Genomic DNA, 72089 nt, shown 5'->3' on the forward strand with positions numbered 1-72089 from the left:
TAGCCCATGGTTATTGTGGCCTAGTTTTAAAAAATAGGTTATTGCAGCCACTTGCTAACCACGAAAAAAGAACTGCAATGACTACAAGCAAACAAATAAACAAGACAACAAGGAAATAAATAAGCAAGCAACTAATGCTAGGCTATCATGGCTATTACACATATTACATCCACTGGGCATCAAAGTTCGCCACCAGTGCAAATATAGGGAACAAAGCAGCATATCATATACACTGGTTGTCAAAGTTGGCGACCAGCGCAAATAAACGCCGTAGCAAAACAAATCCAGAACTGAAACCACTTCAGAAGATCTCAAGAAACAATATCCTGGGTACCCATAATGCTGGCAAGATGCTTAGCAAGCTTATTAACTTTCTCTTGTTTGGCTCTTAAATCCTCCAGCGCTTGCTATTGCACTAGAAAATATGCATCTGAATTCTGCAGGGACTTCCTCAGTCCTTCAGCTTCCTGTCGCAGCACATCTGATCGATGTCTTTCAACTTGAAGTTGAGAGTCAAGAAGACGAACAGATTCAGGCAGCGAGTTCGAAGAGCTTGTTCCAGCAGTAGTAGCCAGTAACTCGAACACTACATCAAGACAGGACTTTTGGGTTCCCTCACTGTCGTCAAGATAGTTTTTATCAGCTTTCTTGGAGACCAACAGGGATGTCTCACTATCTTGAACCTTATCTGCATTACTTCCTTTACCATTGGATAACGCGGTACTGTTCTCCAATATTTTTTCCGCATTCTAAAAGAGAAACAAGCAGACACATCACATGTTTACCATGCTGTATATGAAACTCATTTTGGTAAATGAGTTCAGTAGTAAAGTGGATAGGATAACAGCATGAAACAAACATATATCTATGTACCATGGTCACTTTATGGTCTATATCATTCTAGTTTTTGTTGCCAAATCAAGATAGAGACACAGTTCAAATAATATTTGTTCAAGACAAAGCAGAATAGACAGAATATAAGTGTGGGTAACTATAGAGCAATAACAACACTTGTAATGTGCATGACATGAGAATATAACTGTTTATTCGATTGAAACTGAAATCAACATAGAGCAGGTTACAACAGCAAACCAGTTAAAGAAACAGGTTTAAAACATACCTGTTGCTCCATTGGAGTTTCAATTCCATCCTTCAAATTTGAAAATAGTTGGTATGAGTAAATACAGTAATGCAAGAGCAAAGGAGTATGAACCATAGCTACAGAACCTGACCTGAGAACAAATCTTCTTCTCCTTTAAGCGTTGAGTTGGGATTCGGAGTGGTGGTCCTCGTGCTTTGGGCACTGCAGTTCCCTTACTAACTGCTCGTGTTTGGGTGCTCTGTGGTGGACACGGTGCTGTGTCAACTGGAACTGGGTTACTATCTGCTGGGGTTGGGGTTAGAAGGGGTGTAGCTGGTTCTCTGTCCAACTGGGTAGGGGTACAATCTGCGAGAGTCTGGGTTATGTGTGGTGAATCTGGTCCTTGGGCAAGTACAACCGTGGTTCTATCTGCATCAACTGGTAGCACTATCTTTTCTAAAGACTGTGTTGTTACTCCCTTAGATAATGCCATCACGTTCTCCAATTCAAATGGCTGATAAACAAGAAAAGTAATTGAAAGTATAGACATAGTATGATAGACAGGTGCAATGGATAGTGGGGAATAAAAGAGGGCATGAAATAATTCATATTTATGTTGTCTAACCAAACAGGATAGCATGACACAATTTCACATATATGATGGCTAACTAAACAGGATAGCATGACACAATTTCACATTATGATGGCTAACTAAAAAAGATGGAAAGACATAGTTCAAAATATGAGACTATGTAAACAGGATGACATGACATAACTATATAATGTGTTTATTAAATAGGTTGGCATGCCATAATTCACATATATTCACGGATAGAATGCCATAATTCAAAATATGATGACGGTAAACACTAAACAGGATGAGATGATATAACTATATGATGTCTTTATTAAATTGGTTGCCATGCCATAATTCAGATAGATGATGTGTATGTACTATGTAAACATGATGGCATGATATAATTCAAATATATGATTTATATAGTAAGCAAGTAAGCAGATGGCAATCCATATATGATGTAAAAACTAAGCAATGCAAGACAACATGCATGACATGGGTAATATAACCCTGCCAAGTTTGAGCATAGACCTCAAGGGGAAAATAGGACTGGTCATCAGTCTCTGAATCCTCCTCTAAGGAGCTCTCTGTAACCAGCAAGATGTCTGCTTCAGCAGGTAGCATTGTCTGCTCTGAATACCTTGTTTTCACTCCAGATACTTCCATCACCGCTTCAAATGGCTGATGCACAGGAAGAGTAGTTGAATATACAAACGTTGTCGACAAATGGAACACGTAATACAAAAAATGATAGCATGATATAATTCACATACATGATGATTGGCTAAACAGCATGGCATTGCATAATTCACATATATAATGCCTTTGCAACAAGATAGCATTGTATAATTCACATATATAATGGCTTGCAACAAGATGGCAATGCATAATTCACATATATGGTAATTAGACACAGAACAGGTGGCATTCACACAAAGCATGTCTAAACTAATCAAATGACATAGCAATGCGAGACACCATACGCACGATATGAGCAACATAACCCTACCAAGTTAGAGCATACACCTCGGGGGGGGATAGGACTGGTCATCTGTCTCTGAATCCTCCTTTGAGGAGCTATCCGTAACCAGCGAGATATGCGCTTTGTCAGATAGCATAGTCCGCTCTGAAGACCTTGTTTTCACTCCAGAATTTGCCATCACCGTGTCAAATGGCTGATGCACACGAAGAGCAGTTGAATGTACTAACATTGTTGACAAATGTAATATGTAACGTAAAAAAAGGATGGCCTGATATAATTTACATATAAGATGACTGGCTAAGCAGGATGGCATTGCAAAATTCACATATATGATGCCTGGCTAAACAAGATGGCGTTGCATAATTCACATAAACGATGAATAAACTAAACATATGGCATTGACACAAAGGATGTCTAAACTAAGCAGATGACATATTTGATGTATAAAGTAAGCAATGCAAGACACCATATGCATGATATAACCAACATCAGCATGCCAAGTTAGAGCGAAGACCTCAGGGGGTAAATAGGAGTTGTCTTCTCCTTCTGAATCCCCCTCAGAACAGATATCTTCCTCTCGATTACAATCCGAAATGTGTGGAGGGGGGCTGCCTTTGCGCCTACCATGGAGCGACGTCGGCATGAAATTTTATTGCCACGCAAGGCTCGTCTCTTTTGCTCTACATGTTCAGTTCCATTGTTTACAATAACTGTCATGCATTGGAATAAAACATAGTGAGATTATGTAAGGAGGGCATGCAGAAATCCAGAGTGATGGTAGCAACCTATGGATAGACCCAAAACCAATAATAGCAGGCAGATAATGGCTTCGGTTAAAAAATACAGATAATGGCTTCTTTACTGTTTGTTTCCCACCCAACATGAAACTCATAGTAGACACCAGAGATTAACCAGATAGTAGATAGATACTATTGATAGCGGCCCCGATATGTACCCCACAACCATTTAAAAACTCAAGTTTGACCATTAGTTTGGAGCTGACTCAGAGTCTAATCGGTGAAAAGGACGATAAAGTAGCATGTAATATTAAGCGATGCATAACGTAAGCAGACACGAAAGAGTGCGACCTCTCTTGCGGACCCGTGTAGTCCTCGAGGTCATCTGCTCGGTTGGTGATGGTAATGCAGTTTTCATGGCTGCCAGTGGCGGGGAAGAACATCTGAGTTGGCGAAAGACAGTCTGGAGGTCGGATCCCTGCTGTGCTGGACCCTTCTGTCGTTGGAGCAGCTGAGCTGGGGTGGACGACGGCGCAGCAGGAGCGGGACAAACCACGCAAGGTTTTCTTTGACAACTATCTGTAAGAGAAGTAATTCTGTAAGGGCTCATTTGAATTCGAGGATTCCAACAATGCAGGGATAGGAAATAGACAGGAATAGGATAGGAATGCACGTGCAAAACAGAGAATCTAAAAACACAGGATTTCTGCCAATCTGGGTGTTTGATTCACAACAATTGGAAGATCACAGGATGCAAAGAAGCATGGTGAGATTAAGTCAAACCACAAGAAAATGTACGGTTATAATGTTATTATGCTACTATCTCTTAGTCTTGTGCTTCATGAATAGCAATTTGAAAATGAGGACAAGTGAAAATTAAAATTCCTACGTTTTTTCTTTCAAGGAGACACTAAAGGAACAAATCCGTGTGCTCAGTGGACAATATATATATAACATGTAGAGTAAAAAAGAGATGCAACAAGTGTACAACCTCTTTGGCGAAGCCATGTCGATCTCAGCGTGATTGGGTTGGCCGGTGAGGATGCTCCGGCTGACTTTGCTATCGGAGGAGGGGAAGAAGATCTTAGGCGTCTGGAGATGGAGCCCGAGGTACTACTCCGCTGTGATGGAGGGTTTCGTCGTTGGAGCAGCTCTGGTGAGTTGTACGACGCCGAGGCTGAAGCAGGACAAGAGAGACAACGAACAACGTTAACCTGAGTGGAATTCTAATAGCATCTCCAATACATGACATAAAATACATAACCACAAAGTGCTAGATGTAAAATACATCAGCGGCTCATCTCTGAACTTAACTGTCGAAACTGAACTTAACTGTCGAAACTGAATTTTGTTGTCGAAACTGAATTTTGCTGTCGAAACTGAACGCACTAGCAAGGTGAGGCTACACGTCGGTCGACTGACTTTTTCATCTCTGGTCAGTCGATTTTGCAGCCGTTGGATACGAAAGCAAGGGCCTGTGGTTCATCTTCAACCTCCACCCCCTGAGCCACCAGCCACCACCGGCGAAATAGCAGCCCCCCGCCGCCCGCGACCGGCGGTGCGCCGCCCCGCCCGCCCCGAAAACACTCCCCACCACCGGTCCGCCGCCGCCACGGCCATCCCTCTAGGAAACCCCCCCCCCCCCCGTGCCGAGCTTTTTCTCCGACGATCCCCACGCCACCGCCCCGCCAACACCCCGCCACCACCACCGCGGTGTGGGAATGGAGGTCGCGTGAAAGATGAGGGGAACGTCGGGGAAGCTCCTTGGAGGTGGAGGACGGGGTGGCTGAACCGGCGGATCGATGAGATCGACGACGGATCCTCATCCGGTACGGTGGATGAGGGACGTCGAGGTGTTGCTCTGGACGACGTCGTTGGGGAAGAGGCTCCGGCTGGGTGGCGGACGGAGCAGGGTGTGGGCTTTCGTCGCGGGTTTTCGTGGCCTCGGTGTACGAATGGGTGGGCGGATGGGATGGCAGTGGGGAACCATGGCTTAGAGACGCGCTTGTCCGAAATGTGCGGTAAGTTACGAAATACCCCCACCGATTTGAGGCGGTTCTTTCGGTTCAGGGGTACCACGGGCATTTCGCGTGTCGGGATTTCACAGGAGGTGGGAGTTTTCGCGCGCGGTTTAATTTCGGAATAGCAAGGCGCGGGTTGAGATGGAGGGAGTTGTCGGAGCACAACGAGAGAAATATATATCTTAAATATTTCGGGCTAACAAGGCGCGGGTTGAAATTTCCGGACAAGCCTAACGTGTACTGTACCAAATCAATGCGCACTACAAATGTCATGCAAAACTTTGAATTCATGTTATGTTCAATTAAAATATTTCACTACGTGTATAATGCATGCAACCTACTACTCAAATGAACGTTTTAGTGCATTCCAAACGTATATACTACCACTTCAATATGAACTAAATTTGAATTCGTTTCTCTATTTGAATAAGATCTACAGTAATGATTCTTGTGGAGTCAAGGCATTTGAATTCGTTTCTCTGTTTTAATAAGATCTACAATCATCATTATTGTCAAGTTAAACCATCGTTTGTGTATTATCTTCAAAGCACACCACATGATTAGTCTCGAGTTACATATGAACTATGTGTACTATATGAACTCGAACTAGATTTTTTTGAATCCACTTTATTTTGATTTCAAATCACATTACATTTCTAGCTCTAGCTAGATCTTCATAATCTAAACCATGTCTCATATGTATAATGTGTTTATCACATTATGTATGGTGCCCCGCCCCCTACGCCTACAAGTATTTAGATGTGAGTTGCAAACACCACACATTACCACAAATTCAAATAAAATGTGAGAATGTTCGATATATAGTATTGTTTAGATTGTTCGATATTTTGTTGTAAGCTGCAAACGCCACACATTATCACAAATTCAAATAAAATGTGAGATTGTTTGATGTATAGTATGGTTTAGATTGTTCGGCATTTAGCTGTGAGTTGCAAACGCCATGCATTATCACATTATGGTATAACATGTGCACAACACGTGTATCACCGCTATATTCATGCATGCAATGTTTAAAACACTATGATCTCCTATTCAAATATATGAATCCGCTTTCATATCAAATTATGATCTTTGTTAGTCTCTTACACCCACACAATCCTCTAACCATTGTAACTACCACTAACTTTCTCTCGTGCATGCACACGCCCTCCTCGCCCTCCCCCTCCCTCGGCATTCTATCCACCGGGCACATTCATTTTTTTCTTTAGGTCGTTCTCCCAGAGTTTCCACAACTCCTTTCCGACACACACCGATCGATAAACCTCTCCAGCGATGCCTACCTACAACATACACACACACCTTCAATCTCCTCCTTTATGTGTCCTTGCCTCGTGTCTCTCATACGGTCAGACACACGTGTAAACTCTCGCCCCTCTTTTCATCGATCTCACAACCGCACACTCCTCCCCCTATCTAGCTAGTAGTTGGGCCTCTCGCACCACCTCCTAGCTCCATTCTCTCTGTCTATCCGTCTCGCTGGGCGTTATTTGCCTCTAACAAATGGACGTACACCAACCGATCTCTCGCTATACATATAGCTAGCTAGGTCCTTATAACTCGTTTTTACACACACGCCAATCGATCTACCTCATTAGTTGTGTCTCTTCCTTCCTCCGACAAACAACAATTGATCTACCGATCTAGTTAGGTTTGCTTACCAAACACATGGTTCCCCTTCATCATCCATGGATGCGTCCCGACAGATCTATCACGCAGAGGCACACACAGAAACACATCCCCACTCTTATTGATAACATTGCAGTTCCACCCTCAGTTTGTCTAGTAGGCCTCTCCCACCATCTTCGAGAAGCAACTCCATCACCCATCCAGCACTCTACCCCTCTCCCTCCCTCTCCCTCCCTCTCTCTCTCCTCTCTCTCTCTGTCCCATCATATTTCTCGTCCTTCAGTTATGTATGGATGTCGACCGATCTCCCTCAAGACATAGCTGGGTCTCTCCTTCTCAACACATATACGAGTCGTCTACCTCTATAGTTAGGCCTCTGCCTACCCCTACCCCCACCCCCTCCCCCCCACACACACCGATACATCGAGCGCTCTAGTCATGTCTCCATGCCACACACAAACTTGACATGTGCCCTCTAACGTTCCGGTAGGCCAGTCGTCCTATATCTTTGACTTGCACACACACACAATTTCGATGGCTCTCTTCATCGATCTCGCACCCACCCACTTGATCCTCTCTTCGACTCTATCGGTACCTATGACCGCTCCCTCTCTTCTCGTGGATTGCCCGACCCTCTATGTATGATATGGATAGGCCTCCATTTCACACACATTGCATGCAAAATTTTGTTTGAGATGTCATCGACACATATTCCCACAAATAATTCACGAAATCAACCCCCCACCCCAAAACAAAAAACACTCACGAATGTGGTTTGTATCTCTCACACACACCCACGTAGGTGGGGGACATGCACGAAGAGAAGAGGTGCATGCATGGCGCACGTACTCCCATCTCTTTCCCAACCACACCCGCGCGGGTACACGGTGGAGCTCATTTCTGTACGAAAAAGGCAGCCCACGTGGTAATTTGGCACGTGTACTGGTTGTCCACTTGGTGGAGGGAGGATCGTTTACCATGGGTGAACAAACAAATTGCGACTTGACGTGTTATGTTAAAAAAAGAGACAAACCATTTGGGGCCTACCTTAGAGGCAAGGTTCTATACACTGGAGTACTTTTGATGTGTCCCGTCAACTCGCAGAACGAGGAGAAGCTTGCTTAGTACGCCGTCTCTCCCGCCCACGGGCGCGGTGGCTCGCAGGATGAGGTGAAGCTTGCTCCGCCTTACGCCCGCTCCCTCGCCCATGCGCGCGGTGGCTCGCAGGACGAGGAGAAAAATGTACTACTCCCTCCGTTTACTCCTCGTCCCTACTACCTTGGTTATAGAGATTATATCATATTGTTTGGAATATATATGTCCTTTAGTAGATTTCAATATGAACTACTAGTACATATTCCAAACACTAATGTATATAGACGTATTTTAGAGTGTAGATTGACTCATTTTGCTCCGTATGTAGCACTCTCCCTCGCCCCTCGACCCACGCCCACGTGGCGAACGTGCAGCAATTCATTCGGTCTCATATAGCTAGAACGATATATACTGCACTACCATTATTGCTCGACTTCCGAAGAGGCGAAGAGCCAATCGCAAGGTTAATATTTTGGAGATGCCAAGCGCAAGGTTATAGGAGAACGAGTAGTAGGTGCCGCGTCATTTATAAATAAAGTTTTTTTCTTCAGTGGCACGTACGCAATATGATAGGTTCATATGGAGAGAAAAGGAAACCGCTCCACTATATATATAGTCAGGACGGGCCAGCCTACACGGTTGCTTGCTGGGGTTGCTCTCTTCACACTCTCTCGCACAAAACGACTATGGACACATCTCTAACATCCCGGCGGATCACGTCCTCTTGGGGAAGGGGTGGATGCTTAGTGTAGATGCGGTGGCCGTCGCCGACGGCGAAAACCCACTGTCGGTGATCATGGGTCCCGGCCGTTCTCTCTCACAAAGACGGTGAGGTTGCCTTCGTCCCTTGCTCACTGCCGCGACGTGGGCAGTTGCCGCCTCCCGCCGCCCTCCTCAAGGTTGAGCTACGTCCCTAAGGTACAACTCCATTTACAACCGGCTTGCACCACTGCTCTAGCTGCCCACATCACTCCCTGTGGATATTTCTCTACTTCTTTGCCCCGCACATACCTCTACTGGCTTCTACGTACTGTATTTGTGATGAGTTTATGTCTCATCAACTAGTCCCAGTAATCTTATTCTAATCACGCTTCTCCAATTTCTTTGCCACAGGGATGCTCATCTCGATTTTGGTGAAACTGCACAAAATGATCCGATGGTCAATAGGTTGCAAACTTCATTTATTAGGAAGCTCGAACATTGCCAGCAAATTGAAGCCTGGTCAGGGTTCACGGTTCAAGGGCTAGGGACTGCATGGATCATTTTTTTCTTTAGCTGCCTCTGTTCCAAAATAAGTGTCAATTTAGTAGTAGTACAACTTTGTACTAAAGTTCGCACAAAGTTGAGACACTTATTTGGAACGGAGGGAGTACATATTTGCTATGATCTGTCAATCATTGAGATGCAATAGCATGCATGTTAGTCTCCTTTGTATTTGATGAAATGTTGCAACGGGCAACCTTGGACGCAAGATACATGTAACAGAAGCTGGAAGCTTCATAGCATTGTACAAATTTATCTCGCTGATAAATTACAGTACGTACTATACTAGTACTTCCTCCATTCCTAAATATAAGTCTTTGTAGAGATTTCACCATGAACCACATGCGGATGTATATAGATGCATTTTAAGTATAGATTCATTCATTTTGTTCTGTATGTGGTGGAATCTCTACAAAGACTTGTCTACTAGTAATAGCTAGCCCCCACTACTAGGAATTCTCTATCCTCTCCTTGAGCCACATCATCAAAATTGATGTAGCCGTTAGATGAAGTAAATCAGTCCATAATAGCCGTCTGATCTAGACGTTGAGAGGCTCCGCACTAAGCCACATGCAAGCATGCAGAAATACCGTGGCACATGCATGTGAGTGGGTTTTAAATCACATCAACATGTCTGCATGCAAGCATGCACCGGTAGCATGCATGTAAGTGAGCTTTTAAGTCCCATTAACATGTCAAAAGGAAAAATATAATCCCATTATGCAGTAGGAGTTGGCTGATCTTTTTTCCTTACGTGGGATGATCTAAATGATGATGGGAGTTTATTTAGTTTGGCTACCACATTTGTCATGCGGTTATAGAGTTTTTTTTAGTTCTATGAAATCGATAATTTTGCGCAGAGAGATATACCGCTGTTCCGCGGCAACACGCGGGGACTCATGTAGTAATATTTAGGAACGGAGGGAGTACTATGTAAGGAGTTAGGTGTCGCACGGTGATAGTGTGAGGTGGGCCATGTAATCACTAAGCCTGCGTGTTTTCACTGCCCTTGCACGCCTCCGCTGTAAGAATGGAGAAAATTGTAATCTAGTAGTAGTACCTCCTTTCGCCGAAAGAATGGGACATCCAGCAGTCCTACCAGCTCAATAATAAAGACCAATGAGCCGTCAAATCACATAGACCCAGCAGTAAGCTGGACGGACGAAGCAACCATCACTCTTGCGCTAGTGAGAGGTCGCGTCCGCTCTGCCTGGGCATGAATGCGGCACCGATTCTTTGGAGCGGCGCTGACCGTTTCGGGCGAGAAGCGCGCGCGGGCGATGGAGGGGCTTTGGGTGGGCCAGGCTGGTCAGGAGCGGGCGTGGCAGCTGTCCGCATGTCCCTATCGGACACGCCCGGAAACGAGAGGATGCACCGACTCTCGCGGCTAAAATCGTACACTACACAACATCTCTCTGTAGGAGTAGGTCGATCTGTCGCTCTCTCTAACACACACATGCTGTTAAACACACACACACACACACACACACACGCACACACGCACCTTGGTCCCGTTGCACCTTCTAACATGACTTATTACACCTAGACGGAGGGAGTAGTAAGTATACGAGATACGGTGGCACACTGACTTAAGTCGAATACAAGTGCCCAAAATTTGTGTGCATGTTATAATAAGGATTCACTTAAAATAGTACGTGAGCGAACAGAGGGATCAATTGGACAGTGTTCCCGAGCAGTAGCGAGATGTGTGAGGTAAGATACACCACTGGCGCTTTTAATTTTTGTTATTAATTTGTTTGTTTCACCCTCTGACTGGTGGGACCCAACGTACTACGTGGAGAGAGGTAAGGTGACTAAGGCTGCATTATTTCTGCACCACTGTGGATAGTCTTACCACCAAAGCCACATGACACGATTATGATTGAAATCCCAATGACTCCCACACACACACAAAAATACACGGCATGCTTGTCACATGAATGCAGGAATGTATAAAAGGTTATTTCCCTCTCGTTGAACATAACAGGAGGGTTGTGTAGGCTGTTAGCCTGTTCGCTCATCAAACTTGATGTCTTGGGTTCGATAACTACACTTGAGCATAATTTGTGCCAGGAGGATTCTTTGGTTGGTCAAAATATTTTCTAGGGTTTGCATGCTTCACACTCTCTCTCCAGTATATATATACACGCTGGAGCCTCAGCGCTTGTAGTTGCTCTCTTCACACTCTCTCGCCCTCTCCCGCTGGAGACTCAGCGCTTGTAGTTGCTCTCTTCACACTCTCTCGCCCTCTCCAGATCTAAACAAGACTTCGTTGGCCTCTCTCTCCCCTCACTGCTGCTCAAAGAGCCGGCAAGATCCGTCCGCCGGGAAGGGAAGGAGGCTTAACGCTGTCGCCGTCGGCGAGGGACTACCGGCGCAGCTGTTCACTTTCCACCCAGCGGCGGCGCGGGAGGGCCTCCGACCCCTTCTTCTTTGCCGCCGTCCCGTCGCCCACCGAACCACGCCCCAAGAACCTTAAGGTATAATTTACTTACTCCACATGCATTGCTCTAGCTGCATGTATACCATGAATCTAGGACGTGGCTCAAAGAGGAAAGGAGTGGGGGAAAGTAGTGGGAAAAGTTGTATATAGCATGAATCTAAGACGTGGTTCAAAGAGGAAATGAAGGGGGAAGTTGTATAGCATGAATCTAGGACGTGGTTCAAAGAGGAAAGGAATGGGGGAAAGTAGTGGGGAAAGTTGTATCGCATAAATCTAGGACGTGGTTCGAAGAGGAAAGGAAGGGGCGAAAGTACTAGTTCAAAAAGGAAAGGAAGGGACAAGGCTGTAGAGTTTGAGCAGGACTAGATTTGCTGCGCTCACATAGGGAAAGGTGTCTAAAGATAAAAAAACTGGGACCAACAAAAATATGCTCCTTGGTTGTTTGTTCTTTGTTGCAACAGACTGTGCATGACCACAGTACATCAGTAGATGCACATGGTGATGGTGCGTCCACTGTCCCGTGCAACTCATTAGCTGTTGTTAATCTAAGGCCCTGTTTGGTTAAAAACTCCCTAGTCCCTACCTGCTTTGTTCCAGGGACTAAACATGGACTAGAGGTTTTTAAATGACATGCTAAAAGACCATGTTACCCCTAGTAATGAACTAATAGAGACAAGGTGCGATGCGTGGCAGGGGCAACTATTGGAAAAAGTCCCAAAAAGACTCCCTCGGGGTCTTCTTTCTTTAGTCCCAAATGCCCACTTTTAGTCCCTAAAAGTCCCTCCTGTTTGGTTTAGATGGGACTGACACGGAGCTTTTTTAGTCCCTACACCAAAATGTCCGTGTAAACAAACACCCTCTAATAATGCCGCTGGAAAATTGATGCAATGCCACAGTTAAAAGCAAATTACATGTTTAACGAATTTTATTGTTAATATTAATCAATGCCACCATTTGAGAAATGCTATTGTCTTGCTTACTTTCCCATTTAGATAAGGTAGATGCTTCTTTTTGTTGGCTTCTATGTCATCCACCGTAATTGACCACTAATTGTTTCCTTTGCACCTCTGTGTAAACAGGGTTATCTACTTCATCTCGTTGCCATTGTGACCTTTTGTTGCACTGCACAAAACACTTTTGTTTTACGAGTGTTTTGTGCAGTTTAACCAAAATGTCACACCGACAACGTTGCTTGATTGCTTGATCTTAGTGGAACTGCACAAGAGCAGATCTTACTTCCTATCCGTTAAGGCGAATTTGGTTCAGATCTTCTTCTTGTGAGTTGTTTGAATTCCGCATCATGAGAGGTCAGTACTAGCCTTCTTTCACATGATTCTGCAGTGTGCTTTCATATGTTGTGCTACTTGTCCGATAATGTTGCTTGATTTTAGTGAACTGCACAAATGGAGACAAGACTTCCAATCTGTATGTGCACCGTAATATCCCATTGAGGTAAGATAAGGATATTTCACAACTGCTGGCCTGTATTTTGCCACTTTCATCAGAAAATTAAGTTTAGTACTATACTTGTGCTCCCTAATTGACATGCCAAATCTTACATTGAAGGCGAAGCTTGTCTGTTATTGAACCAAGTGATGAAGGGGAAGAACAAGCGGAAGAAAAACAAAAATCAACACCCAGTGCTGTAATGAAGCACTGGAACTGTGATGACACAAGTAATGATATAGTTTTGCATCTTAATTTATTGCTATGGCTGGAACGAGCAATTGTTTTGCCACTGATTTGATGCCACTCTTAATGTAATATGTAATTATCTCTACTTGTGCAAACAGGGATCTTCTTTGAAGATACCATATATTTTAGTGGAACTGCACAAGAAGATGTTGGAAACATTAAACTAATCGAGGAGTATATAGTAAGCATGGCCACCACCGTAGATAGCAACAGATGGTTCCGGAGAAGTGCTTCATCTGTATGCTCTACACAATAAGCCTCCTGACAAAGGTTGGTACTCGCCCACTGATTTCATCCACATGATTGAGCTTTGTCATCTCTATTGGTGTTGTGCTACTGTTTAGATACTGTCATGAAAAAGTGGTATTGTCCTTGAGAAGTGCTTCATCTGTGCTCTTTTAAATATTTCCTTTCCTTTTTTTGAGCAAACAGGGATGCTAGCATTTAGTAGTCCTCTTGTATTTGCACAACAGGATCATCTTCCTCTGAAGAAGAATATGGAGTACGTGAAGTGACTAGTTCCGATTATGCCAGGATGAAGAAGCCATGTCTATCTTCTCATTAGAAGGAGCAGTTGAAGGATGGTTACATTACTCCCCACAAGACCAAACTAACTTCAGCTCAGAAGGACTGACCAAACTAACCACATTTCATACATTCTTCAACTAAAAAGGGGTGCGCTGGAGGTATAATTAATTAACTGAAGCTACCCACCTGTGTCCCGCTGAGCCGAACAGAAGATTCAGTGACTTAACTGCAGGTGCAGTTGCATAACTGACATGTGGCCTGTTGGGCCCACGTGTCAGTCAGCCAACTGCACCAGCAGTTAAGTAGAAGCAGCGTTCTTCTCCAGCGCAGCTCTCCGACTCCACGTCGCCGCCAAGAAGATAACCGGCTGTCAATGGTCAACCCGCCTAGCTTGGCTTCAACCGGAGGGTAGCAGCGGTGGCCTTACTTGGACCCAAGCGGCGGCGACCTACCGTGCTCTACTCTTCCTCGTTTTCTATGTGGCGCGGCCTCGTTGGCAGCGGGGCGGGGCCTCGGCGGAGCCGGCGATGTCCTCTGTCTCGTTGCCGGCGGGCGGCGCCTCAGCGGAGCGGTGGAAATCCTCCCCCACGTTGCCGGCAGGGTGGGGCCTCGGCTAAGCCGGCGATGTCCTCTGCCTCGTTGTTGGGGGGGCGGGGCCTCGGCGGAGCCGGCGGTGTCCTCTGCCTCGTTGTTGGAACCGCGGGGCCTCGGCGGTGCAGGGCCTCGTCGACGCCAGCGGAGCGGGGACTCGTCGGAGCCGGCATTGTCCTCTGCCTCATCCTCGGTCTCGCCAAACAGCGCCTCGCCCGCTTCATCGCCCTCTTTGCTAGCCTCGTTGTAGGCGGCCGCAGCCTCCGCCAGCCGCATGCGGTACCGCCAGCGCTCGAGGCGGCCCTTGCGGGCGGAGCGGTACGAGTCGAGCAGCGCCTCCTGCTCCGCCCGCTCCGCGGCGATCTGCTCCTCCGCCTGCAGGTGCTCCTGGAGGAGATGGTGGTTGTAGGCGGCGTCGGCCTGCGCCTCCCGGAACTGCTCCTCATGCATCTGCCTCACCCTGTCCATATATTGGGCATGGGCCTCGCCGATGGTCATGGTGCAATGCACCGGCGAGGATGGCCCGGAGGAGGGGTTTGGCGCCGGATCGTCGACTACCATGTTCTCCTTTGGGACGTCGTCGTCCTCTGGCTGCCTGCCGGCCAGCCGGTCGGCAGCAATGGCTGCCATCTCCTTGTGGTCTGTCGTCCGCCCGTCCCGAAGAGCGCTGGAGCGCGAGGAAGCCATGGTGGGCAGTAGTGGTGTGGACAAGAGAAAGGGAACGGATGCGGATGACTGCGGCTATGGCCGGCGCAGCAGTTTATATAGCAATGGTGGGCGGGCAGAGGGACGGACGTGTGGCGCCGGAGTAGCCGCCTCGGCAACCGCGTATCATTAATGTGCGCGGCAGATTGACGGACGGACGGCACTTGTGTCGTTTGAAGGCGGAGCAATCGCCTGCACCGGGAAGCGGGGCGGGCGGCGCTGACTGTTTCGGGCGGAAAGCGCGCGCGGGCGAGCAGATGACTTTACTTGGAGAGGATGACAATGGGGACCCACCAGGTCCATAGCCTCACGTACGCAAGTGCCTCCTTATTTTATATTTATATTTATATTTATATAACTATAATTTATTTTGCTTCCTCCTGGTTTCCTATCATCACGATCCCACACCATTGTCAACCTATGTAGTAGTCAATAAACGAGAGAATTGCACAAGAAGCGGTCGATAGCTGGGACCAAGAAGCTCGAGCAGTATTTGTGTTTTTGAGGTGTGAGGACCTCAGAGTTTTTCGATGTTTAGCCCAGATATTATTTTTTCTCCTCTGAACAACAACGAAAACATCGCTGCAGGTATTAACTGGGCGGGCTGTGGCCCGTCTAGCCCAAGCCAGATATCCAGCCCAGATATTAATTTATTTCAAGCTGAAAATGGATAGCCCAGCTATACTTTTTTTTAGGAATACCCAGGAAAGGTCAAGTTGTTATTCTCCGCCCCGCTGGGCTGTAAATCTTTCCTAGGAAGGATGCATTAGGCTTAACAAGAAAATGGGCTTCAAGAAATAATAAATGGGATGTAATTATAAAAACTGGGCAGTAACTATAAAAAATGCACCAAACACGTGATTACTTTATAAAATATTATTTTTGGATATTGAAAATTTTAATTTCATTAATTGTTGCGAGCGCAATGTTTCGTTGGATTTTTACGTAATATAAATTTATATTGTAATTGTATTTAATCTGACTAGAAATTTCGGGATAACACTATTTCGGATCCCATCAAAATGTGGGAAATTTTATTGAATTCTGTTTTGAACGGTTGGTTGAAATGGGCTGTACTTTTAACAAACTGTAAATGGGCTGTAGTAAATTCCATTAGAACTCAAAAATGGGCTACACATTCTTACAAATCTCAAATGGGCTATAAGTTCTCTGCCACACACTTCTGGCCTTACTAAGTTGACGCGTCCCCTAAAAAAACAGAGTTGACGCGTATGCAAGGCTTTGTCAACTTATAGTCAACACACGGTTCTAGCAGCAGTGGCCGTTGGATGTCCATCCAACGGATGTCGTGCTTCTTCTTCAATCTCGGATATTCTAGCTTCACCCGCCCAATAAATGATTCCTCCCCCTGACATCTGGGGCGCACTGTTTCGAAAGCTGACCTGTGGGCCTACTAAGTTGACGTATCAAGGGCTTTGTCAACTTAGTCAATATAAACGATTCTAGCTGCAGTGACCGTACGATGTCCATCCAACGGCTGTCGTGCTTCTTCAACCTCTGTTCTTCTTGCTCCAGCTGCCCAAAGCAGCGCCAGTCGTGCCGCCTGCTCCTGCCTCCCGTGGCCGGCTATGCTGCCGCGGAGGCCTCACCACCCCCTACTACTCCCACAGCTGGCCAGGCCATCCCTCCACTCACCCACACCCCCTGTTATTCTGCGGCGACGGCAGCGCAGCCGAACCAGTGAACCCTCGTACTCCTCTCCGCGTGTGCATCCACTGCCGCGTCTTCCCCGGCTCCGCGTCGTCCCCTTCCTAGGCCTCGCCGTCGTCCACCGCCCTGGTGCTCTCGGCGCGGCGTGGTCAACGTGGTCAAGGAACGACTTCCATCGGACGTGGACTGTACGTGGAGAGGCTGACAGCTGGGTCCACGGCAGCCACAAGGAAGTGCCTCCTTATTACGCGCAAAATAATTATTTCTCCACCTGACAGCGGGGACCCACCGGACGGGCCACCGTATTTCGCGAAAAAAATGATTCGCCCCCTGACTGCTGGGACCCACGAGCTACATCTTCGCACGCAAGGAAGTGCGTCCAGGAAAAAAACGATTCGCCCCCCTGACTGCTGGGACCCACCAGCTACATCTTCGCACGCAAGGAAGTGCGTCTGAAAAAAACGATTCGCCCCCCGACTGCTGGGACCCACCAGCTACACCTTTGCACACAAGGAAGTGCATTCGGGCAAAAAAACAAAATGATTCGCCCCCCTGACTGCCGGGACCCACCAGCTACATCTTCGCAGGCAAGGAAGTGCCTGACAGTCGGGACCCACCTGGTCGAAGTGTACGTAGGGTTGTCATTCTGGTCGTGAACGTGTACGTACATACTGGTCGATGTAGAGGCGCGCACGTGTCGTAGTAGAGGCGCGCACGTGTCGTAGTAGAGGCGCGCACGTAGCATGTACACGTACGTACAGCGGCCAGGGTGCAAGAAAGAAAATACGGCCACGTATGTGTACATACGGGCAGGGTCTCGAACGCCTACTCGCGCATACGTACGGCCATGGCTCGTGTACATGGCTGGGTCGGAACGGAGAAACAGCGTCGTCTTCGTGTTCATGGGGAGGCAACGGAATGCGTCGTGTTCATGGGGAGGCAACGGAATGCGTCGTGTTCATGCGGAGGCACCGGAATGTGTCGTGTTCATCGGGAGGCAACATAATGCGTCGTGTTCATCGGGAGGCAACGGAACGTGTGGGAGCCAACCGGCTGGGTCGGAACGGAATGCGTGGTCGTGTTCATCGGGAGGGCTTGGACTGAACAGGCGATGGAAACGAGGCCTGGCGTACCGCAGAACGGAGGAAACGAACCACCTACGTTCGGAACGGGGTCCTGTTGATCGGGAGGGGTGTGGCGTACCGGAAAACGGAGGAAACGGACCTCCTACGGTCGAAATGGGGGTCCTGTTGATCGAGAGGGGTGTGGCGTACCGCAAAACGGACGAAACGGACCTCCTATGGTCGAAACGGGGGTCCTCCCGATCGGGATGTGGCGTACGGCAAAACGGACGAAACGGACCTCCTACGGTCGAAACGGGGGTCCTGTTGATCGGGAGGGGTGTTGTGTACCGCAAAACGGACGAAACGGACCTCCTACGGTCGAAACGGGGGTCCTGTTCATCGGGAGGGGTGTGGTGTACCGCAAAACGGGACTCCACGGGATACTGTTCATCTCCACCGTCGACCTCCTCTAGCCTCCACGGGCTACCGTCGACCTCCTCCAGCCTCCACGGGCTCCTGTTCATCCAGCCTCCACCGCGCGCTACTCCACCGGCTACTGTTCAACCACCCCTCCACGGGCACCCCTCCACCGTCTACTGTTCATCCAGCCCTCCACACCACGGGGTCCTGTTCAACCACCCCTCCACGGGCACCCCTCCACCGTCTACTCTTCATCCAGCCCTCCTCCATACCACGGGGTCCTGTTCATCCAGAGGCAACGCCACCGCTCACTGTTCATCCAACACCCCCCCCCCCCCCCCCCCCGCAACGCTCACTGTTCATCCAATCGATCGGCTTCAATTAGCAGCAGTAGCGAAGGAATCGCTCGATCGGGTTCAGTTAACAGCCATCGATCGATCGCTCGGGTTCAGTAACGCGTAGCCTGCAGTGCAATCGCTCGGGTTCAGTTAGAGCCCAACGCCTCGCTCGGGTTCAGTTAGAGCCAACGCCTCGCACACACGCGCGTACGTGTACGAGAGAAGCGCGCATCGCTCGGCCCCCGACCTCCCACCATAACCGGGAACTCCCCAAAATTTTCCTCCCCCTCGCTTCTACCACGGTTTTTTCCGTCATGGACGGCCCAAAGAATGTCATGCAGCTGCGTCTCCGGCCCGCCCAGGACAAAAAGCCCATTTTCTGTCATGATTTTTTGTCATAGAAGTAGGAGCCCACCACATCTATGATGATACCGGGTTTTGTCACAATTATCGTCATAGAAGTGTCATATGTATGACAGAATAAAAATTCATTCGGCCCAAAATGTCACGGATGTGTCTTTTTTTGTAGTGGAGATAGCGGTGAATATGGGTGTGGGCGGACGATGGCGTGGTTGCCGGGACTCAGCCAACCCCGCCAACAGTGAGGACTTTTGGGGCAAGGGAAAAATGGTGATGCTCATCGGCGCTTGGGGCAGCGGCTACATTATGTTCAGTTGTGATAAACAGCAACGCAAGCACTGGTAAGAGGTCACTAATGTGATGAACTTGGGTCGTAGGTCTACCGTAAGCCACAACCCCCCTCACACTAAGATCATGTGAAACATGCGCATCCACACCCTCAAGAAGATGTTAAAGGCCAAGCGCGCCCATGATGGGCCCTCTGCATGAAGCTCCAACGACAAGCTCATCTGCCTCGTATAGTCCCACCCTCTCTGCGTCAAATAAGTTGTGCACCTCATCATTAGTCATTGGCCCATCACTTGGCCATGAACCTCCTCCCTTATGGCTAGAAGAACTTAATACCCTCATCTTTGCCTTCCCCGCCTATTCCCATGGCCCTGCCACTTCCTAACTATGGTCATGGGACACTGCTCTCGACCGTCACATTTGTCCAACAGTCCACCACTGCCTTTGCTACAGTTTCCTATTCGGACAACTTCAGTGATCCTTGTGACAACAAAAATAGCTATGCTCACACTAGTTACCACACCGCTCCATTTAATCACTCTCGGGTGGCAACAATAAATTTTGTCGCTGTGGTCAAACTGGGAAAAGGTGATAATGGTGGTGTCAGTGATCTGGCTTGGTCGATCAACGCTTCTTCTTAGGTATGAGCACATGGAGTGACAAATATAAGCATTCGCTCAAGATGGAATGCGAGAAAATTGAGTTCTTGAAGTAGCTCGGGGAGAAGCCCATGGAGAACTTCATCGATGCACAAGTCAAGCTGCAAGAGTGAAACACAATAACAAAATAAAGGGTCTACAACCAATGGTAGCAGCGGAATGGAGTTGGATTCCAATGTCACTATGATGCCTTTCCATTCCAACCATGCATGCCTCTGATTTAGAGGAAAGGATCTAGGTAAAGTTGATTTGTCCATTTTCGTTTAGATGCACATTGTAGTAGGTGTGGGAGTCCTGGATTAGGGGGTCCTCGGACAGCCGGACTATATCCTTTGGCCGGACTATTGGACTATGAAGATACAAGATTGAAGACTTCGTCCCGTGTCCGGATGGGACTCTCCTTGGCGTGGAAGGCAAGCTTGGCAATGCGGATATGTAGATCTCCTCCCTTGTAACCGACTCTGTGTAACCCTAGCCCCCTCCGGTGTCTATATAAACTGGAGGGTTTAGTCCGTACGACGACAACAATCATACCATAGGCTAGCTTCTAGGGTTTAGCCTCTACGATCTCGTGGTAGATCAACTCTTGTAATACTCATATCATCAAGATCAATAAAGTAGGAAGTAGGGTATTACCTCCATCGAGAGGGCCCGAACCTGGGTAAACATCGTGTCCCCCGCCTCCTGTTACCATCCGCCTTAGACGCACACTTCGGGACCCCCTACCCGAGATCCGCCAGTTTTGACACCGACATTGGTGCTTACATTGAGAGTTCCACTGTGCCGTCACCGTAAGGCTCAATGGCTCCTTCGATCATCGGCAACGATACGATCCAGGGTGAGGTTTTCCTCCCCGGACAGATCTTCGTATTCGGCGGCTTCGTACTGCGGGCCAACTCGCTTGGCCATCTGGAGCAGATCGATAGCTACGCCCCTGGCCATCAGGTCAGGTTTGGGAACTTGAACTATACTGCTGACATCCGCGGAGACTTGATCTTCGACAGATTCGAGCCCATGTCAAGTGCGCCGCACAATCACGACGAGCATGATTTAGCTCTGCCGTCGGACGGTGTTCGGGATATCACACCTGCAGCCACTCCGGCCCTCAATCCGGAACAAATCGCGCCATCTGAGGACGGGTGGATGGACCCCGCCACGGAGGCCGCACACTCAGTGGCGATAGAGCCGAATACTGACTTCACCTCCTACGAGACCCGTGTTGCCGAACCGTTGGATTCGTCCCCGGCCACGGACTCCGAGCCGCCTGCGTCCATACCCAAAAATCCGATTGGGCACCGATCATGGAGTTCACCTCCGCGGATATCTTTCAGCACTCGCCTTTTGGCGACGTACTAAACTCGTTGAAGTCTCTCTCCTTGTCAGCAGACCCTTGGCCGAACTATGTCCGGCTATAATGGGATGTGGACGACGAAGAAATTTGCGCCCAACCCACCACCCACTTAGTAGCCACTATCGACGATTTAACCGACATGCTCGACTTCGGCTCTGAAGACATCGATGGTATGGACGACGATGCAGGAGACGAACAAGAACCACCGCCCATAGGGCGCTGGACTGCCACCTCATCATATGATATATACATGGTGGACACCCCCAAAGAAGGCGATGGTGATAAGGCAACAGAGGATAATCCCTCCAAAAAGCAATCCAAGCACCGACGTCAGCGGCGCCGCTCCAAATCCCGCCTCGGCAAAAACAGCGATAACAGCGCAAGAAAAAATACACCCCGATCGACTCCGGAGGAAACGACGACCACACGGACCCAGCAACAGAGCAGGACGAACCAGCGAACGGCAACGGAGCCGCTGTCCGATCAGGGCGACGCCGAGGATAAAGCTAATCCACCTCTCTCCAGAGAGGAAAACAGTCTGGACGACGATGCACACATCATCCCGAAAAGGCACTTGGAACAAGAGAACCTCCGTAGAAGGCTTATTGCCACCACGAGGAGTCTGAAGAACCAGAAGCAAAGGCTTAAGGCCGCACAAAATACGCTGAACAGTAGATGGAACAAAGTACTCGACACTGAAGAAACGTATGATGGTAGTTACCACACAAAGAGCTATCCAAAGTGCAAGCTGTTGCCCGAATTCGATGATGAGGCCTTAGAGCCCACACAGCCGAAAAACAAAACGGCCGACCGGTCGGATCGACCACCTCGTGGGCGTGATAGAGCGGCTAACAAGGCCGCACATAAGTCAACATACGATTCACGTGAGGACTTGAATCAAAAGGCCGGCGTGACCAGATCCATCTACGGATCTAGGAAGCGCGCTCCAGCGCACAACCAAAACCGAACACTACAACCGTCAGAACGCCATGACACATCCAAATACAGGGGTGCCGCACACCCCCTATGTTTCACAGATGAGGTGCGGATCACGAATTTCCAGAAGGATTCAAACCCGTGAACATAGAGGCGTAGAACGGAATGACAGACCCTGGGGTCTGGATTGAGGACTTTATCCTCCATATCCATATGGCTCGCGGAGACGATCTCCACGCCATCAAGTACTTACCCCTAAAGCTGAAAGGACCAGCTCGGCACTGGCTGAAGAGCCTCCCCGAAAATTCAATTGGAAGTTGGGAGGAGCTTGAGGATGCTTTTAGGGCTAACTTTCAAGGGACATACGTCCGACCTCCGGATGCGGACAATTTAAGTCATATAATTCAACAGCCCGGAGAGTCAGCCCGAAAGCTTTGGAACAGATTTCTCACTAAGAAGAAACAAATCATCGACTGCCCGGACACCGAAGCCTTAGCAACTTTCAAACACCGCGTCCGAGATGAATGGCTTGCCAAACACCTCGGCCAAGAAAAACCGAGAATAATGGCAGCCCCAACAAGCCTCATGACCCGCTTTTGCGCGGGCGAAGATAGCTGGCTAGCCCGTAGTAGCACCAGCGACCCAGGCACATCCGAAGTCAGGGATGGCAATGGAAAACCACGACGCAGTAAAAGCAAGCGTCGAAATAACGAAGACAGCCCAAACAACACGGCGGTAAACGCCGGATTCAGGGGCTCTTGACCCGGTCAGTGGAAAAAGCCTTTCAAAGGCAGCAGAGATGGACCGTCCAGCCTAAACAAGATTCTAGACAAATTATGTCAGATTCATGGCACCCCCGATAAACCTGCAAATCACACCCACAGAGAATGCTGGGTCTTCAAGCAGGCCGTTAAGGTAAACGCCGAACACAAGGGGAGGGAGACACCAAGTGAAGACGAGGACGAGCCTCGCCAGCAAAGCACTGGGGGACAGAAAAAATTCCCACCAGAGATCAAAACAGTGAACATGATTCACGTGACGAAGAGGAGAAGCAAACAGGCGCTCCGAGACACAAACGCCGTAGAGCCCGTCCGTCACCCTTAAGTTCAACCCCTTGTCGGCTTGCCCGATCAGTTTTGATCGCAGGGGTCACCTGACAAGTATCCGGCACGGAGGATTGGCTGCCTTGGTGTTAAACCCAAAAATCAACGGATACCATCTCACACGAGTCCTTATGGACGGCGGCAGTAGTCTCAATCTGATATATCAGGACACAGTCCGCAAAATGGGGATAGACCTGACAAGAATCAGCCACAGTAATACTACCTTTAAGGGAGTAATACCAGGCCCAGAGGCCCGCTGTACGGGCTCTCTAGTACTAGAGGTTGTATTCGGTTCTCCCGACAACTTCCGAAGCGAAAAGATAACCTTCGACATCGCTCCATTCCGAAGTGGCTATCAAGCACTACTCGGAAGAACAACTTTTGCTCGTTTTAATGCAGTACCGCATAATGCTTCTCTTAAGCTTAAGATGCCCGGTCCACGTGGCATCATCACAATCAGTGGAAATATCAAGCATGCCTCACGCGCGAAAGAACGTGTGGCGGCTTTAGCAGCCGAACACTAAACGGCCTCTCCAACCAGAATAAATGATCGGTCGTCAAGACCGCGGACACGGCTAGACGAGTCCGGCGCATCACTAGCTGTAACAGCTTAGATATACCTAAGATTGGTTCGATGGATTTACCCTCATAGGCGGTACGAGGGGATTCCCGCATGTAAAAGGACTACAGTTCGGCTCGACCTTACTTATCTTGATTTTTAATGGTTTATTGAGAATAACCAATTTTTCGCACGATAACTTTCACCTAAGTTCTTCTCTTTTAGAGATGACAATCGTGCTACACCCTTCCAGTATACGGCACAACGGAGACACAGGCGCAAACGTGCAGCAGGGCCCCGCTCAAAGGTTTCTTTTTAGATTAAGACCATGCGTAAACCTTTTTTACTGTCTCTTGTTGCTTCACATCCTCCGGATACTCAGCATAACCGAGAGCGATGCTGACGTATTGGCATTTCGCCACGTCAGAATGATGCACGTACCTGGACACTCAGGGATCATTATCAAGGGCGTTATTCAGCCCGGTATATGTTGTAAAGACCGAATACCTTAGGGAGTGTTCGGAGTCGCGAGTTTGGCCTTATACGCATCAGCTCCGAATCATGTCTTTGGTCAAATGTTGGGTTTGCCCGGCTCCTACGTTTTCCTACCTTACGTTCCGCTCTATCGCCTAAGGTAGCACCGGGAGAACTACTGCGATTGTGCCCTGGTTCATCCGGATGAGCACCTCAGTAGAGAAAGCCCAAAACTGACTGTCATGATAAAGTGCGAGACTGGTCAAGCACTCAATGACCTAGCGGAATCTTTGGGATTCCTCCGCATTAACGAAGGGACGTTTCCTGGTCATGTATGTACGCGCCCCGTATTCAGATGAGCACGGAGGTACTAGGGGCTATATAGGAGTCCCACCGTCAAACTCCTATGGCTAAGTGAAAGTGTTAAAGCAATATAGTCTGATTGCCTCGTTCACTGCGCTATCACCTCCTTAATGGACAAAGACGTTGGATCAAGTGTGAATACACGTTTTTGCGAACACCCCCGCATTATATGCATGGGGGCTGAAGCCGACGACTGCAAACTTTCAGGTTCTATACATATATACATAAACGGCCGCACAGGGGGCATCATAATACTTTCAGGCAAAAGTATAAACACAGCCTTTATAATTTAATAACATTGTTTTACAATCAGGATACATGTCACTTGAACATGATACTCTTCGAGTACTGAGCCTCTATTACACGAGCGCCTTCTTGGACTTCTTCAAAATAGTGCTCGGCCGGGCCTCGGGCAATAGCGGTGGCCTCCATCTCCGCCCAGTATGTCTTAACATGGGCAAGAGCCATCCGCGCACCCTCTATGCACGCCGACCTCTTTATAGCGACAATTTGCGGCACAGCGCCAAGGAATCATTGCACTAGACCAAAATAACTATTCGGCCTCGGTCCCTCCGGCCAAAGGTGATCCACGACGGACCTCATAGCAAGTCCGGACAACCTATGGAGCTCGGCCCACTCGGCCATTTGTTCATTTAACAGCAGCGGACGCGTTGGAGTGATGAACTGTGACCAGAACAACCTTTCCACTACATGATCTTTCTGATCTTTGAAAAACTTGGTCGCATCAGCGGCACTCGCTACTAAATCCAAGTACGCGTCTGTAGAACTCCATAATTTATCCAGAGGGGCATACTTCGGGTCTCCAAACCTCGACCGCAACAAAAAGGGCTTCCCAGCCGTGATATCTCCGGCTTGACGGAGTTCCTCCTTCGCCGCTCTGACTTGTGAGCGGGTTTCCTTGGCCGCTTCCATGGCCGCCTTCGCTTGGCTTTCCTTTTCAAGAAGCTCATACCGGCTGGCGGCATCTTTTAGCTCAACAGCCATCTTGGCTATTTTCTCTTTACTCTGGCAATGTGCAGCCTGTTCGGCCCTTAGCTCTTCGACCGCCTTCAGGGCGGCCGCATCACTCTTCCTAGCTTGTTCCTTGGCCCGGGCAAGTTCCGCCCGAAGGGTCTCCACGGCGACAGCTCCATCTGCAATCACAGCATATTATAGATACTAGCATCATGCTCCCCTTAATATGTGTTGATCATAGGATAATACATACCCTGTGCCTCGTCAAGCCACTTGTTTACAAGCACGATGTTAACATCTGCCGCATCAAGTTGCCGCTTCAGTTCGGCAAATTCACCAGTCCGGCTAGCCACCGGACCCTCGGCCGCCTGCACGTAAAGGCAGCACAGTTATTACCTGGGACTATGATCCTCTAGTTGTCATCTTGTTCGACAGCAACCAGAGTCTCAGGGTCTACTATCTACATAGGCCACACCTAGCGTGTGCGGTATCGTCAAAAAGTATATATTACTTCACGTACCTCAAAGCCTTTCAGCAGAATCATAAAAGCTTCATGCAACCCGCTTTCGGCGGATGAAATCCTCTCAACCACCGTACCCATTAGCATACGATGCGTTTCTGAGATAGCCGCTTGCTCCAGAAGATTCATCAGTGCATCTGGTCACACACTGGACAGTTCCGGACTCTTTCTATTGCTCTCCTCAGGAGCCGAATACCCCGGACTTCGGGTGGCCGAAGGTTCACCTTCTGGCCTTGGCGGATCAGGAGAAATCCTCGGTGACAACACCTCAGGGTCGCCCGCTTCACGAGGCGGGGAGGCACGGTGAGGTGTTTCGCTCTCCATCATCTCCGGAAGAAGATCCCCCGAAGACGAACTCTGTCGAGAAGGGCTATGATCCGAACTACAAGACACACGCCTTGGTTATTGTTCTCGGAAATGAAGCAGGATATGTTTACTATAAACTACTTTCGTTTACTTACAGCTTGGTAGAGGGCTGGTCCCCTTGCAGGTACTGTACGGTAAGGATGCCCTCCGGGGTAGGACCCCCTGACAAACGTTTCTTCCCTCGCTTGGAGACCATTACTTCCAATCTTCAGAGGTGGTCCTCTTCCTTCCCTGGGGAGAGGGAATTTTAGACTCTTCCCCCCGGTTATCCTCCTTCGCGGAGGCACTAATTCCCCCAGTTTGGATGAATAGTGAGTGAGGCTCGCTCTCGGCTTCTTTGTTCCTCCCTTTATCTTCCCCTGATGGTGCTTAATAAGGCGCAAGCTCAAGCATCCTGGCTAGTACACGATCCGGTGAGCCTTCGGGAAGGGGGGCCGGACACCTGATCATCTTCGCCTTTTTTATCCAGTCCTGGTCAAAAGGCGACTTTTCAAAATGATGTTGTGATAAGTTAAAAGGCAGCATGTTCGGCCGCGGAATTACTTACTTGGGTGTCTGGACGATTGCAGTTCAGGCCCGCATCCTCGGAGGTGTCCGGACACTCTATTTGTGATCCGAAGAACGATCTGTACATCTCTTCGAGCGTCACGCCGAAGAAGTGCTGAATAGTTCGCGGTCCTTCCGGGTTGAACTCCCACATACGGAGAGGTCGACGTTTGCAAGGCAGGGCTCGACGAACTAGCATGACTTGCATTACCTTAACAAGGCTGACATCTCTCTCGAGGAGATCTCGGATGCGACTCTGCAATGTCGGCACATCATTTACTGCCCCCAGTTCTGCCCCCTGTTGACCCATGACGCCAGTTGTGGCGGGGGGCCCGAACGGAAGGCAGGGGCGGCTACCCACTTAGTACCCCGGGGAGCTGTGATATAAAACCACTCTCCTTGCCATAAACTGGAGACCTGCGGGAAGGAACCCTTTGGCCATGGAACATCGGCGCCTTTGCTTATTATGGCACCTCCGCACTCTGCGTGTCGCCCCTCAATCATCTTCGGCTCCACATTGAAGGTCTTGAGCCATAAGCCGAAGTGTGGGGTAATGCGGAGGAAGGCTTCACACACGACGATGAACGACGAGATGTGAAGGATGGAATCCGGAGCCAGATCATGGAAATCGAGCCCGTAGTAGAACATGAGCCCTCTGACAAAGGGATCCAGACTAAAACCTAGCAGGAAGAGGGAGACGAATACGACACTCTCGCCAGGTTCGGGAGCGGGAATGACCTGCCCTCGAGCAGGCAGCCTGTGCGATATTTCGCCGGTCAAATACTTAGCTTCTCTTAGCTTCTTGATGTCCTCCTGTGTGACAGAGGAGGGCATCCACCGACCTTGAAGGATGGATCCGGACATGATTGTAGGTCCGAAGCGCCTAGCCTGAGCCTTGGGTGTTGGAACTCGAGGTGGGGGAAGCATTCGATTAAGCGCGAGAAAAAGGGGACAGGCCTAGGCCCCTTTATAAAGAGGATGAATATCAAGAGTCCTCCGCGTGGCCGTTTGGGACTTGCCTAAAATCGAGGAGTCATACCAACAGGCACGATTGGGTCACCCATACCCGTATTCATGAGAATCCCGTGAAAAAACGGACATGATCTCTGCTTTGACAGGACATGCCAATAAAAACCGCCTCGCAACACGTGCAGTGGCAGGCTCAGAAAAACGGTTCGTCATGAATAGACCACGGCAGTACGTCACGTTATGAAAAGATGTCAGCATATTAGATTTGTGAAAATATTATTCTCTCTACGGTGGTATGTGGAATTTGTTTTGCAGAGCCGGACACTATCCTTGTGTTCAAAAACTTCTGTGGAGTATTCGGAGGAGGAACCCACCTTGCAATGCCGAAGACAATCTGCACGCCGGACTCATCGTCATTGAAGCCTGGTTCAGGGGCTACTGAGGGAGTCCTGGATTAGGGGGTCCTCGGACAGCCGGACTATATCCTTTGGCCGGACTGTTGGACTATGAAGATACAAGATTGAAGACTTCGTCCCGTGTCCGGATGGGACTCTCCTTGGCGTGGAAGGCAAGCTTGGCAATACGGATATGTAGATCTCCTCCCTTGTAACCGACTCTGTGTAACCCTAGCCCCCTCCGGTGTCTATATAAACCGGAGGGTTTAGTCCGTACGACGACAACAATCATACCATAGGCTAGCTTCTAGGGTTTAGCCTCTACGATCTCGTGGTAGATCAACTCTTGTAATACTCATATCATCAAGATCTATCAAGCAGGAAGTAGGGTATTACCTCCATCGAGAGGGCCCGAACCTGGGTAAACATCGTGTCCCCCGCCTCCTGTTACCATCCGCCTTAGACGCACAGTTCGGGACCCCCTACCCGAGATCCGCCGGTTTTGACACCGACAGTAGGTTATTGTTCATTAAATTTAATTCTGGCAACTACAAAGGTTGTGATATAATTGTTGATGTGATAACCATAACTATCATATGCAATTTAGTATGTTTTCGTTAAGTTTACGAATTTGTATGCTTGAAGTACGTAGAGGTGTAATTTAAATTTCAACCTGATATATGACGACATTACTATTTGCTCTTATGGTTGTCCTTAATAGTTAGGTCGTTGTTGTCCTTAATAGTGATATTGTGGTTGTCCATAGTAGTTAGAAGGTCCCAACTTTATGTCTTATTATGAATCTGTTACTTTTCTTATGTTGTTGTATAATAAGGGAAATTTCAGTTCTTGGTAACTGTTGATGTCATGTTGATGCATTGACGTGTGTGTGTGTGTGTTATTACTAATATGGGTTTACACAAGCTGAGTTGAGTTCATCTTGGTTTTGTTCAACACTTTTTTATGTGTAGCAACATTTAATAACGCTAAGCATATTGTGAACTTAATTTGTAGAAGTGTGTTTCACATTACTTTTGAGATACTGACACATTAAAGAGCTAGTAAATATATACGATTTTTTACTAATAGTCATCATTTCGCCCCCCCTAATTGTACATTTTAGAATTTATTATAATTAATTTATTGGAATTCAGATGTTGAAAGAATTATTCTAGCATTTCTTCCCTTTGCCTCAAGAACTCCTTCGTGTTATGGGTCTTGGTAAAAATCAAGGAAAAGCTCCACAAACATAGTAAATTCCAACGAATCCAACAACTACAACACAAAACTAGCACTAAAACATGATGAATTTTTGGACTCCTAAACTTCATAGGTTCAGGATGAATATACTACTTCAGAAAAAGGGAGCTGGTGGTAGCGGTGAAGGAGATGGAATTGATGGCGGTGCCCTTGAAGGCATTACGACCTCACTGGCAGAGAGGTGAATAATGGTTTTAAATTAGGATGTACTCACATATGACATATTTGTCCAAAAATAATTGCCTCCATAAATGATCAAGTGTGCTGACTAAATATATTGGTGCTATATTCAATACTTATGGTTTTTAGTCGACAAAATTAACAATGGATGTATGTTTAGATTATACTTAATGCAAACAAATGGATAAGGGGTGAACTCGACATTTATGGTTCAACACTTCTCTTCTATGTAAGGGGAGTTCGTCTCCTCATATATCCCACTAACAAAATGTTAGCAAATAACACCAGCAAATATCTACCTTATGGTTGATCTTCTTGTAGCTTATCATTTGTAGTAGTAAGTCCTCTAGCTGTCCATGTCAGTATGCCTAGGAACACTGCAGGATGACGGATATGACCCATTATTTATCTAAAATGGAAAGCACTTATTGAAAAGAAGGGGGAGCATGTGCTTGTTCTTAAATTGTATCCCATCTTTGCAAGGAACAACATTGTGTGATACATCTAATTTTGGAACACATAAATAAATAATATGACTTGATCCACACAACCAAATCATAGTTCACTACCACTTCGCGTCACGCGTCATGCTCAACTTACAGGCGCTTGACCTTCTACCAAGCAGACCAACTACATCCAGCTATCACGTTGTTTCCAATCAAGAATTATAGATACGAATAGCACTGACACCTCATAGCTAACTAGTGCTTGCTTATGTTTGCTTGAACTATGTCGGTATTTCCCCCAAAGAGGAAGGGATGATGCAGCACAGCAACGGTAGGTATTTCCCTCAGTGATGAGACCAAGGTTATCATACCAGTAGGGGTACCACGTAAATAGCTCCTACACACAAAGAACAAATACTTGCAACCCGACGTCAGAGAGGGGTTGTCAATCCCTCATGGGTAAAAAGATAGGTAAAATTGTAGTAGATTGGATAAATAGATCTCACACGAACGCGAGATAAAATAAATAAATAAAAATTGCAGCAAGGTATTTTTGTATTTTTGAATTAATAGATCTAAAAATAAAAGCAAATAAAAATAGATCGCGAAGGCAAATTTAATAAAGAAGAGACCCGGGGGCCATAGATTTCACTAGTGGCTTCTATCGAGAAAAATAGAAAATGGCGGGTAAACAAATTACTGTTGGGCAATTGATAAAACTTCGAATAATTATGACGATATCCAGGCAATGCTCATTATATAGGAATCACGTGCAAGATTAGTAGACCGACTCCTGCCTGCATCTACTACTATTACTCCACACATCGACCGCTATCCAGCATGCATCTAGTGTATTAAGTTCATTGGGAAACGGAGTAATGCAATAAGAACAATGACATGATGTAGACAAGATCTATTTATGTAGAAATAGACCCCGTCTTTTTATCCTTAATAGCAACGATACATACGTGTCGGTTCCCCTTCTGTCACTGGGATCAAGCACCGTAAGATCAAACCCATCAGAAAGCACCTCTTCCCATTGCAAGATAAATAGCTCAAGTTGGCCAAACAAAACCCAAATATCAGAGAAAAATACGAGGCTACAAGTAATCATGCAAATAAGAGATCAAAGAAGACTCAAATAACTTCCATGGATAAAAAGATAGATCTGATCATAAACTCGAAGTTTATTGGATCCCAACAAACATAGCGCAAAAAAGAGTTACATCATATGGATATCCAAGAGACCATTGTATTGAGAATCAAAACAGAGAGAGGAAGCCATCTAGCTACTAACTACAGACCCGTTGGTCTACAATGAACTACTCACGCATTATCGGAGAGGCACCAATGAGGATGATGAACCCCTCCGCGATGGTGTCTAGATTGGATCTGGTGGTTCTGGGAATTGCGGCGGCTGGAATTGATTTTCGTCGACTGCCCTAGGGTTGCTAGAATATTGGGGTATTTATAGAGCAAAGAGGTGGTGCGGGAGGCCACCGAGGTGGGCACAACCCACCTGGGCGTGCCTGGGGGCCCAGGCGCGCCCTGGTGGGTTGTGCCCCCCTCGGGGCACCCCCCAGGTGCTTCTCCGGGCCATTCACTACTAGGGAAAACCTTATACACAGAACATTAGTAGTAGCGCGGGCTAAAAATGCACGCTGGTGCTAATTAGCAGCAGCGGGTTGTTCTAAATGGCGCTACAGATACCGTTATAGCAGTAGCGCGCCCGAGTACAAGAGCGCTACTACTAAAATTCCCACGGCTTAGCCGATAGGCTGCACATAGTAGTAGCGATCTTCGCCGAACCGCGCTACCGCTATTTGCTTTGTAGTAGCGCGTTTACGCTGAGAGGCGCTACTGCTAAAGTAAATAAAATTAAATGGAAAGCACATAGAAAAGTAAATGAAAATGAAGGAAATACAAAAAGGTGAAAGGAAAAAAATAAAATGTAAAGAAAAATAAATTAAAAAGTGGAAAAAAGAGAATGGTATAGCAGTAGCGCGTATCCAGGAACGCGCCGTAGCTATGTTAGCAGTAGCGCACTTCCTGGAACGCGCTACTGCTACTTCTGACTAAACCGCTCGATTCGTTTTTCCCAACGGCCACTTCCCCCAAATCGCAACTCCTCCGTTGTTGCCGCCGCCCTCGACCCCGGATTCGACGCCGCCCCCGACCCCGACCTCGACGCCGCCCTCCGCCGCGCGCCCGAGCCCCGACCCGACCTCGACGCCGCCTGCCCCTCCCTCGCCGCAGTCACCGCAAGGCTCTGCCTCTCCTCTCCCCTACCCTCCTCTCTCTCTGCTAGGGCAATTTATATATGTATTGATGCTGTGTTGATGTTCATATGAACCCTAGGTGTTCATATGAACCCTAGATTTGTTTAGGGCAGTAGGCATTTTTTAGCATTTGGGAAAAATGATTAGCAATTTTTTTAGGAAATTAGCTAGGGCAAATTTTTATGAAAATGACTAAACAGTAATTTCATTTGCATATTGTTGTTATATGATATATGTCATTGATGTTCATTTGCATATTCCATTATTGAAGTGGTTCGATTGTGCCCAAGTGGCTTTGTTGTTTCCAGGAAATGAAGTCGAGTGGCCTATGTTTTGCCGGAATGTTGATTCATTTCCGTTCCGGCAAATTTCAGGTTCTCGATTTGTCCACTTTTTAGCAAAAGTCATGCCGAAATTTTCCGTGAATTTCGGCATGACTTGTGCTACAAACTAGGACATATCGAGTGCCCGGGATTTTCCGCATCGGGAAGGAGTCAACGTTCCTGCAAAGCAAAGGCCTTTTTTATGTCATTATTCATTTTATTAGGTATAGAATTAATTGATTAGATTTAATCGTAAGAACTAGTTGAATTAATAGAACTAGTAGAACATGTCACATTTGTTGTTATTTTTTTAGTTAAAGCAATTTTTCGCGCATCGACGTCGACGATGCCTATCCCGCATCCTCGTCGTCGAGTCGGCGGAGGACACTTGCGTCACCAGATGGGCCATGTCCGGGACTGGGCTCCGCCGGGGTGGTACTGGGAGGCGCTACCTACCGGGGGCGCAGGTTGGTGAGGAGCCAGCCTGTCGTTGACCCAAACCTTCTTTGGTGGCGGTCGTGTGGGCCAGTGATGGTCCAGAGGCTCGAGGACCCCGCGGAGGTGGTGCGTCACCGTGTCAGTGAGGAGGACGCGCACAGGTTCTCGAATACCCGGCAGGTTCTCCAGGGATCTCACTGGAGCTATGATCATGTGATGGTTCCTTCTCTTTGGGTGTCCACCGCCTGCGCCGATACCCATCGTGCGCTAGGGTTTTAGTTGTATTAGTGATGTTATATGTATGATACTATTCGGGATGTATTAGTGGTAATATTCGACGATGTACGGACGCATGAGATGATTTACTTTTGCTTATTGAATGCATGCTAATTTGAATACTTATTTATTTTACGATTTGGTTTTTCTTATTGAATGCTCATGTCAATATGAGTCCTATAAGATATTTGAGTATCTTGGAGTTGTCTTCGATCGATTTTCAATTAATGTTTCAACTATGAACATAGGAAATGTCTGACAACGAAAAGGATTTGGGTATTTGCATATACTGCGAAGACGAGCGCGGCCTGTGCGACGTAATCTTCCTAGATGATGATAGGCGCTTTAGCATCAAGCTGGACGTGAACTTCGAAGTGGATACAGTAAGTCACAACGACAAGTCTTTTTTCGTAATTAAGCATGACATCTGCTTCATTTGCTTCAACTTATAATTTAATTTTTTTACTATTCTACTAGCGTATCCCCTGCCATGCAAGAGTTTTTGTCTTGGATAAGATAGGTTCCAGTCGTACTATGGAGGTAAAGAAAGTTTACTTGAAGACCGAGCATGGTTATATTTTCCACGCAAAATTATACAACGCAGACGACTACACCTATTTTGGATGCAAAACTTGGCGAGCACTATGCAAGACTTATGCATTTGAGCCTGATATGGTTATCACCTTTGATATTCATCTGGAAGATGATATTGAAGGTAATACCGACATCTGGGTCGATGTGCAGACGCCTCCAGTTATACCATTATGTGAGTTGCTCAACCATATTTATGTCTTTGATATTTTTTTATTCAAAAATAGTTGACAACTAATTTCTATTGTCAGCTTATTTCGGTTCAAGCAAACATGTCCAGCGCTTGGTAGACAGGACCTACTACTATCCCGGGGCTGAACTAAACTGCGAGGAGCTAAGTCATTATGTTTCATGGCTTGAGGATCTTGATACTGTCAAGACAAATTTTCTTCCTGCATTTAGAAATGTTAGTACTGAAAACGTGCGACCAATAGTGTTCGTAATGAACAACGGTCACATCTATTTAGGAAAGATGGTAAGATTTTTACTATTTGTCCTCATTGCATCTTTTGCATACATTATTTTTTAAGCTAAACTTCATTGCTAAGTATGTTACTATACGATGTTCTTCAACACGGACTCCCGATGAATGTTGTGCCTCATGGGATCGAGACAATGTACTTTAGTGCATTCAGGATTTCTAAGAGCGAGGAAGTCTTAATAGTGAAAGACTGGACCAAATTTGTGATGGAGGAGCGCAGAGAAGTACTAGGGGGCAGCAATGAGAAGCGCAGCCCACGATTAGGAGACAGGTTCATCTGCATGCTCCAACTTGATGAAGGAGGAGAGCTACACATGTTTTATGTTATTTTACCTGAGAGAGAGCAGCAGGAGTGATTAGCTAGCTAGAAATGAGTTTGAAGATGATGATGTGCTACACTATGACTATGATGATTAAATAACTAGTGTTGGTGGTAATGACTATGATGATTATTATTAGCTAGTGTTGGTGGTGATTAGATAGCTACCGCATCTAGTGTTGGTGGTGATTAGCTAGCTAGAATGAGTTTGAAGATGATGATGTGCTACACTATGACTATGGTGATTAAATAAATACTGTTGGTGGTAATGACTATGATGATGATTAAATAGCTTGTGCTGGCGGATTAGATTCAAGTGGAGGCAACATGTGGTGCACATCGAAAGTACTACTAGTCCAAACTAGATCAAGTTTGGATTAGTAGTATACTTTTGACGTGCACAACATATTGCCTCCACTTGAACCTAATCCACCTTCATTTGACACACTCTTATGGACATAATGATATAAACCTCATAATTGGTATTGTACCAAAATTTGTATAATAGCGTATAAATACACTAGAAATGAAAAAAAGAGTACCAGTAGCGATGGATTGTAAACACCCTACAGCTAGCTAGATTAGCAGCAGCGCGGGATAGAACAAGCGATGCCGCTATGTGTCTTAGCAGTATCACTTGTCGCATGCGCTACTGCTAAGTAATAGCTGTAGCGCCTTATTGGTAGCGCGGCTGCCCGTGCTACTAGTGGGCATTAAACCCGCGCTACTACTAGGGTTTTCCCTAGTAGTGATTGGGTGTCTTCTGGTCCATAAAAATTCCACAAAAAGTTTTGCTGCATTTGGACTCCGTTTGGTATTGATTTCCTGCGATGTAAAAAACAAGCAGAAAACAACAACTGGCACTGGGCACTATGTCAATAGGATAGTACCAAAAAATGACTATAAAATGATTGTAAAACATCCAAGAATGATAATATAACAGCATGGAACAATCAAAAATTATAGATACGTTGGAGACGTATCACTTGCCAAGGTGTCATTGATGAGGTTCAGTACTGCATAAGTTGAGTATAAGGTTAGCTATTTACTTATTCATAAAGTTTGGTTCAATTTAATTTCAACTAGTTAACCAAATTCTCCATATGTATATCTGTTTTAGTTGTACTGCACACAATCACTGTGAAGTCAGCAATATATTTTTATTTCCACTTCATTTATTGTGTTTGGTTCCATTAGGTTCGATGTGGTTTAATATGTTTGTTTTCTCATGATTAATGAGGAAAAACAATGTGTTCTTATCTTATATTTTGCACGGAATGTACCCTTATCTTAATAGTGTTTACTCCATTGCATTAAGAAAATAGTGATTCTTACATTCTATCTACATGATGATGAGTGAAACATATTTTTTGTTGGGCTCTTGGAATGGGAACCGGTATTGTTAGTGGAACCATGATTTACAAGGAAGCTTGGGCTAATTTTGATGGGAGTGCACAAGAGCTCAGAGAGATAGTGGTGGATATGGGAACGGGAGGACGAGGGGGTGGTTGCCGGGACCGAGACCAACCCACCCTACTGTGAGGACTATTGGGGCAAGGACAAAACGGTGATGCTCATCGGCGCTTGGGGCAGCTGCTATGTTGTGCTCAATTGTGATAACTAGCAACACAAGAAGTGGCAAGATATCGCCAATGTGATGTAACATCCCAAAATTCTAAATTTTGGAATGTTATAATTAACAGATAGATTGGATTGATTGTTTGATTGATTGACTGAAAGTGAGTGGAATTCGAAATCTTTTGAAAGTTAAATGAGAGGGAATAAAAGGACTTTCCCAAACTTTCATTTTGCTTTTATGATCTCCATGAATTCAAATTCTTTTCACCACAAAACCCTGGAGAGAAGATGACATGACTTCTTCCATTTATTTAAATGAAAAGGGGTGTTGAAAAATATTTGAATTTCATTTGAAACTATTTTCCAATTCTGAAACTTTAGGCAACTCAATGATTTTCACGAGAGAAGATAAAATGACTTCTTCAAAATGAATGAAATATGAGTTGGGAGTTTCAAAGGATTTATTCAAAGTCCCATTGAAATTATTTTTCAATATTGGAGTTATTTGAGTTTTATTCAAATTATTTTTCTCCAAAAATAAAATATACAGAAATTAGGGTAAAATGATTCCTTACATCAGAAAATTGGAGAAAAATAAATGTGAAATCATTTTGGTATTTTTAAAATGATTTTTATTGGCTTTTAATAAGACAGCAGCACTGTTTGATTTATGTAAATTCGTGAGGATTTTATTTGACTTCACAAAAATGTCCATGTTGTTGGAAATCTTTTTCTGAAAATTTTGATATATTATATTTTTATTTATTTTGTTTTATTATTTTGTTTGTCTGGAAAATCTTTATAAAAAAAAACTTCTTCTTCTCCGGACCGGGCCAACTGGGCCGAAGACAAGCCAGCCGGCCCAATCACCGCGCCGCTTTCCTCCTCGCGTGCCCGTGCGGGACTCCCGCCGGAGTCCGCTGCACCTACGGCGCCGGTCGCCCCTTCCCCCAAGACAGGAGCCGCCCTGACCCCTATATAAATGCGCTGGCCCCGCCGCCTTCTTCTCCTCCTCCTCCCCAACCGCCGCCCCGCGCCGCTAGCAGACGCCGCCGGAGCCCGCCGCTGCCGCCTCGCCCTCGCCGCCGACGGAGACCCACCGGAGCTCGCCGCCCTCGCCTTGCCCGCGCGCCGCCGCGCCGGAGCCCGCCGTCGCCACTGCCCCGCCTCGCCGGACATTCCCCGTCGGCGCCGGACCGCCGCGAACCGGTATAAACCGCCGCCCGGTTTTCTCGGTTTTTTTTTCTTTTGTTCGGTTTTTCTATAAAAAAAACCCTAGCCTAGATCTGTTTTTTTTAGGTTTTACTAAACAGTGAACGTTCTCTGTTTGGAACTAGTTAGCGAGCGTTCGCTATTTAGACTTTTCCTTTTATTTTAGTTTTTTGCCAGGGACCCGTTTGTGATGATTTTATTTACAAATTAGTCCCTGATTTTCAAACGGTCACAAATTTTTACTCGTTTGTCCAAATCCAACGAAACCAACGCCCACGTCTTCGTTATGATCCCGTCTCTCCGGTAATCCAACTCAAACATGTTTTTGAAAGTTTTAAAATTTGATTTAGAACAGATTTGAATTTGAATCTTCTTTTGATCATAACTTGAGTTTTATAACTCCGTTCGAGTTGATTCTTTTTGCAAAGTGAAGCTCTTGACCTAAACTTTCTGATAAGGCCAAATTTATATAGTTTTGGTACTGTTAGAAATTGTTTTATGTTGCAAGAGTTATTTGCTTGGTTTTGATGTTTACCGAAATCGTCTTCTTCGTTCTTCTCGATCTTTTGAGTGATTGCTTATGTGTGGTTACTATTGCTTGCTCTCGATAGATTGATCGGAGTGAGACGAATAGATCTATCAAGAGTTTTGAGTGCGAATCATCTTCATCATCATTGCAGGCAAGTTCACACTTTGATCATACCCCGTTCATACCCTGTTTTTATTGCATTAGATCTATTTCCTCAAACATTGCATGGTTAGGATCAAATAAATTTGTGGGTTTTGGGAAGTAGTTGAGGTAGTACCTATTACCTGTTCTTTTATCAAACCCTTGGGAGTTACTTCTACGCTGCTTTTATTATTGCCATGCTATGCTCGTAGCCGTGGATTTGGGTTTGAGTGATATTCATGACAGATGTGAGATGTTTATTAATGGTTCAACTTAAGGTGGCAACTAAAACTCACATCTGGGTGGATTGAGGCGCCTGGAGAACCCAGTGTTGCCTGTATGTATAAGGTCCGCCACCCAGGCTCAAAGGGATCATAAGATTATTCATGCTAGAAACTTCCGTGTGCAGCCACAAGCTATTATGGGCTCTAGCATAGTTGAGTAGGTTACAGGATCTCTTGAAGAGGTGGGCTAGCAGATGTAGGGGAAAGTAGGTGTACCGGTCCATCCAGAGTAAAGAGTGATTGTTTCTGAAAGACTGTGTCTCGGTCATCCGTTTCTCAAACATCATGTAGTGCGAGAATCAAGCGGAGGCGATCGAGTCTTGTGGGGAAAAGTGCGCAAACCTCTGCAGAGTGTATAAACTAATCATGGTTAGCCGTGTCCCCGGTTATGGACATCTTGAGTATCTAGTTCTTGGATTATCCCGTGGATCTCATCATGTTACTTTTAATTAATTTTGCTGGGCTAATGATGACACTTAATTGGGATTGAGTTGGAGGTACCTTCTCAATGTTTCACAACCACCATGATAGTTAAATAAAATTTATTCATTTGAAGTAGGGAAAAATTGGCTTTTCGCAAAAACATTATAACCATAGAGCTTTTCCACCAGCCATATATGCATGTAGTGATAGCCTTTGTTCATCATTTCTCTATGGTGTGAATTTGCCAGCATATTCCATGTGCTGACCCGTTTTCGGGTTGCAACGTTTCATGTTGCAGGATATCTTACGACGAGTAAGTGATTCGTTAGGGTTACGATTTCTACACTCAACTTTGCCGTTGGTGTTGATGGGAATCCACAACCTTGTTACTTCCGCTATTTGGATTGAGGTAATGGTATTTACGTTATGTTATACATGTGATTTACCTCTGTTATAAATCCTCGAGTACTGTGTGTGTCAGCATACCGATCTAGGGATGACACTTAAGCACAGAGACTTGATCCATTCGGGTCGGGTCGCTACAAGATGGTATCAGAGCACATGTTGACGACCCTAGAAACTGGCAAGCCCATAGGAAGGATTTTCTCAAAAACTTTCCTTTTCAAAAATATCTTTTACCTCTCTTCTTTTCCGAGTCTTATTCAAATATTCCCTTTAGTGAGACCATACCTTTTCCCCTTTTGACCACTCGAAGATTCGACGGATGAGACCACTTCAAGAAGTACAAGATATCGGACAACTAAGACCATTTTGGAATGAAGAGGATTTTACCGTGCATTATGATAATGGAAACTACAACGGTTGAAGACTCTGAAGACTGGGAGAATTTGAAGGCTCTGAAGAATTGTCAGATGTGTATGACCTAGGAAGGTTACCCTTATGGAACTTGGCAGACTATGGAAGCTGTCAATACTCGAGAGCAAGGTGTATCGGAGAAAGACCGAAACATGGAGAGTTAGAAACTCAAAGTTTTGTCAAGGAAACCCTAAGGCAGGAGATATCAACTATGGAATGATAGCTCATGGTAATGACAAGAGCAGAAACACGGATACCCATGAGGTTATCGCCCGCTTATGATATTGTCACCGTGCGGAGTTAAGCATGTAGATGCATGGAAGGATTGGATGGTAGAAGGCTGATGGAGCACCTATCAGCAAGACGAAGTTTTAACTTTAGACCGGTGTATCACCAGGATCTGGAGAATTACATCAGGAAGTTAAGATGAACCTTCAGGAAGCAGTATTCGACAAGTAAGCATTTCGTGAAGGACTCAGGACCCAGAAGTTGAAAGTAGCCAAGCTGGGAAAGCAAAACCTCGAGATAACGGAGACTCATCAGGAACTGAAGGACAGTAGGATCAGGGTTCATGTCAAGGATGTTGAGACCCAGTAGTTGGAGCGCAACTCCAGAAATATTAAAGGACGTCATGAGAGACTTCGCGTCAACAGAGATGATTTGGCAAAAGAACTTGAGAAGGACAAGCATGATCGGAAGAAGCCATTGGAGGCATGAACAAGACTTGGAGAGTTTGATGACGTTGAAGACTTATTGACCTTTAGAAGACCAAACCCCTGTTATACCTACGTTAGATGCGACGTTTGTGAGCTGTCATTTGTTTGTTGTTTTCCCGACAGCCACAATAAAAAAATCTGTCTTTTCAAAAATTTGTTTGTATTGTGTGCATCCCTCTCTATCTCTCTTATCTCACCCCAAACCCTTGGACCCAATAGAGGATGAATGAAGATGAGCTTGTATTTTCTGGACCGATGAGTCAATTGGAGACGGACCGATGGATTCAGAACATGGAGGATCACATGAAGAATAACCCTATAGTCGGAAAGGATATGACCCGGCATGCTCTTCAATGTTTTGAAAGAGGTGCTGCTACTTGGTGGAGGATGTACCAAACCATCAATGGATGGCAAGGAGTACCCACTTGGAAAGAATTTAAGTGGACTCTACAAAGATCTCGTCTTGTGTCCCAGAAATTGAAGCCTTATGGAAAGGATGTGAAGAAACCCTGTGCATGCAAGCCTTGTGGAGAAATAGGACACAACCATAAGGAACACAAGAATGAATGCCCTAATTGTGAAGGAAGTCACCCAGCTGAAGAATGCCCAACTAGGCAGATCACTTGTTTCTTGTGCGAAGGGACTACCCACTACCCTGCTCAGTGTCACATCTACCCCATGGTACAAAGGACCGTCCAGCGGAAGAAAGAAGCAATGAAAAGAGCCCTCATGGAAATTTTAGAGGAATCTGTGATGAAGGAAGAGGTGGAGGACACACCCAAAGAAGAACCAATTAAACCCTGCACCAAGTCATGCTATTCATGTGGAGAAGAAGGACACATCTCCCAAAATTGTCTGAATGGGGATTTAGTAGAATTCCCGACAGAGGAAGTAGAGGATGACCCACAGGAAATAGAAGCCCTGATTGGAACGGAAAAATCCAGGAAGAGAAGTAGATTGGATCCCAGGAACAACCCAATTTCTACAAAGAGAGACCTGAGTCATATCACATGTTACAGGTGCAAAAATTCAGGACACTACTTCAGTGATTGCCCAAAAGGGAAGATGAGGACCCCAGGAGGCTATATAATCACAAGGAAACCTCGAGATATGTCAGAAGTAATATGTTCCCATTGTGATGAAGCAGGGCACTTTGCCAGGGAATGCCCCAAGGAGACGGAGACTTATGGCAAATAGTTGAGTGCAACGAGAAATGTAGTAGTAGTGTGGACATTTCTTGTATTAGTGAAGAGTCGGATTGAGGAATGTAATGGAATGAAGGAGATTGTAATAATTTGAGAACCAATAAAGTTAGCATCATTGGTATTGATTTGGAATTTATGAGTTGTTACTCTATGAAGAAAGATTTTGACCATTTTCGAGGATATGAGAAATATGGTCTATGGAAGATTGTGCATTTTAAAGGTGTAGTACCCTGTGAGGAAACTTGACCCTTGGAAAAAGGTAATGATATTCCACGAAGTGGATTTCGAACAAAATAAGTATGAGTTTTATCTTGATATGTTGGATACCCCAAGAATATGAGGGTATGGAGTATTATTGGATGTAAAGGAGGTAGTCTATGAAATTGGAGACAGAGCATGTCTTCGTGTGTTCCCCTGCGAGGAGCTAAACTATTTGGAGTTAAGGGAAAGTTAGCCCCGAGAATTGTAGGACCATACCGAGTTTTGGAACGTATGGGAGAAGCGGCCAACAAATTGGAGTCACCCGAAGGACTGTCAGGAGTTCATGATGTGTTTCATGTTTCCCAGTTGAAGAAGTGCCATGCAGAGATGACCAATATTCCCCTGTAAGGACGCTTGACCCTGGAAAGGATAATGATGTTCCATGAAGTGGAGTATGGATTTCATAAATATAAGTTTTATCTCGGTATGTGGGATATCCCACGAGGATGGAGAGTACTATTGGATATAAAGGAGGTATGATGTTGGAAATATGGATCAATGGAATTCGATGATGAGTCTGAGTAATCATGTCCTAGTGGTGCCAATAGAAGGAAGGAAGACAGTACAATTGGATGGATTTAAGAATACCAGGAAGTTGGATGTTGGATTAAGGATCAGTTGCCCGATGATGAGTTCAAGGTTTACCAGTGATGAGATGGGCCATAACCCACAGGCCCCAGGACCTGCCAAGAAGCAAGCACACTCTTGTTGAAGGGAAAACCCTGGAAGAAGTTACGATTTTATCGACAGACGATTTTATAGGAGTAACGCAAAACCTGAGAGTTGTGAAGGAACGATAGATGTTTGTTTGGCTTGCAGAATCATTGGATTTTTTCGAACTTGCTTCGTCGACAAGAGAAATTCTGCAATGCTTGCGAGGATGACCGAGTGTTAGAATGCGAGATTCGCTAAACCATATACAAGGTAATGATTTGGGTGCGGGATGGATTGATCACCATACCGACTTACTCTTATTATTCTCTTTGCTATACGGGATGGTAAATCTGAGTGACTTACCTATAGTAGAGAGACGACGATCAAACCTTGTTTGAACCTTAGAATGGTATAAGAATGTTTCCCTTGTACACGGCAGTTGTTGCCAACCGTAGGTTATACGGTGAGGTTCAACCCAGACCCATTTTCCTGCAGGAGAAACCATAAATCGTTGACCACCATGAGATATCGATAGTTGTTTAGTTTTGGCGCCAAGCCCGTCAGCTAAGAAGACCGAGTCATGGAAGAACCATACCAAGATGAAAGGACAGAAGAATTGAGGAAAAAGGTTATGCCACTACCGGAAGAGCCCAGAGAAGGAATTTTCCGAGAATCTGAGAAGACTGGCACTGTCAAAGATGGATGGAGTATATGAGTTTTGATGGAACAGTAACAGTGCTTCTAAGGGTGCTAGCACCCCAGACCCCCTGTGATGATCAATGGATTTTAAGAAGACCCCAAACCCTAACCTATTTCTTTCTAGCCTCTCCAAATCTCGAGGACGAGATTCATTTTAAGGGTGGTAGGTTTGTAACATCCCAAAATTCTAAATTTTGCAATGTTATAATTAACAGATAGATTGGATTGATTGTTTGATTGATTGACTGAAAGTGAGTGGAATTCGAAATCTTTTGAAAGTTAAATGAGAGGGAATAAAAGGACTTTCCCAAACTTTCATTTTGCTTTTATGATCTCCATGAATTCAAATTCTTTTCACCACAAAACCCTGGAGAGAAGATGACATGACTTCTTCCATTTATTTAAATGAAAAGGGGTGTTGAAAAATATTTGAATTTCATTTGAAAATATTTTCCAATTCTGAAACTTTATGCAACTCAATGATTTTCACGAGAGAAGATAAAATGACTTCTTCAAAATGAATGAAATATGAGTTGGGAGTTTCAAAGGATTTATTCAAAGTCCCATTGAAATTATTTTTCAATATTGGAGTTATTTGAGTTTTATTCAAATTATTTTTCTCCAAAAATAAAATATACAGAAATTAGGGTAAAATGATTCCCTACATCAGAAAATTGGAGAAAAATAAATGTGAAATCATTTTGGTATTTTTAAAATGATTTTTATTGGATTTTAATAAGACAACAGCATTGTTTGATTTATGTAAATTCATGAGGATTTTATTTGACTTCACAAAAATGTCCATGTTGTTGGAAATCTTTTTCTGAAAATTTTGATATATTATATGCCTATATTATATTTTTATTTATTTTGTTTTATTATTTTGTTTGTCTGGAAAATCTTTATAAAAAAAAACTTCTTCTTCTCCGGACCGGGCCAACTGGGCCGAAGCCCAGCCAGCCGGCCCAATCACCGCGCCGCTTTCCTCCTCGCGTACCCGTGCGGGACTCCCGCCGGAGTCCGCCGCACCTACGGCGCCGGTCACCCCTTCCCCCAAGACAGGAGCCGCCCCGACCCCTATATAAATGCGCCGGCCCCGCCGCCTTCTTCTCCTCCTCCTCCCCAACCGCCGCCCCGCGCCGCTAGCAGACGCCGCCGGAGCCCGCCGCTGCCGCCTCGCCCTCGCCGCCGCCGGAGACCCACCGGAGCTCGCCGCCCTCGCCTTGCCCGCGCGCCGCCGCGCCGGAGCCCGCCGTCGCCACTGCCCCGCCTCGCCGGAGATTCCCCGTCGGCGCCGGACCGCCGAGAACCGGTATAAACCGCCGCCCGGTTTTCTCGGTTTTTTTTCTTTTCTTTTGTTCGGTTTTTCTATAAAAAAAACCCTAGCCTAGATCTGTTTTTTTAGGTTTTACTAAACAGTGAACGTTCTCTGTTTGGAACTAGTTAGCGAGCGTTCGCTATTTAGACTTTTCCTTTTATTTTAGTTTTCTGCCAGGGACCCGTTTGTGATGATTTTATTTACAGATTAGTCCCTGATTTTCAAACGGTCACAAATTTTTACTCGTTTGTCCAAATCCAACGAAACCAACGCCCACGTCTTCGTTATGATCCCCTCTATCCGGTAATCCAACTGAAACATGTTTTTGAAAGTTTTAAAATTTGATTTAGAACAAATTTGAATTTGAATCTTCTTTTGATCATAACTTGAGTTTTATAACTCCGTTCGAGTTGATTCTTATTGCAAAGTGAAGCTCTTGACCTAAACTTTCTGATAAGGCCAAATTTATATAGTTTTGGTACTGTTAGAAATTGTTTTATGTTGCAAGAGTTATTTGCTTGGTTTTGATGTTTACCGAAATCGTCTTCTTCGTTCTTCTCGATCTTTTGAGTGATTGCTTATGTGTGGTTACTATTGCTTGCTCTCGATAGATTGATCGGAGTGAGACGAATAGATCTATCAAGAGTTTTGAGTGCGAATCATCTTCATCATCATTGCAGGCAAGTTCACACTTTGATCATACCCCGTTCATACCCTGTTTTTATTGCATTAGATCTATTTCCTCAAACATTGCATGGTTAGGATCAAATAAATTTGTGGGTTTTGGGAATTAGTTGAGGTAGTACCTATTACCTGTTCTTTTATCAAACCCTTGGGAGTTACTTCTACGCTGCTTTTATTATTGCCATGCTATGCTCGTAGACGTGGATTTGGGTTTGAGTGATATTCATGACAGATGTGAGATGTTTATTAATGGTTCAACTTAAGGTGGCAACTAGAACTCACATCTGGGTGGATTGAGGCACCTGGAGAACCCAGTGTTGCCTGTATGTATAAGGTCCGCCACCCAGGCTCAAAGGGATCATAAGATTATTCATGCTAGAAACTTCCGTGTGCAGCCACAAGCTATTATGGGCTCTAGCATAGTTGAGTAAGTTACAGGATCTCTTGAAGAGGTGGGCTAGCAGATGTAGGGGAAAGTAGGTGTACCGGTCCATCCAGAGTAAAGAGTGATTGTTTCTGAAAGACTGTGTCTCGGTCATCCGTTTCTCAAACATCATGTAGTGCGAGAATCAAGCGGAGGCGATCGAGTCTTGTGGGGAAAAGTGCGCAAACCTCTGCAGAGTGTATAAACTAATCATGGTTAGCCGTGTCCCCAGTTATGGACATCTTGAGTATCTAGTTCTTGGATTATCCCGTTGATCTCATCATGTTACTTTTAATTAATTTTGCTGGGTTAATGATGACACTTAATTGGGATTGAGTTGGAGGTACCTTCTCAATGTTTCACAACCACCATGATAGTTAAATAAAATTTATTCCTTTGAAGTAGGGAAAAATTGGCTTTTCGCAAAAACATTATAACCATAGAGCTTTTCCACCAGCCATATATGCATGTAGTGATAGCCTTTGTTCATCATTTCTCTATGGTGTGAATTTTCCAGCATATTCCATGTGCTGACCCGTTTTTGGGCTGCAACGTTTCATGTTGCAGGATATCTTACGACGAGTAAGTGATTCGTTAGGGTTACGATTTCTACACTCAACTTTGCCGTTGGTGTTGATGGGAATCCACAACCTTGTTACTTCCGCTATTTGGATTGAGGTAATGGTATTTACGTTACGTTATACATGTGATTTACCTCTGTTATAAATCCTCGAGTACTGTGTGTGTCAGCATACCGATCCAGGGATGACACTTAAGCACAGAGACTTGATCCATTCGGGTCGGGTCTCTACAAGTGATGAACTTTGGTTGCAGGTCTACCATGAGCCACCTCCCCCCTCAAACTAACATCATGTGAAACATGCGCATCGACACCCTCAAGAAGTTCAAGGCCATGTGTGCCCATGACGAGCCCTCGGCCCGAAGCTCCAACGACATGCTCAACTACCACGTAGGTCCCACCCTCTCGGGTGGCAACAATAAATTTTGTCGCTGCTGCCAAACTGGCAGAGGTGATAATAGTGGTGTCAGTTATCTGGCTAGGTCGATAGACGCTTTTTCCTAGATGTATGAGCACATGGAGTGCCAAATCTAAGCACTCACTCGAGATGGAATGCGAGAAAATTGAGTTCTTGAAGCTCAGGGTGAACTCCATCGAGAACTTAATCGATGCACAAGTCAAGCTCGCAAGAGTGAAACACAAGAACAAAAATAAAGGGTCTACAACCAATGGTAGCAGCGGAATGGAGTTGGAATCCTTTTTCATTGTGATGCCTTTTCATTCCATTCATGCATGCCTCTGATGTTGAGGAAAGGCTCTAGGTACAGTTGATTTATCCATTTTTGTTTAGATGCACATTGTAGTAGGTTATTGTTCATTAAATTTAATTTTGGCTACTACAAAGGTTGTGATATCATTGTTGATGTGATAACCTTAAATGTTATGTGGAATTTACTATTTTTTCGTTAATGTTTAGGAAGTTGTATGCTTGAAGTATGTAGAGGTGTAATTTTAAAATTCAACCTCATATGTGATGACATTATAATTTGCTCTTATGGTTGTCCTTAATAGTGAGATCGTGGTTGTCCTTAGTAGTGATATTGTGGTTGTCCTTAATATTGAGAAGTTCCCCTCTTTATGTCTTATTATGAATCTGTTACTTTTCTTATGTTGTTGTAGAATAAGGGAATTTTCAGTTCTTTGGTAATTTTTGATGTCATGTTGATGCATTGACGTGTGTGTGTGTGTGTGTTTGTGTGTGTGTGTGTGTGCGTGTTATTACTAATATGGGTTTACACAAGCTGAGGTCAGTTCATCTTGCTTTTGTTCAACATTTTTTTATGTGTAGCAACATTTAATCGTAAGCACATTTTGAACTTAATTTTTTACAAGTGTGTTTCACATTATTTTTGAGATAGTGACACATTAAATAGCTAGTAAATATATATCAATTTTTTGCTAATAGTAATCATTTCGCCCCCATTATTGTATATTTTAGACTATATTATGTTTAATTTACTGGAATTCATATGTTGAAATAATTATTCTTCAATTTCTTTCCTTTGCCTCAAGAACTCTTTCGTGTTAAGGATCTTGGTAAAAATCAATGAAAAGCTCCACAAACATAGTAAATTCTAATGAATCCTACAACTACAACACAAAACGTGCACTAAAACATGATGAATTTTTGGACTCGTAAACTACATAGGTTTAGCATGAATATACTACTTCAGAAAAAGGGAGATGGTGGTAGCGGTGAAGGAGATGGAGTTGATGGTGGTGCCCTTGAAGGCATTGCGACATCCCTGGCAGAGAGGCAAATAATGGTTTTAAATTAGGATGTACTCACATATGACATATTGCCCAAAAATGATTGCCTCCATAAATGATCAAGTTTGCTGACTAAATATATTGGTGCTATACTCAATACTTATAGTTTTTCGTCGACAAAATTAGCAATGGGTGTATGTTTAGATCATTCTTAATGCAAAAAAATGGATAAGGGGTGAACTCGACATTTACGGTTCAACATTTCTCTTCTATGTAAGGGGAGTTCGTCTCCTCATATATCCCACTAACCAAAGGTTAGAAAATAACACCAGTAAATACCTACCTTATGGTTGATCTTCTTGTAGCTTCTCATTTGTAGTAGTAAGTCCTCCAGTTGTCCATGTGAGTATGCCTAGGAACACTGCAAGATCATGTATATAACCCATTCTTTATCTAAAGTGGGAAGCACTTATTGGAAAGAAGGGGAGCATGTGCTTGTTTTTAAATTGTATCCCATCTTTGCAGGGAACAACATGGTGGGATACTTCTAATTTTGGAAAACATAAATAAATAATATGACTCGATCCACACAACCAAATCTTGGTTCACTACCTATTTGCGTCACGCGTCATGCTGACCTTCCAGGCGCTTAACCTTCTGCCAAGCAGACCAACTACGTCCACCTATCACATTGTTTCCATATCAAGAATTATAGATACGAATATCACTGACCCCTCACCACTGACTAGTGCTTGCCAAGGTGTCATTGATGAGGTTCAGTACTGCATAAGTTGAGTATAAGGTTAGCTATTTGTTCATTATGTAAAGTTTGGTTCAATATGATTTCAACTAGTTAACCAAATTCTCTAGATGTAGATCTGTTTTAGTTGTACCGCACACAATTAGTGGGAAGTCAGCAATATATTTTTGTTTCCACTTCATTTATTGTGTTTGGTTCCATTAGGTTTGGTGTGGGTTAATATCAACCAAACTGCTATGACGTGACTATTGTGTTACTGGTGTTATGAATCTAGTGCTTTAATATGTTTGTTTTCTCATGATTAATGAGGCACAATAATGTGTCCTTGTCTTATTTTTTGCAGGTAATGTACCCTTATCTTAATAGTGTTTAATCCATTGCATTAAGAAAATAGTGTTTCTTACATTCTATCTAGACGATGATGAGTTAAACATATTTTTTTTGGGCTCTTGGAATGGGAACCGGTATTGTTAGTGGAACCATGATTTACGAGGAAGATGGGCCAAATTTTGATGGGAGTGCATGAGAGCTCAGAGAGATAGTGGTGCATTTGGGCACGGGACGATGAGGGGGTGGTTGCCGAGACCGAGCCCAACCCACCCTACTGTGAGGACTATTGGGGAAAGGACAAAACGGTGATGCTCATCGGCGCTTGGGGCAGCTGCTACGCTGTGCTCAATTGTAATATCCAGCAACACAAGCTGTGCCAAAAGGTCTCCAATGTGTTGACTTTTGGTCGCAGGTCTACCGTGAGCCACCGCCCCCCTCACACTAACATCATGTGGAACATGCACATCGACACCTTCAAGAAGTGCAAGGCCAAGCGTGCCCATGACGGGCCCTCGGCATGAAGCTCCAACAACAAGCTCTACTGCCACGTAATTCCCACCCTCTCCGCGTGAAAGAAGTTGCGCACCTCATCATTAATCGTTGGCCCATCACTTCACCATGTATCTCCACCCTTATGCCACCTAGAAGAACTTGTTACCCTCATTTTTGTCTTCCCCGCCTCTTGCTATGGCCCTGTCACTGCCCAACTATGGTCATGGGACATTGCTCTCGACTGTCACATTTATCCAGCAGTCCGCCGCTTCCTTTGCTACAACTTCCTATTCGGACAACTCCAGTGATCCTGGTGACAACAGCAATAGCTATAGTCGCACTAATTACCACGTCACTCCATTCAATCACTCTCGGGAGGCAACAATAGATATTGTCGCTGCGGCCAAACTGGCAGAGGTGATAATGGTCGTGTCAGTGATCTGGCTAGGTATATCTACGCTTTTTCCTAGATGTATGAGCACATGGAGTGCCAAATGTAAGCACTCAGTCGAGATGGAATGCGAGAAAATTGAGTTCTTGAAGTAGCTCAGGGTGAAGCCCCTGGAGAACTTCATCGATGCACAAGTCAAGCTCGCAAGAGTGAAACACAAAAAATAAAATAAAGGGTATACGACCAATGGTACCAGCAGAATGGATTTGGATTCCTTTTTCACTATGATGCCTTTTCATTCCAACCATGCACGCCTCTGATGTTGAGGAAAGGCTCTAGATAAAGTTGATTTCTCCATTTTAGTTTAGATGAACAGTGTTGTAGGTTATTGTTCATTAAATATAATTTTGGCTACTACAAAGGTGGTGATATCATTGTTGATGTGATAACCTTAACTGTTATGTGGCATTGAGTATGATTTCGTTAATGTTTAGAAATTTGTATGCTTGAAGTATGTAGAGGTGTAGTTTTAAATTTCAACCTCATATATGATGAAATTATGATGTCTCTTGTGGTTGCCCTTAATAGTGAAATCGTTGTTGTCCTTAATAGTGATATTGCGGTGGTCCTTAATAGTGAAAAGGTCCCCACTTTATGTCTTATCATCAATCTGTTACTTTTCTTATGTTGTTGTAGAATAAGGGAACTTTCAGTTCTTTGGTAAGTGTTGATGTCTTGTTGATGCATTGACGTATGTGTGTAATTACCAATATGGGTTTACACAACTTGAGATGAGTTCATCTTGGTTGTGCTCAACAAAAATTTATGTGTAGCAACATTTAATCAAGCTAAGCATATCATGAACTTAATTTGAAGAAGTGTGCTTCACATTATTTTTCAGATACTGACACATTAGACAGTTAGTAAATATAACTCTATTTTTTGCCAATAGTTATCATGTCGCCCCCCTAATTGTATATTTTAGACTATATTATGCTTAATTTATTAGAACTAAGATGTTGCAAGAATAATTCTGGCATTTCTATCCTGTGCCTCAAGAACTCCTTCGTGATAAGGATCTTGGTAAAAATCAATGAAAAGCTCCACAAACATAGTAAAATTACAATGAATCCTACAACCATGACACAAAAGTGGCATTAAAAGATGATGAATTTTTGGACTCCTAAACTACATAGGTTTAGGATGAATATACCACTTCAGAAAAAAGTGAGATGGTGGTAGTGGTGAAGCCAATGGAGTTGATGGTCGTGCCCTTGAAGGCATTGCGACATCACTGGCAGAGAGGGGAATAATGGTTTTAAATTAGGATGTACTCACATATGACATATTTGTCCAAAAATAATTGCCTCCATAAATGATCAAGTTTGCCGACTAAATATATTGGTGCTATATTCGGTACTTATGGTTTTTAGCTAACACGATTAACAATGGATGTATGTTTAGATCATTATTAATGCAAACAAATGGATAAGGGGTGAACTCGCCATTTATGGTTCAACACTTTTCTTCTATGCAAGCGGAGTTCCTCTCCTCATATACCCCACTAAGCCAAGGTTAGCATATAACGGCAACAAATATCTACCTTATGGTTCATCTTCTTGTAGCTTCTCATTTGAAGTAGTAAGTCCTCCAGATCTCCATGTCAGTATGCCTAGGAACACTGCAAGATCACGGATATGACCCATTCTTTATCTAAAATGGGAAGCACTTATTGAAAAGAAGGGAGAGCATGTGCGTGTCCCATCTTTGCAAGGAACAACATGGTGTGATACATCTAATTTTGGAAACATAAGTAAATAATATGAGTCGATCCACACAACCAAGTCATAGTTCACTACGTCTTCGCATCACGCGTCATGCCGAGCATCCATGGGCTTAACCTTTTGCCAAGCGGACCAACTACATCCACCTATCACATTGTGTCCTGATTAAGAATTATAGATAAGAATAGCACTCACCCCTCGTAACTGAGTAGTGCTTGCCAAGGTATCATTGATGAGGTTCAGTATAGCATAAGTTGAGTATAAGGTTAGCTATTTGCTCATTTCGTAAAGTTTGGTTCAATTTGATTACAACTAGTTAACAAAATTCTCCATATGTAGATCTGTTTTGGTTGTAGTGCACACAATCAGTGGGAAGTCAGCAATATATATTTGTTTCCACTTCATTTATTGTGTTTGGTTTCGTTAGGTTTGGTGTGGGTTAATATCTACAAAACCACTATGACGTGAATTTTGTGTTAATTAGAAGTGTTATGTATCTTGTGCATTAATGTGTTTGTTTTCTCATGATTAATGAGACACAACAGTATATCATTACCTTTTTTGTGTGGAATGTATCCATATCTTAATAGTTTTTCCTCCATTACATTAAAAAGATAGTGTTTCCTACATTCTATCTACATGGAGATGAGTTCAACATATTTTTGGTTGGGCTCTTGGAATGGAAACTAGTAATTTTATTGGAACCATGATTTACAAGGAAGCTTGGCCTGATTTTGAGGGGAGGGCATGGGAGCTAAGAGAGAAAATGGTGAATATGGGTGCGGCAGGAGGAAGGGGTGGTTGCTGCAACCTAGCCCAAACGCTCTACTGCGAAGACTATTGGGGCTAGGGCAAGACAACGATGCTCATCGGTGGTTTGGGTAGGAGCTACACTGTGCTCAGTTGTGATAACTTGCAATAAAAGAAGTGGTAAGAGGTCGCCAATGCCATCAACTTGGGTCGCAGGTCTACCGTGTGCCACCACCCCCTCACACTAACATCATTTGAAACATGCACATCGACACCCTCAAGAAGAAGTTCAAGGCCGGGCATGAAGCTCCAATGACAAGCTGAACTGCCTCATAAGTCCCACCCTCTCCACCTCAAAGAAGCCGCGCGCCTCATCATTATTCGTTGTCTCATCACTTCACCCTGTAGCTCCACCATTTCGCCGTCTGGAAGAAATTGTTACCCTCATATTTTCCTTCCCTATCTCTTCCCATGGCCTTGCCAATGCCCAACTATGGCCATGGGACACTACTCTCAATCGCTGCATTTGTCTAGTAGTCCACCACTACCTTTACTGCACTTTCCTATTCGGACGACTCCAGTGCTCCTGGTAACAACCACAATAGCTATACTCGCACCAGTTGCGACATCACTTTATTTAATCACTCTCGGGTGGCCACAATAAATGTCGTCATTGCGGCCAAACTGGCATAGGTGATAATGGTGGTGTCAGTGATCTGGCTAGGTCGATCGACGCTTTTTATTAGATGTATGAGCACATGGAGTACCAAATGTGAGGATGCAATCGAGATGGAATGCGGGAAAATTGTATTCTTGAAGTAGCTCGGGGTGAAGACCATGGAGAATTTCATTGATGCACAAGTCAAGCTGGCAAGAGTGAAACACTAGAATAAAAATAAAGGGCCTACAACCGATGGTACCAACGGAATGGAGTTGGATTCCTGTGTCACTATGATGCATTTTTATTCCAACCATGCATGCCTCTGATATTTAGGAAAGGCTCTAGGTAAAGTTGATTTGTCCATTTTAGTTAAGATGAACATTGTTGTAGGTTATTGTTCATTAAACTTTATTTAGGCAACTACAAAGGTCGTGGTATCATTGTTGATGTGATAACCCTAACTGTTATGTGGCATTTAGTATGTTTTCATTAATGTTTAGGAATTTGTATGCTTGAAGTATGTAGGGGTGTAATTTGAAATTTCAACCTCATATATGATGACATTATAATTTGCTTTTATGGTTTTCCTTAAAAGTGAGACCGTGGTTGTCCTTAATAGTGATATTGTGGTTGTACTTAACAGTGAGAAGGTCCCCACTTTATGTCTTATTAAGAATCTTTTACTTCTCTTATGTTGTTGTAGAATAAGGGAACTCTCAGTTCTTTGGTAAGTGTTGAGGTCATGTTGATGCATTGATGTGTGTTTTTTTACTAATATGGGTTTACACAAGCTGAGGTGAGTTCATCTTGGTTGTGCTCAACAACAATTTATGTGCAGCAACATTTAATCAAGCTAAGCATATTGTGAACTCAATTTGTAGAAGTGTGTTTCACATTATTTTTTAGATACTGACACATTAGATAGCTAGTTAATATAAATCTATTTTGCCAATAGTCATCATGTCGCCCCCCCCCTAATTGTACATTTTAGACTATATTATGTTAAATTAATTAGAATTCTGATGTTGAAAGAATTATTCCGGCATTTCTTTCCATTGCCTCAACAAATCCTTCATGTTTAGGATCTTGTTAAAAATCAACGAAAAGCTCTGTAAACATAGAAAAATTCCAATGAATCCTACAACTACGACACAAAACAAGAACTAAAATATATTGAAATTTTGGACTCCTAAACTACATCGGTTTAGGATGAATATACCACTTCAAAAAAAGGAAGATGGTGGTAGCGGTGAAGGCGATGGAGTTGATGGTGGTGCCCTTGAAGGCATTGTGACATCTGTGATAAAGATATGAATAGTGGTTTTAAATTAGGAAGTACTCACATATGACATATTTGTCCAAAAATAATTGTCTCCACAAATGATCAAGTTTGTTGACTAAATATATTGGTACTATATTCAATACTTATGGTTTTTAGTCGACAAATTAACAATGGATGTATGTTTAGATCATACTTAATGCAAACAAATGGTAAGGGGTGAACTCGACATTTATGTTTCAACACTTTTTCTTCTATGTAAGGGGAGTTCCTCTCCTCATGTATCCCACTAACCCAAGGTTAGCAAATAATACCAGCAAATATCTACCTTATGGTTGATCTTCTTGTAGCTTCTCATTTGTACTAGTAAGTCCTCCACCTGTCCATGTGAGTGTGCCTAGGAACACTGCAAGATCATGGATATGACCCATTCTTTATCTAAAATGGGAAGCACTTATTGAAAGGAAGGGGGGGCATCTGCTTGTCACAAAATTGTATCTCATCTTTGCAAGGAACAACATGGTGTGATACTTCTTACTTGGGAACACATAAATAAATAATATGACTCAATCCACACAACCAAATCATATAGTACACTACCTCTTCGCGTCACACGTCATGACGACCTTCCAGGCGCTTAACCTTCAGCCAAGCGGACCAACTACATCCACCTATCACATTGTGTCCATATCAGCAACTATAGATACGAATTGCACTGGCCCCTCATAACTGACTGGTGCTTGCCAAGATATCATTAATGAGGTTCAACACTACATAAGTTCAGTTTAAGGTTAGCTTTTCCCATTTCATAAAGTTTGCTTCCATTTGATTTTAACTAGTTAACCAAATTCTCCATATGTAGATATGTTTTAGATGTACCGCACAAAATCAGTCGAAAGTCAGCAATATATTTTTGTTTCGACTTCATTTATTGTGTTTGGTTCCTTTAGGTTTGGTGCGGGTTAATATCTACCAAACCACTATGATGTGACTATTGTGTTACTAGTGTTATGTGTATTTTTCTTTAATATGTTTGTTTGCTCATGATTGATGAGGCAAAACAATGTGTCCTTATCTTATTTGTGTGGGGAATGCATCCTTATTATCTTAATAGTTCTTCCTCCAGTGCATTTAAAAAATAGTGTTTCTTACATTCTATCTACACAATGATGAGTTAAACAGATTTTTGGCTCGGCTCTTGGAATGGGAACTGGTATTGTTAGTGGAACCATGATTTACAAGGAGGATTGGCCTAATTTTGAGGGGAGGGCACGAGAGCTGAGAGAGATAGCGGTGAACAAGGGCGCGGGCGGACGAGGGGGTGGTTGCCGGGACTCAGCCCAACCCGCCCTACTGTGAGGACTATCGTGGCAAGGGCAAAACGGTGATGCTCATCGGTGTTTGGGGCAGCGGCTAGACCGTGTTCAATTGTTATATACAGCAACACAAGTAGTGGCAAGAGGTCACTAACGTGATGAACTTGGGTCATAGGTCTACGGTAAGCTACCGCCCCCCTCACACTAAGATCATGTGAAACATGCGCATCCACACCCTCAAGAAGAAGTTCAAGGCCAAGCATGCCCATGGCGGGCCCTCTGCATGAAGCTCCAACGACAAGCTCAATTGCCTCGTAAGTCCCACCTCCGCGTCAAAGAAGTTGTGCACCTCATCATTAGTCGTTGGCCCATCACTTGGCCATGAACCTCTACCGTCAGCCACCGCCACCCACACACTAAAATCATGTGAAACATACGCATCGACACCCTCAAGAAGAAATTCAAGGCCAAGCGTGCCCATGATGGGCCCTCTGCATGAAGCTCCAAAGACAAGCTCAATTGCATCGTAAGTCCCACCCTCTCCGCGTCAAAGAAGTTGCCACCCCATCATTAGTCGTCGGCCCATCACTTGGCCATGTACCTCCACCCTTATGCCACCTGGAAGAACTTGTTAACCTCATCTTTGCCTTCCTCGCCTCTTCCCATGGCCCTGCCACTACCCAACTATTGTCATGGGACACTGCTCTCGACTGTTACGTATGTCCAGCAGTCGACTATTGCCTTTGCTGTAGTTTCCTATTCGGAGAACTCTGGTGATCTCGGTGAAAACAACAATAGCTATTGGGGCAAGGGCAAAACAGTGATGCTTGTCTGCGCTTGGGGCAGCTGCTATGTTGTGGTCAATTGTGATAACCAGCAACACAAGAAGTGGCTATAGGTCACCAACGTTATGAACTTGGGTCGCAGGTCCACCGTGAGCCACCGCCTCCCTGACACTAACATCATGTAAAACATGCGCATCGGCACCCTCAAGAAGAAGTTCAAGGCCAAGCATTCCCATGACGGGCCCTCTGCATGAAGCTCCAACGACAAGCTCAACCGCCTCGTAAGTCCCACCCTCTTCGCATCAAAGAAGTTGCGCACCTCATCATTAGTCCTCGGCCTATCACTTCACCATGTGTGTCAGGGATATACCCCGCGGCGTAAACCGGCCGGAAGTATAACCTGGCCGGACTTAGCAGTTTGCTTGAGACCCGGCTGAGACTTGACGGTTCATTGGCGACCTGTTTGGAACTGGCGGTTTACGATTCATTGGTAATCCGGCAGGCTGGTCAGAGGAGCGACAAGACCCGGTGGCTTACCGGGCGGTTCATGAAGGCCGGTTCATACTATGGTGGTCCGGTTTACAAGGAAAGGCATAAGGAATATTTACCTTACAAGGAGTTAAGACCTGGACTTATATCCGGTTTCTATTAGAGATAGACTAGTCCTAATCCTAATAGGACTCCACATGTAACCCGCCCCTTCAACATATATAAGGAGGGGCAGGGCTCCCCAAAGAGGGACAGGCAACAATCAGTAATCTCTAGGGCTAGACACAATTAGAGGAGAGCCGGTTTATGGCGACTCCCTCATGAGCATAATGAGATCTAGCCTCAAACAGCATGTAGGGTTATTACCGGATGATGTTTCCCGGGGCCCGAAGCTGTCTAAATCCTCGTCTTGTGTTGCGTCTCTCGATTCCGCTCAACCCCTCTCAAGCTACTACATAGATGCGCTGGCCTCACGACTAAGTCCTCACCCTAGGACATCTGTCGTGACAAAACCACGACAGTTGGCGCCCACCGCGGGGCCTGCGCACGGTGGTGTTAAGTTCTTGGAGGGATCTTTCCAAGGGATCGAGGAGTTCACATTTTCGGATGAAGAGCTGGTTTGAAAAGATTTGCATCAGTGTCAAGTTCATCAATCCAGATTTGAAGATTTGGAAGATTTAAGGTTCAAAAAGAATTAGGGTTGCGAACTGTTTTCGCCGCCGTTTATTTGAAAGGTCGCCGAGACTGATGGAATTTTGATCATCCGCATCAACGTCCAATCGGTTCAAGTACTGGTTCAGATTTATTTATTTTTTCGTCGGCTCAAGTTCTTTTCGCCAAAGTCAAGCACGACCCGGAGGAATCAATGCTGCCTGTCACGACTTCGCCTCGTTTTCCTCCTACTGCAGTTGCACCGCTGCCACGGCCCTCCTTCGGCCTCCGCTGCTGCTGTCTGTCCGTCACCTGCGAGTCAATTGGTTTTATTTTCCTAATCAGCGACGTGATGCATAGGTTGATCAGAATATGAGTTGGACTTGGTTTGTACATATGCCAGCCAATTGATTGGTCAGTCAAACAATACTAGTACTCTGGGTCAAAGTCAAATCCATCAGAAAGATGCCTCCCTAGAGTAGTAGTACATGCGAATTACCGTGTAAAAACAGATCATGGCCTTGCCGTTATATGGAGCCAACGTCTGGGTTATTTTGCGGTCTGGCGCCGAACCATCTTCACCGGCCACCACGATTAATCCGCTTCTGCCGCGGTTGAGCCGGACCGCTGTTTTTCAAACAGAAAGTAACAAGCTGTTGCTCCACAAAATATAAGAAATGGACACGTACAGAGCATATGCATATGAAGAAACATCACATCATTAGCAAGGCAAAGAAAAGATCCAGTGGATAAGGTCGATGAAAATATGCATGCAAGAGCAACCTTGCCTCCGTCTCTGCTACAGCGCTGTTCCAGAGCTACCACGGCGTTGTTTTAAGTTGCCGGCTTCACACGGCTCGAGCTGCTGTTTCCAGCCCGTCGCCGCAGTACGCGAGCCGTCTCACCTCTGCTTCAAGTCGCCACTGCTGGAGTTGCCGGTCCTCGTCCGCGACCACGCCATGAGCCGCTGTTTTCGCAGAGTTGCCGGTCCTCCCGCGGCCACAGCCCTGATCAGCTGTCTCCGCCGCCGGGTTGAGCCGGTCCTATCGCCACAACTCATCGCCATTCTCAAACTGCCGTTTACTTGGATTCGCACTGAGCCGCCGGTCCGTCGGCAAGCTCCTGCCTGCTGCCTTGCCACCCTAGCTGGCCACCGGCTCGCCCTGCACACTGCTTGAAGCAAAAAAAGAGAAACTCTGCTCGAAGGATCGTGTGTGCACTGTGTTGGACTTGTTTAAGAAAAAAAAAGAGGAGAAGGTCACGTGGAGACCACAGGCACTAGAAGACAAGGGAACCAATCAATTCTTCTGTCAAAAACAAAAGCAACACTATGCATTATCCAGCGCCAGCATCCGTGTTCATCTGGCAAAAAATACCAGGTGTTATTTTTCCTATGTATTTTGTCAGTACATGTTAATTCATCCGACAATAATTACTCTGGCTTGTAATATTTTTACGCAGGATGACTATTAAAAGAAAAAGGGGTGGTGTTATACCACGGATGCATGTTCGGCTATGCCGCGAGGCTTCACGGGCAAGCGTGTCGTGGTCCAGTTTACATCAATGCGCCGGTCGATTCGCCCATCCACGCCGCCTTAAAACGCCACGGACGAATCGCCCGTCCGCCCTCGCGGCCGGTTCACGCGTCCACGCCGGCTTACAACGCGGAGAAAAATTTGCTCGCCCGCACCAGCTTACAACGCTGCGGCCGACTCATCCGTTTGCTCCTGCGGGTGACTCATCCGTGGTTGATTTTAGCTTCACCGCGGCGGATAATTTCCGGCCTAATATATCAGGTGACATCTATCTAAGTCTATTTTTGACACATTGTTTTTTGTCAAAAGAACAATTACTTTGGACCGTATATTTTGATATGCAGGACAATTATTCATTATAAAACGTGGTTACAGAGCACGCGCTGGCAACGTCCTGCCCGGTGTTCGTCCGTGTCACATTACACGGTGAATGAACGTGAGCAAGTTGCCGTCCCTGCGGCCCGGTTTACATCAGCTTGCCGGGACCACGCCTGCGATTAACTCGCCCGTCTGTGCCGGTTTACAACACCGGTGCCGATTTTCCCCGTCTGCGTTGGCTTACAATACTGCGGCTGATTCATCTAACTGCCTCTGAAGCCGCGGTCGTCTTTGTCGTCCGTCTCTCGCGGCCTGGCCTACATCAACACACTGGGCCGCACCTGTCTGTGTGAGCTGTTTATTGAGTATGAGCAAGTCACAGCTTGGGTAGCCCGGTTTTCTTTCAACAAAATGGAGGCAAATTATCATATACTATCAACCGTCGTCTGCACTAGGTGGTTCAATGGGCAGGTGCACAAGTTGCCGCAACTACAGTTTGGTTAACTTCGAATCACCAGTTGGAAGGAACCATTGGCCGAGTTGCTGACACGGCTCATATGGGATCATTTACAAACCGCCGCAGTCACCTCAACCTTTTGTGGATTCACATCGTGCTATCAACACCAATGATATATAAGTTATGCCGGTTTATACACAGTCAAAATATGGAGAATCTCAAGCCAACTCCTCGAGTCACCTTTGAGACTCGGGGGCTACGATGACATGATTCAGCAAATCTTGCCAGTTTCAGCAAATTTAAGAACCCCGGGACGAAGGAGGGACAGATAACCCGGTCCCGGTGGCAACTATTATATTGATGAAAATTTAAAGGTCGTCAGAAAATTTCTGGCTTAGAAAGTATATGACAGTTACAAAATCCCAGCTCAATGAAGAAGTTCCGGGTCATCAGAAAGGATTCCGGTTTAAAATCCGGTTCAAGGGAAGTCAGTTTCGCTGAAGCTCTCAAATATCCGGTTTACAATCCGGTTCAAGGGAAATCTGTCTCCCACAAAGCTCTGAAGCGCTCAAATCCGGTTTAAAAATGTCCGGTTCAAAACGGAATTAACTTCTCGCAAGTTCGAGTTGAAAGGCCGTCAGAAAATTTCCGGCTGAAAATGAAGATTTCGGTTTGCAATTCGGTTTAAGGGAAATCTGTTCTCCCACAAAGCTTGAAGCTCTCAATATCCGGTTCAAAATCCTCGTTCAGGAAGAATTTATCTCTTGCAAAAAGTTAAAGGTTGCCGAAGAGGACCTGCTGCCATGATGCGTGGTTCAAACATGGGTATCCTGCCTTATTGGCTTATCATATTATTGATCACTTGGGGGCTTGGTCGTATCTGAACCATAGCTACACCTGTTGATCGGCGCAATGCCACAACATCACTTGGGGGCTTGGTCGTATCTGAACCATAGCTACACCTCTTGATCGGCGTAATGCCACAGCATCACTTGGGGGCTTGGTCGTATCCGAACCATAGCTACACCTCTTGATCGGCGTAATGCCACAGCATCACTTGGGGGCTTGGTCGAACCTGAACCATAGCAACGCCTCTTGATCGGCGTAATGCCACAGCATCACTTGGGGGCTTGGTCAAACCCGAACCATAGCAACACCTCTTGATCGGCGTAATGCCACAGCATCACTTGGGGGCTTGGTCGAACCCGAACCATAGCAACACCTCTTGATCAAATTTGGGGCCTGGCAGCCCGTGAAAAGCCTCGACTACAACGGACCTTTATTTGCCTTTTGCTGAGTTTTCTTTGTTTTCATAAGATTTGTGACATTTTTAAACCGGTGTTTATCAACCCGGTTAGGCCGTCAACTACAAGTTGACAGTATACAATCAAATTATAATCCGGAGACTATCAGCCCGGTCTGGTTTTGCCTCAAAGTCACCAGTATTATATATGGTTAATCCAGTGTTTATCACAACCCGGCAGGGTTTTATCATAAACCGGCACGATATGGAAGGAGTTATCAGTACTCAAGATTGGGATTATCAACCTTACTACAAAAAGTTGGTAAAACCAACAATGTGATTCAATGTCACAGGTATGGTATATTTCATATTTGATTATTTGTAAGTGCAGCCTTGGTTATAAACCCGGGTTATATGTTGGGCATTATGACCCGTCCGACGGTAAACCACCGGGACACTTTAAACTTGTTGTATGCAGAAACAGGTTGAATAAAGCATAATGATAAATTATCCGGTGTTTATTAAACCGGCCTGGCTTTGGACTATAAGTCGCCAGTATATATTTGGATTGCGCCATTGGAATCATGCGCTTATAAATCATTGGGTTATATTATTCAAATAGCCAAACTTGGCTGAATTTTCATTATGATATTGAATGAATAAGGTTTTCATACCGGATTATATTATCTTGAATAGCCAACATGGCTAGATTTTTATGGTTATTAATAACCGGTATTATTGAGGTTTTCAAAGTCGCTTTAGCACAATGGCTATTATTTTATCAAAGGATATGATTTATTCTACAATGGAAGGAATAGTCCCGAGTCGCTGCAGGCTTACAACCCGGCACTTGGGGGATACATTATTCAAATTGAGATTACATGCAAGTCTCATGTCGCTGCAAGCATGCACCATGACACTTCGGGACTAATGCAAAGTCATTTTTACTAGTCTTATTGAAGACCTGACTCATCACATTGTAAGGAGCCAGCCCTTGGGGGCAACACATCACTGCTCAAGTCTACATGATTATATTTACAAAGTTCCTACTCATTATTGCATAATGACCCGGCCCTTGGGGGCTACACTGATTCAAGTTTTTATATGCAATTACAAGTCCCAGGTTGCTGCAAGCATGACAACCCGGCACTTGGGGGCTACATATATGGAGTATTTAGTTTATATGATTGAGATGAACAATCCGGATTTCTTCAAGGTTGAAACACTTATTGGAGCAAGTCTTAAGTTATCACTATGTTCTCCTCTTAAGACTTGGGGGCTACGGGTATTATGCATATAAAGGAGGAACGTCTTCAGTTTATCAGTTTTGAGCAAATTAGGAAGATCAATTACATGACCCAGTGTCGACAACAATTATGACCCGGTGCCATCAATATTTATAAACCGGCAATTTTGGTAATATTAAACCGGCAAGTTTTACATCTTCAAACCGGCTGAATATCAGATAAGTATTTCAAGACCCATATTTCTCAAAACCGGCGCTTTGGAAGCCGACTCAAGTGGATTATTCTTCACAATATTTCTCTGTGAGAAACCAATGTCAGCAAATTGAGTATGAAGCTAGCTTGTTAACCCGGATTTTCTAGATGAAGGAAATGACAATTGGACTTAAGGATAATCAGGTCCCGGTTCAGGAAAATATTTAACCCGGAGCACAACCTATCAAGTTTGTTGTTGAGTTATTTTGCACGATCAGTTTAACATGGATAAATCCAAATTAAACTGGGGGCTAATGTCGGGGATATACCCGCGGCGTAAACAGACCGGAAGTATAACCCGGCCGGACTTAGCGGTTTGCTTGAGACCCGGCTGAGACTTGACGGTTCACTGGCGACCCGTTTGCAACTGGCGGTTTATGATTCATTGGTAATCCGGCAGGCTGGTTAGAGGAGCGACAAGACCCGTTGGCTTAACGGGCGGTTCATGAAGGCCGGTTCATACTATGGTGGTCCGGTTTACAAGGAAAGGCATAAGGAATATTTACCTTACAAGGAGTTAAGACCTGGACTTGTATCCAGTTTGTATTAGAGATAGACTAGTCCTAATCCTAATGGGACTCCACATGTAACCCGCCCCTTCAACATATATAAGGAGGGGCTAGGCTTCCCAAAGAGGGACAGGCAACAATCAATAATCTCTAGGGCTAGACACAATTAGAGGAGAGCCGGTTTATGGCGACTCCCTCATGAGCGTAATGAGATCTAGCCTCAAACAGCATGTAGGGTTATTACCGGATGATGTTTCCCGGGGCCCGAAGCTGTCTAAATCCTCGTCTTGTGTTGCATCTCTCGATTCCGCTCAACCCCTCTCAAGCTACTACATAGATGCGCTGGCCTCACCACTAAGTCCTCACCCTAGGACATCTGTCGTGACAAAACCACGACAATGTGCCTCCACCCTTATGCCGCCAAGAAGAACTTGTTACCCTCATCTTCGATTTCCCCGCCTCTGACCATGGTCCTCTCGCTGCCCAACTATGGTCATGGGACACTGCTCTTGACTGTCACATTTATCCAGCCACCGCTGCCTTTGCTACAGTTTCCTATTCGGACAACTATAGTGATCGTGGTGACAACAACAATATCCATACACGCACTAGTTACCACATCCCTCCATTTAATCACTCTTGGGTGGCAACAATAAATGTTATCGCCGCAGGCAAACTAGCAGAGGTGATAATGGTGGTGTGAGTGATCTGGCTAGGTCGAAGATGTATGAGCACGGGGAGTGCCAAATATAATCACTCACTCGAGATGGAATGCAAGAAAATTGAGTTCTTGAAGTAGCTCGGGGTGAAGCCCATGGAGACTTCATCGATGCACAAGTCAAGCTCGCAAGAGTGAAATACAAGAAAAAAAATAAAAGGTCTACGACCAATGGTACCAGCGGAATGGAGCTGGATTCATTTGTCTTTTTTTGAAGGTGAATGACAGTGGGAGAGGCTCCCACTGACTTTATATTAACTCAGGTCACAAGTTTACATCCCAAGCCATATCTAAGGCCAACAGAAAACAAGAAAGACACGCTAAGTAGAGGCAAATACAAGGTTGGATTCCTTTGTCACTATGATGCCGTTTCATTCTACCATGCATACCTTCGATGTTGAGGAAAGGATCTAGGTAAACTTGATTTGTTCATTTAGTTTAGATGAACATTCTTGTAGGTTATTGTTCATTAAATTTAATTTTGGCTACTACAAAGGTGGTGATATCATTGCTAATGTGATAACCTTAACTGTTTTGTGGCATTAAGTATGTTTTCGTTAATGTTTAGGAATTTGTATGCTTGAAGTATGTAGAGGTGTAATTTTAAATTTCAACCTTATATATAATGACATTATGATTTGCTCTTGTGGTTGTCCGTAATAGTGAGATCGTTTTTGTCCTTAATAGTGATATTGTGGTGGTCCTTAATAGTGACAAGGTCCCCACTTTATGTCTTATTATGAATCTGTAACTTTTCTTATGTCGTTGTAGAATAAGGGAACTTTGAGTTCTTTGGTAAGTGCTGATATCATGTTGATGCATTGACGTATGTGTTTTATTACTAATATGGGTTTACACAAGCTGAGGTGAGTTCATCTTGGTTGTGCTCAACAACAATTTATGTGTAACAACATTTAATCAAGCTAGGCATATCGTGAACTTAATTTGAAGAAGTGTGTTTCACATTAGTTTTGAGATACTGACACAATAGATAGCAAGTAAATATAACTCTATTTTTTACCAATAGTCATCATGTCACCCCCCTAATTGTACATTTAGACTATATTATGTTTAATTTATTAGAATTCAGATGTTCAAAGAATTATTCTAGCATTTCTTTCCTTTGCCTCAAGAACTGCTTCGTGATAAGGATCTTGGTAAAAATCGATAAGAAGCTCCACAAACATAGTAAAATTCTAACGAATGCTACAACCACGACACGAAATTGGCACTAAAACATGATGACTTTTTGGACTCCTAGACTACATAGGTTTAGGATGAATATACCACTATAGAAAAAGGGAGATGGTGGTAGTGGTGAAGCCAACGGAGTTGATGGTGGTGCCCTTGAAGGCGTTGACATATTTGTCCAAAAATAATTGCATTGATGGTGGTAGCACAGAGGCGGATAATGGTTTTAAATTAGGTTGTACTCGCATATGACATATTTGTACAAAAATAATTGCCTGCATAAATGATCAAGTTTGTTGACTAAATATATTGGTGCTGTATTCAATACATATGGTTTTTAGTTGACACAATTAACAAAGGATGTATGTTTAGATCATACTTAATGCAAACAAATGGATAAGGGGTACTCGACATTTATGGTTCAACACTTTTCTTCTATGTAAGCAGAGTTCCTCTCCTCATATATCCCATTAACCCAAGGTTAACAAATAACAACAGCAAATATCTACCTTATGGTTCATCTTCTTGTAGCTTCGCATTTGTAGTAGTAAGACCTCCAGCTGTCCATGAGAGTATGCCTAGGAACACTGCAAGATCATGGGTATGCCCATTCTTTATCTAAAATGGGAGGCACTTATTAAAAAGAAGGGGGAGCATGTGCTTGTTATTAAATTGTATCCCATATTTGCAAGGAACAACATGGTGTGATACTTCTAATTTGGGAACACATAAATAAATAATATGACTCAATCCACACAACCATATCATACTACACTACCTATTCGCGTCACACGTCATGCCAACCTTCCAGACTCTTAACCTTCTGCCAAGCAGATTAACTAAATCCACCTATCACATTGTGTCCATATCAGGGACTATAGATACGAATAGCACTAGCCCATCATAACTGACTGGTGCTTGCCAAGGTGTCATTGATGAGGTTCAATACTGCATAAGTTGAGTATAAGGTTAGCTATTTGCTCATTTCATAAAGTTTGCTTTAATTCGATTTCAACTAGTTAACCAAATTCTCCATATATATTTTTTGTAGTTGTACTGCAAACAATAAGTGGGAAGTCAGCAATATATTTTTGTTTACATTTCATTTATTGTGTTTGGTTCCTTTAGGTTTGGTGTGGGTTCATATCTACCAAACCACTATGACGTGACTATTGTGTTACTAGTGTTATGATGTTGTGCTTTGATATGTTTGTTTTCTCATGATTAATGAGGCACAACAATGTGTCCTTATCTCTTTTTTTGCGGGGAATGTATCCTTATCTAAATAGTGTTTCCTCCATTGAATTAAAATAGTGGTTCTTACATTATGTTTACATGATGATGAGTAAAACATATTTTTGGTTGGGCTCTTGGAATGGGAACCGATATTGTTAGTGGAACCATGATTTACAAGGAAGCTTCGCCTAATTTTGAGGGGGGTGGCGCACAGGAGCTGAGAGGGATAGAGGTGGATATGGGTGTGAGAGATCAAGAGGGCGGATGCCGGGACCCAGCCCAACCCGCCCTACTATGAGGACTATTGGGGCAAGGGCAAAATGGTTATGCTCATCTGCGCTTGGGGTAGCTGCTATGCTGTGATCAATTGTGATACCAGCAATGCAAGCAGTGGCAATAGGTTACCAACGTGATGAACTTGGGTCGCAAGTCCACCGTGAGCCACCGCCTCCCTCACAATAACATCATGTAAAACATGCGCATCGACACCCTCAAGAAGAGGTTCAAGGCCAAGCGTACCCATGACGGGCCCTCTACATGAAGCTCCAACGACAAGCTCAACTGGCTCCTAAGTCCCACCCTGTCCGCCTCAAAGAAGTTGTGCACCTCATCATTAGTCGTCGGCCCATCACCTGGCCATGAACCTCCACCCTTATGCCTAGAAGAACTGGTTAGCCTCATCTTTGCCTTCCCCGGCTCTTCCCATGGCCATGCCACTGCCCAACTATGGTCATGGGACACTTCTCTCAACCGTCACATTTGTGCAGCAGTCCACCGCTGCCTTTGCTGCAGTTTCCTATTCGGATAGCTCGGGTGGTCCTGGTGACAACAACAATAGCTATGCTCGCACTAGTTACCACATCACTCCATTTAATCACTCTCGGGTGGCAACAATAAATGTTGTCGCTGTGGCCAAACTGGAAAAGGTGGCAATGGTGGTGTCGGTGATCTGGCTAGGTCGATCGACGCTTTTCCTTAGATGTATGAGCACATGGAGTGACAAATATAAGCATTCACTCAAGATGGAATGCGAGAAAATTGAGTTCTTGAAGTAGCTCAGGGTGAATGCCATGGAGAACTTCATTGATGCACAAGTCAAGCTTGCAAGAGTGAAACACAAGAACAAAAATAAAGGGTCGACAATCAGTGGTAGCAGCGGAATGGAGTTGGATTCCTTTGTCACTATGATTCCTTTACATTCCAACCATGCATGCCTCTGATGTTGAGGAAAGGCTCTAGGATAAAGTTGATTTGTCCATTTTTGTTTAGATACATATTGTAGTAGGTTATTGTTCATTAAATTTAATTTTGGCTACTACAAAGGTTGTGATATCATTGTTGGTATGATAACCTTAACTGTTATGTGGAATTTAGTAAGTTTTCTTTAATGTTTAGGAATTTGTATGATTTGAAGTACAAAGAGGTGTAATTTTAAATTTCAACCTCATATATGACGACATTATGATTTGCTCTTATGGTTGTCCTTAAAAGTGAAGTCGTGGTTGTCCTTAATAGTGAAATTGTGGTTGTCCTTAATACTGAGAAGGTCCCCACTTTATGTCTTGTTATGAATCTGTTACTTTTCTTATGTTGTTGTAGAATAAGGGAATTTTCAGTGCTTTGGTAAGTGTTGATGTCATGTTGATGCATTGACGTGTGTGTGTGTGTTATTACGAGTATGGGTTTACACAAGCTTAGTTGAGTTCATCTTGGTTTTAGTATGTGTAGCAATGTTTAATCAAGCTAAGCATATGTGAACTTAATTTTTAGAAGTGTGTTTCACATTATTTTTGAGATTCTCACACATTAAATAGCTAGAAAATATATACAATTTGTTGCTAATAGTCATCATTTAGCCCCCCTAATTGTACATTTTAGACTTTATTATGTTTAATTTATTGGAATTCAGATGTTGAAAGAATTATTCTAGCATTTCTTTCCTTCGCCTCAAGAACTCCTTCGTGTTAAAGATCTTTGTAAAAATCAATGAAAAGCTCCACAAAAATAGTAAAGTTCCAATTAATCCTACAACCACGACACAAAAGTGGCACTAAAACATGATGAATTTTCGGACTCCTAAACTACATATGTTTAGGATGAATATACCACTTCAGAAAAGGGAGATGGTGGTAGCGGTGAAGGAGATGGAGTTGATGGTCGTGCCCTTGAAGGCATTCCGACATTACTGGCAGAGAGGTGAATAATGGTTTTAATTCAGGATGTACTCACATATAACATATTTGTCCAAAAATAATTTCCTCCATAAATGATAAAGTTTGCTGACTAAATATATTGGTGCTATATTCAATACTTATGGTTTTTAGTCGACAAAATTAATAATGGATGTATGTTTAGATTATACTTAATGCAAACAAATGGATAAGGGGTGAACTCGATATTTATGGTTCAACACTTCTCTTCTATGTAAGGGGAGTTTGTCTCCTCATATATCCCACTAACCAAAGGTTAGCAAATAACACCAACAAATATCTACCTTTTGGTTGATCTTGGTGTAGCTTCTCATTTGTAGTAGTAAGTCCTCCAGCTGTCCATGTGAGTATGCCTAGGAACACTACATGATGACAGATATGACCCATTCTTTATCTAAAATGGCAAGCACTTATTGAAAAGAAGGGGGAGCATGTTCTTGTTCTTAAATTGTAACCCATCTTTGCAAGGAACAACATGGTGTGATACTTCTAATTTTGGAACACATAAATAAATAATATGACTTGATCCACACAATCAAATCATAGTTCACTACCTCTTCGCGTCACGCATCATGCCGACCTTCCAGGCGCTTAACCTTCTGCCAAGCGGACCAACTACTTCCACCTATCACATTGTGTCCAATCAAGAATTATAGATACGAATAGCACTGATACCTCATAGCTGACTAGTCCTTGCCAAGGTGTCATTGATGAGGTTCAATAATGCATATGTTGAGTATAAGGTTAGCTACTTACTCATTTCGTAAAGTATGGTTCAATTTGATTTCAATTAGTAAACCAAATTCCCCATAGGTAGATCTGTTTTAGTTGAACTGCACAAAATCAGTGGGAAGTCAGCAATATATTTTTGTTTCCACTTCATTTATTGTGTTTGGTTCCATCAGGTTTGGTGTGGGTTAATATCTACCAAACCACTATGACGTGACTATAGTGTTACTGGTGTTATGTGTCTTCTGCTTTAATATGTTTGTTTTCTCATGATTAACGAGGCACAACAATGTGTCCTTATCTTATTTTTTGCGGGGAATGTACCCTTATTTTAATAGTGTTTAATCCATTGCATTAAGAAAATAGTGTTTCTTACATTCTATCTACACGATGATGAGTTAAACATATTTTTTGTTGGCCTCTTGGAATGTGAACCCATATTGTTTGTGGAACCATGATCGACAAGGAAGTTGGGCCAAATTTTGATGGGAGTGCACGAGAGCTAGAGAGAGATTGGTGGATTTGGGCACGGGAGGACGAGGGGGTGGTTGCCGGGACCGAGCCCAACCCACCCTACTGTGAGGACTATTGGGGCAAGGACAAAACAGTGATGCTCATCAGCACTTGGGGCAGCTGCTACGTTGTGCTCAGTTTTAATAACCAGCAACACAAGTTGTGGCCAAAGGTCTCCAATGTGATGAACTTGGGTCGCAGGTCTACAATGAGCCACCGCCCCCCTCACACTAACATCATGTGGAACATGCGCATCGACACCTTCAAGAAGTTCAAGGCCAAGCGTGCCCATGATGGGCCCTCGGCATGAAGCTCCAACAACAAGCTCAATTGCCATGTCAGTCCCACACTCTCTGCGTCAAAGAAGTTGCGCACCTCATCATTAGTCGTTGGCCCATCACTTCGCCATGTACCTCCACCCTTATGCCGCCTAGAAGAACTTTTTACCCTCATCTATGTCTTCCCAGCCTCTTGCCATGGCCCTGTCACTGCCCAACTATGGTCATGGGACACTGCTCTCAATTGTCACATTTATCCAGCAGTCTGCCGCTTCCTTTGCTACAGTTTCCTATTTGGATAACTCCTGTGATCTTGGAGAAAACATCAATAGCTATACTCACACTAGTTACCATGTCTCTCCATTTAATCACTCTCGGGTGGCAACAATAAATATTGTCACTGCGGCCAAACTGGCAGTGGTGATAATGGTCGTGTCAGTGATCTGGCTTGGTCGATCGATGCTTTTTCCTATATGTATGAGCACATGGAGTGCCAAATATAAGCACTCAGTCGAGATGGAATGCGAGAAAATTGAGTTCTTGAAGTAGCTCAGGGTGAAGCCCATCGAGAACTTCATCGATGCACAAGGTCAAGGTACAACTCTGGGTCGTCCTTTTACCGAGGGACATGGCTATTCGAATAGATAAACTTCCCTGCAGGGGTGCACCACATAACCCAACACGCTCGATCCCATTTGGCCGGACACACTTTCCTGGGTCATGCCCGGCCTCGGAAGATCAACACGTCGCAGCCCCACCTAGGCACATCAGATAGGTCAGCACGCTGGTCTAAATCCTATGGCACAGGGGTCTGGGCCCATCGCCCATTGCACACCTGCACGTTGCGTGTGCGGCCGGAAGCAGACCTAGCCTAGCAGGCGTTCCAGTCCAATCCGGCGCGCGCCGCTCAGTCGCTAATGTCACGAAGGCTTCGGCTGATACCACGACGCCGAGTGCCCATAACTGTTCCCGCGTAGTTGGTTAGTGCGTATAGACCAAATGGCCAGACTCAGATCAAATACCAAGATCTCGTTAAGCGTGTTAATTGGTGTAACCGCGGACACCGACCAAGGCCAGGCCCACCTCTCACCTAGGCGGTCTCAACCTGCCCTGTCGCTCCGGCACAAAGATCCACCCAAAGGGCCGTCGGGACAAAGGTCCTTTCAGCCCCCAATCCGTGAATCACTCGCGGCTGCTCCACGAGCCGACCCGACTTTAGTCACCACATGTATCATGTATAAAGTACACAGTATATACCCGTGATCACCTCCCTAGTGATCACGGCCCGATAGTATAGCATGGCAGACGGACAAGAATGTAGGGCCACTGATGAAACACTAGCATCCTATACTAAGCATGTAGGATTGCAGATAAAGGTAACAACAGTAGTAGCAAGGACAGGCTATGCATCAGGAT

This window comes from Aegilops tauschii, chromosome 1 (assembly GCF_002575655.3).
Source record: "Aegilops tauschii subsp. strangulata cultivar AL8/78 chromosome 1, Aet v6.0, whole genome shotgun sequence".
Taxonomy (NCBI): domain Eukaryota; kingdom Viridiplantae; phylum Streptophyta; class Magnoliopsida; order Poales; family Poaceae; genus Aegilops; species Aegilops tauschii.